Below are 72,089 nucleotides of genomic sequence, written 5' to 3' on the forward strand. Positions count from 1 at the left end.
TACCCTTGTCCCAATTACACCCCAAGTCTAGCATTTAAAGATAAGTCCTAACATAATTAAACAATTAAACATAAATAAAATTCTAACATAACTAAAAGACCTTTTAACTGAAACTTTTCTGTGAGACCTCTTTCCATAATAATTTGGTTGTTTAAGAATTCTTATTGTGAAAGTCATGTAAAACTCTTCCATATCTGCACTTCAACAGAGTAGATTTAACTATTTGGACATACAATTTTAACTTATCTCAAAATTTTAAAATTAACCATTATTGAAACTTGTGCAACATAAGTTCCGCCAATATGGAATACTATTAAAGAGTAGATATAGAAGAGTCTTACATGACTCTCATAGTAAGAAGCCTCACAAAGCCAGAATTAATATGGTGGAGTCTTACACGAGTCTCACAGGAGGAGGTCTCACTATTGAGTCTCAGTTAAAAGTGTTTTAGTTATGTTAGGCTTCTATTTATGTTAATCGTTCAATTTTTCTAGGATTTATCTTTTAGTGTTTAACTTTGGGTGTAACTACATGGGTAGTTTAATTCTAATTGGATTCTACTTGTTTCCACTATTATAAATAGAGGTTCATTGTACTCAAATTACAACAAGTTAGTGAATTTTTTCTCTTTTCCAGATATTCAACCAATACATAAGTATCAAAATAAACACATTTACATAAGAATCATCAAGCTTGTTTTTTTTTTAGTATAAGCCTTTATAAAGAGTTTGTGACAATCATCTCCAAGATGACCAATGCCCTGTTGGTTAGATTCTCAAGCTTGAAGGATTTCAAATTTTGGTTACTAAGCTTTGAGCTTGGAGATACTAACATGGAGTAGTTAAGGCCCTTAAGGATCTCAATCTAGGTTAAGTGACAAAACACATAATCATGATTGTTTTCAAAATTACATGACTCAGTGATTTGGACTTACAAATTATATAATCATGATTGTTTTCAAAATTACATGACTCATTGATAAATATTTATTGAGGAGGGTTTGTTGATTTCAAAGACTAGACCCTTACTCCTCCAATGACCACTTTAGTCTATATGGAAACGGACTAAGCCACATAAAACATTTCAATGTCTCCCAAATGGACTTGTTGATCCCTTAGATTTTTTCAAATAAAACATTTCAAGCTCATAAGGAGTTTTAATTTACTTTCTCATAGATTGAATTGAAGAAATGTTCTTCCTTCATGGAGATCAAGTTATCTTAGCTACCCAAATTTGTTAGGGTCCTACAACTCTCATGGTTGTAATCAAGTTTAGTATACCCTTGGGTATCCAAACTTGCTTCACCCCATTTTACACAATTCTTCTCGTTAAGTATTCAAATGCATAATGGCCATGGTCTCCACTATAATGAAATGCATCACTATGCAAGGAATTCTTTATGGGCCTTGTTGTACCAACTTTATAAACACTCCCTACTTCTCTTTTCATTTTATTGCTCTCCAAATTAGATTTCTCTAGTGAATGAGCTTCCTTAGAGTAACCTTCTCTAAGGCACGAGACAACTCTAGACTTTTCTTTGACCCAACCATTTCTAGGACTTTAATAACTCATTTTCTTCTTGGAATTCCATTGTCCTTTTGCAAACATTGTCATACTCATTTTGCAAGTCACCATAGACATTTAGCTCTTCACATTTGGAAGTGGGCTTGTCATTTTCTTTTTTGGGCTTTACGAATCTTAGGAACTTTGATTCTTTAAGGATTCAGTTTCCTTTTCTGACCTAGTTGCATCATATCTTCCAACACTCCCCCTCAAGCTGGGAGGTAATGGTAGTGATCCCAACTTGAAACAAATAACATTGATGTAGTAATAATCTCCTCCATCATGGTGGCCCAAGGATAAGTAAGAAACTGGGCACAAACTCTCAAAGGGTAGAAATGAGTGATAAGTCCAAACCAACCTAAAATAATTTTGAACAAATATAGTGATAGTAATTACTAAAGTGGGTAATGTCAGTCATTCACAAGAAGACGACAAGAAACCCAATGGTACTAATAAAAAGTCTAAAATGACTTAAAAACACTCATATATATATAAAAGGAACCAACCAAAGCAATGCTCCAAAAAGAGTTGTCCATAGGGGTAAGTGAAAGTCAAATAAAAAGACGGTGGGAGAAAAACGTCCAAATAATATGGGTAATGGGTAATGAGGAAGATAAGGTGTAGAAGTCGGGGTCATCATGTGCTTTATTTTCCTAAGGAATACAAATTTTTCATTAGATGAACCAATGTTGACAACAATTAGCAAATAATGAACCCAAGGCAAGCAAACAAGGAGTCATTGTTCAATAATAATGTTTCAATAAAAAAGACACAATAGCAGCAATGGTAATGAGCCAATGCCTAATTAACACGTACCAAATAATGAAAATCCTTAAGAGTAACAAGGACACAAGAAATAATCTGCAATGAGTCCATCCTTGAATAAGTAAGTTGTGTACCAAGTAATAAGTTGACGATAATCCAAGGTAATACTCCGAGTCCAAAAATGAATCATGCCATGTCAAGAGCTGAGTTGGTGTCAGACCAATGTAACCTAGTCAATACCAAAAATGCAATTAATTACCAATATGTATGACACGCCAACTCGAGATAAACCAGCTCAGCAACTTGGGATCAAGACAAATATACTAGAGACAGAGAGCTAAGTGGACCAAGTCAGGCTGACTCAAGTCCGAGTTGACTTGTTTCGAGTTGACCCGAGTTAACCTGGGTGGAACAGTATCCCACATAAGTTTATGACTCCCTAGTTCGCACCCGGTAGAGTGACTCGAAAATAAGAGCATTACCAGCTGGGGAGGCAATCTTCCTGACGAAAAAAACAACAACGTCTGCCCTCCCACTTCAATTAGATTATTTGCAACTTTGAAAAAACCAGAGTAGTTGAGTCTTCGTCCTCTAGAAACAGCAACGAAGTTGGCACAATGGTTGGAATGGTAGAAACAATTAAAAAACAACAACTTAACAACAGATGATCACCAGCGAAGGAGACAAGCGAAGGAAAGGCTAGCGAAGAGCAACTCAATAACTCCATAAATAAACCAGCCGACTGATACCAGATGACCAGCAAGATTGATGTTGTTTTCAATCAACAAAAAATAGCCAAAAATACTTTTGAAGATAGATGGCATCTGTCAAAATTAGATTTCTGGAATGAGATTATGAGATTGATGAGTAGTGAAGGAGACGAAAACACCAACTTCCCAAATGAAGCTACCCACCTTAAGTTGCTAGGCTGGTAGTGAGATACTGTCTGACTAGCAATGAGGAATTAATTCAAAAACAATCACATAACAGCAACTTGATAGTTCTGAATTAGAGTAGGATATTAAGAACACGATATCCCAATGACTTGAGGATACCAGGCTGGATTAGAGCAGAGAGTGGTACCGGGGATAAATCTTCTAGAAAGAAAAGATCGATAAACGATTCTTGATTGGGTTGAATCAGTACAATAGAGCAAATAGAGCAACTCGGAATGATGACACTCTGAGTTGTCTAATTACACCTTCGAGTTTGCAAAAGCAAAGAATAATGCCGAGATTTAGTTCAAGCAATGGCAACAATGGCAACAATGGCAATGAGCAGAAAGCGACAAGCTCTGATTAGAGGCAAACGGTAGACAACAAACAAGTGTAGAAACAGAAAGCTTTGATTGGAGGGAATGGAAATTATAGGATGATCCAAGAAGTAGTTGATAACGCGCCAAACAATAGTGCAAGATGGTTCGATGGCCATGTTCTTAAGGAAGAAAATGTCAAAGTAAAATCAAGGGACTGACGGAACAGTCCAAGAATCCACAAGAGAGACCGTAGCTCTCTGGTTTCACGGCGAAACGAAGCACACAAGAATCAATCCAAAATTGTTTCCATTGGGGATTTTCCCCTTTCATTAAGTATTTAACCTTTAGGTTTTCCTGTTACAAAATGGCCCATGGGCCTAAGACAATACCCCCCCCCCCCCCCCCCCCCCCCCCCCATCCCATTAAGCCTAATCAAATAACCCTATGTACATATCCCAAATTATACAACAATGATGAATATAAATTACATTTAATATACATTTTAACATATAGTAACATCCCCCCTCAAATTGATGATGGTGAGTCAACTAGCAACAATTTGCCAACCAAAAAATTATGTCGGGATTGAGACAATGCTTTGGTGAAGAAATCGGCCACTTGAAAATCCGAAGAAATGTACGGAAGAGATATTACCCGGTGCTCCAAAGTGTCGCAGATGGAGTGAAAGTCAACCTCAATATGCTTGGTATGCTCATGAAAAACCGGATTGGCTGCAATATATATAGCACTTGTATTATCTGCATGAAGCGGTGTAGATGAGGGCTGAGGAAACTGGAGCTCAGTAAGAAGACTACGGAGCCAAATAACTTTCGAACACGCAGTAGACATAGCACGATACTCGGCCTCGGTAGATGACTTGGACACTCGATCTTGTTTCTTATATTTCCAAGAAATCAGTGCATCGCCTAAAAACATACACCAGCCTGTAGTAGAGCGACGGGTATCAGGGCACCTTGCCCAATCAGCATCACTGTAGGCAACCAGATGTAGCGCAGAGCCAGTAGGAAAGAATAAACCACGAGTAGGGGAGCCACGCAGATAGCGGATGATGAGTTGAACTGCCGCAAGATGAAGGTGTTGAGGAGATGCCATAAACTGACTGACCTTCTGAACAACATAGGAAATATCCGGGTGAGTAGCAGTCAAGTAGATGAGACTCCCGACTAGTCGTTGATAGATAGTCGGATCATCAAGGAGAGTCCCTTCATCTTTCCGATATTTGACATTGACCCCCCATAGGGGTAGCCACCAAAGATGTGTCCTCCAACCTAGCGAGTGTGAGAAGATCTTGAATATACTTATGTTGGTTTAAGAAAATACCTTTGAGTGTGTGATAGATCTCAAGCCCTAAGAAGTAGGTGAGACGTCGAAGATCCTTCATATGAAAAGTGGTATGCAACACCTTCTGAAGCGTGGTAATCAGTCCAGAGTCAGTGCCAGTAATGATGATGTCATCCACATAAACCAAGAGAATGACCATGCCGGCAACAGACTTATGATAAAAGAGAGAGGAATCATACTGACTCTGGGTAAACCGGTGGAGGATAAATGTGCTGCGAAATTTCTCAAACCAAGCCCGGGGGGCTTGTTTAAGCCCATACAAAGGACGTCGTAGCTTGCAGACATGATCAGGAGAGGATGTAAACATACTCGAGGGAAGCTTCATATAGACGTCTTCCTGCAGATCACCGTGAAGAAAGACATTCTTCACATCCATCTAATGCAATAGCCAAAATTGAGAGGCGGCAATGGCTAAGATAGTACGAACTGTGGTCATCTTGGCAACTGGGGCAAAAGTTTCCTCATAATCAATCCCATATTCCTGCCTGTTCCACAGGGCCACAAGGCGGGCTTTGTACTGATCCAACAATCCATCGGAACGTAGCTTGACAGAGAAGACCCACTTACTTCCCAGAGGCCGAATAGTAGGAGGGCAAGCCACAATGTCCCAGGTGTGATTCTCCTCTAGCGCTTGGAGTTCAGTTTGGATGGCCTTTTGCCAACACTCATGTACTATAGCCTGTTTATATCCAGAAGGAATGGAAATAGAAGACAAAGTAGCGACCAAAGATACAGGGGAGGGAAAACCATACCGGTCAGGAGGGTGAGAACTATGTGTGGATCTGCGAAGATGGAGGAGAGCAGGAGCAAGTGCTAGGTCAAAAGGAGGAGAGGGCAGCGAGGTAGTGTGTTGAGGCTCATCAAAACTCGACAAACTAGACAAAGAGGTAGACGGAAGAGTAACTTGAGAGGGAAAGAAATATTGGTTTTCAAAGAAGACCACATTCCAAGAAACACAAACTCGACACACCTGAGGATCATAGCAAACATAGCCATTTTGAGAACCGGCATACCCAAGAAATGCACACATAACGGATTGAGCTGTAAGTTTATGTCGTTCATGGTTAGGTAAATGCACAAAACAAACACAACCGAACGTACGAAGATCTGTGTAGGACAGAGAATAACCGAATAATTTAACAAAGGGAGAGACATGATGCAATACAGGCGAGGGCAGGCAGTTAATTAAATGGACGGAGGTAGAGAGAGCTTCACACAAAAACCTAGGAGGAACGAATGATTCAATGAGAAGGGTACGGACCATATCAAGAAGGTGACAATTTTTGCGCTCAACAACACCATTTTGTTGGGGTGTCGAGGGACAAGAACGTTGAGAGATAATGCCTTTGATTTGAAGAAATTCTTGGAATTCTGCCTACATGTACTCGCCTCCAGAGTTAGAGCGGCGTACTTTAAGGTGAGTGGAGAACTGGGTTTCAATGAGTGCAAGAAACCCCTTAAAAACGACAAAAATGTCAAACTTAGCTCATAGGAAGTAGACCCAGGTAAATCGACTAAAATCATCAATAAAGGTAACAAAGTACTTAATTTGTGTATGCGAGATGACGGGAGCAATTCCCCAAACATCACTATGAATAAGGTCAAAACAATGGGAGGCATGCGAGGCATGATGCGGAAATGATATAGTTTTACTTTTGCCAAGTTTACATGATGAACAGTCAAAAGACGTGTCACAAGAAGTACAATCTTGATTGCCTAATAAACCTGATTTAAATCATGTACGAAGTACAACTGAGTTTGGGTGGCCTTGACGTCTATGCCACAACTTAGGGCCAGATCCAACAACATTACAACCAAAAGAAATTACAGGAGAACGTGGAATAACAGTGGATAGAAAGACTTTAAGTAGAAATAGCCTGCCCACTTTAGGCCCCTTCGGGATCACTTTCCCCGACGCTTGATCTTGCACAACACAGCCAAAGCGAGAAAACTGAACATTACAGTTTTTATCAACCAATTGAGCAACAAACAAAAGGTTTGTCGACAAGTCAGGAGACACAAAGATATCAACTAAAGATGGAGAGAGATCACCAATAGCACTGATAGGCAGAGTGTTGCCATCAGCAGTGTTGATGTGCAGATTGTCATCATACTTTCTGACATTCGAAAGAGATACCACATTGTTGGTTATGTGGTTAGAGGCACCAGAATCAAAATACCATGGTTGAGCAGAAAGGTTCTGTTTACTTGAGACACCAAAAGTAGAAAGGGCAGAAATAATCATCTGTTGTACCATTTTAGGAGAGAGAGTGGTGGAACTGGCAGGTGCTGGTGGAACAGGAATGAGAGGGACCGAAACGGCAAGCAGCAATGTGGCAAAACTAGATGTACCGGTGGATGTATGATAAGTTGTAGGTTTCCTTCGTGGAGGTCGTGTAGGGAAAACAGTGATGTGATGACCCGACTTCTTACAGTAGCTACAAAACAGAACCGAATTCTTGAGGCAGTCCTGAACAAAGTGACCATAAGCCTTGCAGTGGAAGCACTGAACAGAACTGCTGTCCCGACCCTGAGGCCTTCCTTGTGCTACATAAGCTACAAGAGCCAAGAGATCAGCCTGAACGCAAGGTTCTATGCCAGTCTGAGTAGTGAGGCGCTGCTCCTCCCGGAGAAGTTCACTCAAACAGGCATCTAGGAATGGCACTGGATGACGATTCATCAGATGTGATCGAGCAATCTCAAACTCTGGACGAAGCTTCATCAAGAATTGATCCCGTTTACTGGTGTATGAACAACTTGCACAAAAGAGAGAGCAACAATAGGGACATCCTCGTAAACAATGTCAGTGTAGTCAGCCCATAGATTTTGGAAGCCTGAGAAATATTCTTCAATCGAACGACTGCCTTGGGTGAAATTTGCAAGTTCATATTCAACTTGAAATCGACGGGCCGTGCAGGTTTGACGATAAATCTTGTGGAGGTAATTCCACATATCGGCGGCAGTTTTGTAGGGCCTCAGATTTGGGACTAGGTGAGGCTCAAGAGATCCAAGTATCCAAGTCATGACTCTAGCATCCATGATGATCCATTTTGACAATGCGTCAGCATCGCCAGGTGCCGGATCACTCCCATCAATATGACCCCATAAACCTCTTCCCTGAACAAATAACCGAAATTGAAATTCCCAAGTATCGTAGTTCTTGCCCGTGAACCGAATAGGAGCAAAAACGGACTTGTCTGCTGACATGATAAAGTCGAATCTAACAAAATTCCTGATGCACCCCTGCAAGATAAGAAATTCCAAAATACACCCCACTTTTCAGAAATTACAAATAGACCCCTATACTTGCAAAAATCCAAGATTTACCCCCAGGGTAACATAAATTCGAATTAGACCCCCAAACTATGAGAAATTCTAAAAACACCTTCGCACCTTCAGAAATTCCAGAATAGCCCCCAAATTTTCAAAAATTTCAAATCGACCCCCAAATGTTCTCAAATTGCAAAACAACCATATGCCAAATAATCAGTCGAATCGAACGCGGGAGAAAAAAAAATTGCGTACCTTCGTTCCCCCTTCTGGCGAGTTTCCTGGCGAGAATCCCCTTCCCGTAGCTTCTCCGGCAATGAAACCACCAATGGAGCTTTTCTGACGACTGAACCACAACTTTTTCGAGCTCGGAGAAGACTTTCTGACAAGCCCTTTCGTTTCCCCTTCCGGCGAGAACCCTCTGCCATTCGTTTTTTTTTCCGGCGAGAACCTCCTTCCTGGCAACGGAATCCCCCCGACAAGTGTTTCCAACAATGCCCGAAATCAATGCCGAAAGCGAAGAAAAAAAAAAACTCGTCGGACAACACAGGCCGTCGGACAAATATGCGTCAAAAAGGTTACTCTTCAGAGCTCTAATACCATGTCAAAGTAAAATCTAGGGACTGACGGAACAGTCCAAGAATCCGCAAGAGAGAGGGTAGCTCTTTGGTTTCACGACGAAACGAAGCACATAAGAATCAATCCAAAATTGTTTCCGTTGGGGATTTTCCCCTTTCATTAAGTATTTAACCTTTAGGTTTTCCTGTTACAAAATGGCCTACGGGCCCAAGACAATACCCCCCCCCCCCCCCCCCCCCCCAATCCCATTAAGCCTAATCAAATAACCCTATGTACATATCCCAAATTATACAACAATGATGAACATAAATTATATTTAATATACATTTTAACATATGGTAACAGAAAAGCCTAAACAAGAGCTCTCGTTGGCCGTGTTTTGGGTAAAGGAATTCAATGTGACGGTTGAATTCTATTGGGCCTCGTTTCTGGTGCAATCCAACTCGAATGATCCCACAATGCAAAACATTCTGGACAGGATAATTATGCCAAAGCTGATCTCAAAGCATGGGCAACACTGGAAGGGAGTCGACTACCTGATCTTCAACACCATAGGACTCCAGAAAAATATCCTCAAAGTCTAATTGGTAGTGGCAACACCAACAATAATCTTTACTGCAACAAGATTTCAAAACTCATAGATTCGGAAGGACAACAATAATAATCCAAGCAGATAGCAAGATTGGAATTCTAAAAATTCATAGTTATCGAGTCGAATATCAATGCTTTCATACCATGTTGATTTTTAGGACTCCATGGATTATATCTTGGGTAAGGAAGAGAAAGAAGAAAGGAGAGAGCACATGAGGAAGAAAGGGGGGAAGAATGGGGTTATAGACTTAGTACAAACCCTCCCCCTTAAGCTATATTTATAGATAATAAAAGTATAATATTATAATTATACTATTTACCCTAGTAAGAGTGAAGAAGAGACAAAAAACATAAACTAATTACATCAATGACACTTCCAACAATAGTGTGACATGAATAAACACAAAGGCTCACTATAATGTTATAAACTAAACTATAATGTTATTTTTTTTCTTTTTTTTCTAGGGGTTCCAAATAGACCCTTAAGTGTCATCAGTAGAGATTGATTGCTACAACACAGTGTTGTGTTGAAGTCTAGTAGGATTGATCGTTACGTAGTCATGGTTATACCCCATGCAAAAAATATGCCACGGTGAAGCTGGGTTGCTTGTTATGATCAACGATGCATCAACAAGAATTATTCAAGCGTTTTCATCGACATGGATGTGTGCCCATTCTAAGCACTAGGGTTAAGTAGAGAAGACTCGCACATGCTAGCATTGGATGCGTTGTGTATTGTGTTTCGCCTGATTCGTTTGAAAACGATCAACATCTTTCCGTCTTATTAACCATTCTACTTATTTCCACCATTCCTGCCTACCTTCCAAGCCTCAAATGGTTGTACATTAAATGACATCCACCCAGACGATATTTACATTCTTACCATTCGTTTTGTCCACCGTTATCTGTGGATCATGGTCGCCTTCAAGATGCCCAAACCAGCGGTGCTGGTAACCAGGTCCACTGTGGCTACGTTTCTACCCTAATCTTTTTAAGGGAAAAAACAATTTTAATTGAAATTGTTGAAATGAAAAATAATTAATTGGAGATTTTATTGCCACGTGTCAAAAAGACTAGTGGGGTCCGCTGACACGTATATATATAAAATTTCGAAGAAACATTTATTTCTTGATATTTTGTAAGGCAATGACTCGTGAGAAAATGGTCGGTATCGCGAGACATAGCGCGACAATGGAAAAAGCAACCGGTTTATCCGTGCGTGCCCAGATGGACAACCTCATTTCGGAAGTTAAACTTCTAATGACGGCGAAATGACGCAAATAGCCTCGAAAGTTCTTTGATTTTGCCGGCGCCCAGGTTTAAAAATATGACTGCATGTCTGCGCTTCAGCCTTCAGAGGTCAGCTGTAGCAGCCACAAACAGAAACGCTTCTCATCTTTTCATGTTTGGCCGATCAAATTATACAGTTAGGGTTTTTCGGTGGAGAGCTTTGTACGTACGTAGTTATTTTATGATATTCCTTAGTTCTGATTTGGACTCTGGACTCTTTGTTTTTTTTTTTTTTTTTTGTTCGACTGTACGATTGAAAGCAGATAATGAAATGAGGGTCTCGTGAGGGAACCCGGAGAGATGAAACTTGAAAGCAACGATCTGGTATTTTCGAATTTAATTGGAATCTGAAGTTGAAGAATGAGTTTTTGTTTTTTTTGTTGGGTAATATGTTTCAGTCGCTAACTTGATTTTTGCTTTTTTGTCCTCTGCGTTTCTGTGAACTGTGCATGTAGATAAGGGCGTTATTGGTAATTATGTTTAAGAACAGGTATTAAAAGGAGCCGACGGGGGATCCTTATGTGAGCGTCAAAATCCTTGCTGCCTGCGTACAATTTCTCCCCACACTGATTTATTTCTCTCTGTTGCTCTCAACAAACTCGTATTCTACATTTTTTATTTTTCGGCCTTGAAAGAACGATTGCTCTTTCATTTTCCTCCTCCTGCTCTCTCTCTCTCTCTCTCTCTCTCTCTCGTTTCTTCCCTCTCTTTCCCTCTCCTCTTCCATGAGAAAACACCTCTCTTAAACGCAAGGTAACCTTCGTCACCCTCTGTCTTTCCCTCTTCTATCTCTTCGCGGTTGTTTAGTTTTTGTGTTAATCTACCTTTTTGTGTTATTTCCACCGTAGAAGCTGACAATCGAGGTCAATATGTTTACAGGGATCGATACCCATTTTCAAAAGTTTGTCTTTTCACGTGGGTTTCGACGTTGAAGCTCTCTAATGGAGGTCAGACATCCTCGTATTCTTACTACTTTTCTTTGCTTCTGCATGCTGTTCTTTCTCTGGCCTTTTCTTTATACAGGTCTGCTCCCGAGGACGTTTTAATGTAGCTTCATTAGAGTGATTATTGTTTTAGAGTAGGAAGACCGTAAAGATTTGGTGGGTCGCGTGGGAATTCTCGCCCGGCTGGTCATTTCGGTCATGTTGTAGTTTAAAACTCGTACTTATTTGTTTAATTCTCTGTAAATCTTCAGTCAAATGCTTCATACGCTTAATATGCTTCATGGATACCTATATTTTCTTCATGCTCATTTACTACACATATTCGCGATAAATTCTCATTTTGATTTGGTTTTGTTGCATTTTTATAGTGTGTATTTAAGTGATAGATTGTCATGGTTACTTTTTTTGACGCTTCATTCGATTGATCAATGGTAAACTTATCTCTTTCTCTGTCCTATCTTATCAGAGACTGTTCCTCTGTTCAGAATCTTGTGGTATGTCTTTCCTTTAATGTCCGTTTATTTGTCAATGCTCATTATTCACATCGGTGTCGTCCCTCTAAATGTTTGCTCCAAGAAGTGAGTTGTGGTGAAGATTTGGGAATTTATCTTGCTGAAAATCCTTATTAGAACTGCAGTTCTCTGTTCAGCAATTGATTGGAGTTTTTGTCCTTCTCAATGTATGAGTGGACTTCATTTTTCCCTTATTAGTTTGAGTTTGTTTCTCTGAGTGTTTTTAAACTAGTTCTCATTTGCGGTTTACTGATTTTCTACATACTGTAGTTTTTCTGTGTGCAGCAGTTGAAAACTCACTAAATTTCCGAAAATTGATAGTTTGAAAATTTAATTCCGGGGTCTTAAGTCAATTCCTACAAATCTGATGCAAGAATTAGTTATATGAGCCTTTAATGGAAAATGGATCAATTATATTTTTATGGTTTAAGCTGATATGGAATGTTTCATGGCTGATTTTATGTTTAGAATGGGGGCCTGTCAAATGGCAAGTTTTTATGCTTCATTTGATTTTCCAATGTGGGGATTTTGATCCTCTGGCAGCAACCTGTGAACCAGTACATGAGCATTTCATTTCTCGCATCTGTTTTTTCCGGAAGTAGAGTAAGAAGTTCTTCTAGAGGCATGCAATGACTTATCAATAATTTATACTTTAAACTTCTCAAGATATCCATCTAAGACCAACTTGGCATCTTGAGGTAAAGTAGGGAATATAAATCTTTAGCAGATCACATCTTACTATGTTGGTACACTTGCACAGGTGAAGCACCAGATTTGTTCACCTGTGAGTTTTGATTGTATCAGCCAGTGCAAGACTTTATCTGATCTTTAAAACTGCCCGATGCTGAAAACGTGTAAACGGCCAGCTTTAGAAACAAAAGATGTGAAGTTTGATAAAACTTTCGTGTTATTTTATTTATTTATTCCATAACACTTCCTTTTGATTGAAAAGCTTGATGGGCCAGGGTTCGTCTTTGTCTTCTCCTTAAAAGAGATGGTGCAAGCTCTATTGCTGTGTCCGAAGAAGCAGAAAATTTATGTAAAAATGAAAATATCCTTGTTTGGCTGATTGACAGAGCTTTTACTCTTGGGTAATAATTTGGATGGTTTACAGCTGATAGTATTTAAGAACCATCTGGTTGTGGTAGATTCATTGAAGTTAGAATACCTACAACTCTTTTTTGTTCGTTGGTAAATGACAGGATCCACTCATCATATCCTGATTGCAAGAATCAAAAAGCTATTAATTGGGATAACTTCCTTTATTTTTTATCCTTGGATTGGATCTGGAGGACAAGAAATGTCTTGCTGGTGTCTGCACTCTATAAAATACTATCAAATGTTCTTTGTTTGCTCAGGCCCTTTGTGTTTGATTTCAAGCTACTAGGAGCTTTCTTTCTTTTTTGGCAAGTTAATGTCTTCACCACACTGATTTTTCTGTCAGTGGTGGCTGGATGATAACTTTTGGTTCTTGTTCTTGGCCCTTCTACAGGTAGATCCAGCCAAACAAGTTGAATTAGCCCATGGAGAGGGATGCATACAAGATTCTTCTGTGGACCCATTGCTTTCTCCTGCTCATGATATACTAGATGACATCTATGGAGACCCACAGGTTCTTCCTCGAATAGGAGCTCAATACCAGGTGGAAATCCCTCCACTAACTACAGAGTTATACAGCATTGAGCTGATGGAAAACCAATCTGAGCTGGTAGGCACTGAAGATGTTGATTGCTTTGTCCAATTTGGTTTGTCTATCCCTATTATGTGGATCTGCAATGTGATTGATCATGTTAAATTTGACCCAGTCATGTTTACCTGTGACACCACCCGTTTAGATATATTGCATGGTGACCAGAAGAAAAATAAACTTGATGAGAAGTCGGAAGGGCATAATTTCCATCCTGTGCCTGGTATGCTGGGAGGACCTTGGAGTGATTTTGATCAAGAGTGTTTTCTCCTAGGTCTTTATATTTTTGGGAAAAATCTCATTCAAGTGAAAAGATTTGTTGAAAATAAAGATATGGGGGATGTACTTTCGTTCTATTATGGAAAATTTTACCGGTCTGATGGGCATCGGAGATGGTTGGAGTCTAGGAAGATAAGAAGCAGGAGGTGTATACATGGGTCACGTCTTTTTACTGGGTCGAGGCAGCAGGAACTGGTATCACGTCTACTCCCCCATGTGTCAGAAAAACATGGCAAAATGTTAGTTGAGGTATTTTTTTTTTTTTTCTTTCTATGTTTATTTATCAGTGAACATAGTCATTTTATTCCTTACTTCACAAGATGATCAATGTGATGACAAGAGGAAAAATCATCTTGGAGAAGTTTGGCTACTCTTTACCTAAGTATAGCTTGTATACCAGTGTGCTTTTTTCATAAGAGAAACCTATCATTAAGGATGTATAACCAACTTACTTTCAGAGTTTCTGTAAGCATCATTCTTTGTTCTGAGTGGTGTTCCTGCAAGCATCTTGTACTGCATTATTATTGGCTTCCCCCAATCGTTTTTGGAAAATTGGTAATCAAGCAATCATGAAATTCATCCAAGCTTCATTGTATCCTGCAGTAAAACATTTATCTGGTAGTTGAGAAATATTCGTTCTGGCATCATTTTGCATGTGTTCAAATGAGGCCATGAAAGTTGATATCACGTACTAACATTCGGCAACATGGTTGAGAGAAAGGAATGCTTCTTTTCTAAGTCATGCTAAACAACTGTACACTGGTATAGCATTTGGTTGAGAGACAGATTTCTTTCCTCTGGAAGTAATGCTTATAGTGAGCATTGATGTGTTAAGTGAGATCTGCAAGCTGTCAGCATGCACTGTGAAAAAGGTTCAAACAATAATCTATGGCAAGGTCTCTGCCTATAAGTGGAATGTTTTGCATCTGGCTTTAACTCTCAGTTGTTAAAGAGTGTCTGGATTCTCCTACTCAATCGTGGTGCTTTGTCACCTCCTGGTCCATTTATGGTCACACATTAGAGTATAAGTCTAGCTGTACTTGTACCTTGGAATTTCAATGTAATTGATCCTGTGGGTTAGATCTTCTTGTGCCGGGAGGATTAGACATGAATGGTACCTAAATGTTTTTTCACACAAAAACCCTTTTTTTTTCTTTGAAATATTTAGTTTGTTTGGAATCTTCTTATTGTGGATTGCTTTTGCCATTGATTTATTCTTCTTTGTGATATATCTAAATTTGAGTTTCCCTCCACTGTGCCAATTCAAGCTTGAAAGAGCATATTTATGTGTTATATTTTGAGTCAATTTATTTGATGCATGATTAATTTATTATGTTATGTTCACTGTGTAAGAAGACATCATCTGAATATTGCCTCAGTTAATGAATAACTGAGTTCGGTACTATGGAAGATGGTGTATGTATTCATTATACTATGAATCTCTGTGGGCAGTGGTATGGTTCTTTTCTAAGCTGGTGAGTATTTGACTAGAAGAAGGAGCTATATACAACTATTCAATGTAGGAAACATGATTGGAATAGTCAAATACAATAGAAATTTAGCCTGTACAGCAAGAAGATGATTATTGAAACTATCTTGGGCCAAAAGGTCCAGAGAGAGGTCACTGATATGAGAGGTTTGTATCCAAGAGATGGAAAGGAAGGTAGTGGATATGATGAAATCTTTTTTTGAAAGTGGTGCGTGTTTATTAAGGAACAGAAGAACAAACAAAAATTAAAGGAGCAATCCGGTTACAACAAGAGAATGCAAGGAGGCTCAATTTTTTGCAAGACTATCAGCCACAGAATTGGGTGACCTAGGAACATGGGACCAAAAACAAGAAACCGTGGATGAAATATCTTTGATGTCACGAAAAGTAGCCCGATGGTGCCAAGGAGGTTCATCGAAAGGAGAAGAGCACCAGCGAACAACTACGTTAGAGTTGCCTTCAATGATGAGGGGGCCAGCAAGATGATCATGGAATATATGATGAACTCTTCAAACTCTCATGAAGCCTTCAAGGGTGTATGACCCTACTCAATGACATTAAGTGAATCACCTTCCACTATAACAAGAGAAAAACTGGTCTTGCAAAGCCTCTGTGTGTGATCACAACAAGTTTTGATCATAAGAAGGGCAACCTGATTTTCAGTAGGTGAATTTTTTTGTATGGTCCATATAATGTCCATGTTGAGACGGTCTGTGTCTTATACCACGAGTAGCATCACATTGATGTACTGCATTGGGTTAGTAAATTGCCGTGTTTTGAAACCTGATCCAGTCCAGCCAGTTGAACCATTTCAACTGGGACATGGAAGGCAGACCACGTTATTAAGTGCTGGATGATCTGTTTCTAAATTTTTTAGTGAACTTGACTGGATGGTCCGGTCCAGTTCTGGCCCTCTTAAAGGGAGGGCACAATCTCATACCTGCTTGTGCGCATGCCTGTAGCTTCTTATAGTTCCATTCTAAGTCTTTACTCTTCAATCTCTGACTCAGTTCTCTATTTCTCTATGAAGAGCTAGTTCCCCCTTGTCTACTCTTGAAATCACCTATTGTTGGGATTTTGGGTTGAATTTTTACTTTGATTGAGAATTTAATTAGTAAGAACAGTATCTAGATAGCCGTTCACACCCTCTTGTCAATGAGAAATCAATTATTTATTAAATAAATCTATTTGTGCAATTTATAACACATTATACCTATTTATTGATGATGTTGCATGATTATGTATACTTTTTATCCTGCAACATGTGTGAAGGAAATATGAAATGAAGAAATACCCAATCTTGCATTTTATTCAAGTTAGATTGATTACTTACATTGTTATGTGAGTTATGTAATTAATATATTCAAAATTTTAAGTTTATACTTGTTGTTTTTTTGAGAAACTAAAGTCATACTTTATTAAAAAAGAAACTAAAGTTATACTTTATCAAAAAAGAAACTAAAGTTAAATACTTGTTATAGAGTTCTTTTTGCTAAATTTATTCTTGATGATTAATTTTTGAGACTGGTTATATTTGACATATTTTTCCATTTATATTTCTTCTATATTTATACATATTATGTCAATTTACTGTATCACACTGGTTGAACCGGTGGTGGGTCAACAAGTTGAAACAGTTCAGCTACCTTGTCCAGGTTAGTGACTACATTGGGTTTTAAAACCTAGGTAAATTGTGAATATGAAGGTTAGTGACGACATTGAGTTTTAAAACCTAGGTAAATTTTAAATATCAAGGTTAGTGACTACATTGGGTTTTAAAACCTAGGTATATTGTGAATATGTGGAGTCCTACAAAGCAAAATCCAAAATGAAGGTTTGGACTGGATTGAATTCCATCAATTTATTCAGGTTTTGTCTGCCTGGCCTTCAATTTCAGTCTGTCAACCTGCAGCCATATTTGGCAATACCCCAAGATTCAAGCCTGGATATAATGCCATGTTCATGTCATGTTTGATTTGAGCTATGTCAAAGAGTAATCAAATGAGTGTCTCAAGATGCATGGCAAACTGCAAAGCACATTTTCAACCTGACCTGTGAATAAAAAACATACTAAAGGGGGAGAGTGAGAGAGTTAAAGGGAGGGGTGGAGCAGTGGTCAATTCTTTTTCTACCAAATGGTTTTATGTTTTTGGTGGCAACCGTCCTATAAGAATGAAGTTCATATTGTTGAACTTTTGGAAAAGAAGAATACTTCACTGACTTGTTGTAGTTTGAGTACAATGAGTTTTTATTTATAATAGAGGAAACAAGTAGAATCATATTATAATTAAACTAACCATTGTCCAAGTTACACCCAAAGTCTAACACTTAAAATGAACAAAAACAAAAGACTAATATAACTAAAACACCTTTAACTGAAACTTTTCTGTGAGACCTCCATCCATGAGTCTCTTCTTAGACTCCACCATATTAATTTTGGCTCTATGAGATTTATTGTTGTGAGAGTCATGTAAGACTCTCCTGTACTTGCTCTTCAATACTTCCCCTCAAGTTGGAATTTTTAACTTCAGCTTGCAAAGAAAAATATTCTTGGTATTCAATTTTCTTTTGTTGAAAGGAGTCTTCATAGATGTAAAATTTTCATCTTTTGGTTTCTCCCCTTCTTGAATATTTTAGTCATATAAAAATTACCACAACATGTAGAATAAAATACCTCTTTCTTGTATTTTTTTTGCTACTTCTCCCCCTCAAGCTAGGCATAAAAAAACCATAAAAATCCAACTTGGACAAAACATAATATGGGAGAAAAAAATCACTCTAAGCCGTAGGACAACTCTCCATACACTATTCAAAATGGCTATAGTCTAAAATACACTCTGCTCAATTTCAATGGTGAAAAAACGACCCAATTTTAGGGCACAACAAAGAGACTACTCACTTTTTAAGGGCAGCTCAAATACAAATCACCTCTTGAGTGAAGAATAAAAGACTCGACTCAAGTTGGATGTTGGGTACACTCCTATGCTTTTTAGGTAGTGGATCTAGGCAATACTCTAAAGTGATGGAAACAAAAGATGATAAATTGAAGTACCAGAGAAAAACAACTTTAACCAGAATGAGACGATTTGCAACACTCATACTTCGAAACGAATCTAAAATGAAATATTTTTTTTTTTTTTGAGAAAAAATGGGGGAGACTATGATGGTAGAACTATAAAAATAACTTAACAAACCAATTTGACCAAGTATGACCTCAAAGAAATTTTCTGGGGATGAGTATAATTTTTGGATAAGTCGATGCAAAAGATGCATGACCAAATAACAAAAAGACAAAAATTGAAAACAATATCTAAACAGGGTATCACATTCCTTGAACGAGTACACCATGGCGTGATTAAGTTTGACCAAAACTCTCTGATTAGAAGAGAAATTTGCCTAAAAATCTAGGACTCTAGGAGAAAAGGAAACTAAATTCACGTCAATGCATAGAGAAGTACAAGTATGATCTCAAAGAAAATTTTTGGGGGGTGAGCATAATTTTTGGAGATGATGATGCGAAAGATGCACAACCAAATAACAAAAAGACAAAAATTGAACAGAATATCACATTCCTTGAACGAGCACATCATGGAGTGATTGAGTTTGACCAAAGCTTTCTGATTAGAAGAGAAATTTGCCTAAAAATTTAGGACTCTAGGAGAAAAAGAAACTAAATTCACATCAATGCATAGAGAAGTAATAGGAGACAAAATAGGAAAAGGAAAGATTTTTGGGCACAACTGACCTTTTGGTACTTCTGATATTGATAGTTCCCAAAATGTAACTCAGAATCACTAACAATTTGTTGCTCAATACATACTCAAAATGCTTTATGTGGTACCCAATTTGACATAAAAAGCTTCGGCTTAAAGCTATTATGATTGTTTGTTTTGCTTCGTTCTAAAATATGACCCTTGCTAACTCCAATGAGGATATCTCCTTGCATATAGATTAGATTGACATAAAAGTTACTCCTTCTGAAATTAGACTTTGATATCTTTCATTCAAGTATAATTTTCGTCATGAAGTATACTTCTTTTGAGAGAGAGTCTGATAGATTTTAGATTCTAGAATCTGGCTGAACTGAGTACTTTTTTTCTTTAGCTATTGACTTTTCCTAGATTGATATCTCCCTCTAGAAAACTTAAATTGAGAATTGGTTTGATCGGTTAGAAAATAGACTTATATATATTTCTTTTGACATATAATTCTCCATATAAAATTTCATTCTTGAAGGTATCAAAGGCCTAAAAAATTGAAATTTTTTACTACTGTTCGAACCTTTCTTTCTATTTGACCTTTACTGTTTTAAATATCAATTTTTCTATGTAGAAAACTACAATTGCCAAAATCCTGTATTTTCCATCAATATATAATTTGTAATAAGAAAAGTTCAGAATGGAGGTGTCAACGCCAAAGAAACAATGGGTACTGGGACAAGAAAGGAAGAAAAATGTAGAATACAAACCTAAACTACTAGAGATGATAAATCATAAAAGAATCACATTATTTCTATGGGTTGAATTGAGTCAACTCACATAACCCGCTTTGGTACCATGTTAAATTTCTTGAAAAAGGAAATATTTTATTGATTTGTTGTAATTGAGTACAATGTGCCTCTATTTAAATAGAGGAAACAGGTAGAATCTGATTACAATTAAAGTACTCTTGTACCAGTTACACCCAATGTCTAATATTGAAGCGGGACGAATATGTGACGAGGCGTGAATTTTAATTGTTGTATCAGATATTGGTTAATTGCTAGAATTAGAAAGAGAAAGGAAGAAAATAGAGAGAAAGAAGAGGAATTGGGAACGAGAAATAGGAGAATTGAGAAGAATAATTTAAAAGAAGGAGAATAGAGAAGAAAGAAGAAGGGGAAAAGAAGGAGAAAGGGGAGGGGGAGGGGGAGGGGGAGAGTGAGAGACCCCAAACAAAGAGATTTCCAAAATTCATTATCAAAGCTGAATTCAACATCCTGTTAACTGAAATAAAAAATTAAAAATAGATAAGATCACTATCTAATCAAATCCAAAAAAATCAGGAAAGATAAACTAAAATTAAAATTAAAATTTAAAATTCAAAATAGATAAGATCACTATCTAATTAAATCTAGTAAAATCAGGAAAGATAAAATAAAAATAATTTTAACTATAATTGGTTGGTCTAGTGGAGCCCAATGGGTATATTGGTGTCCCCACCAATTCTCTCGCTATTGGAGGACTTGACCCCGTTGAGTTTAACTCTTGGGATTTGGATAGTACCTCAATAAATGGGGTCCCAGATTTATTCGAATTCAAACCAAAATTCGTAAGTGGGGAAGGATTAAATTTTTTTTTTTCACACGTATGAGTAACTTAGGTCACACTTGCAATAGTCGCATGTGTGCCCAATTCCCCTTTAGGCCTTCGATTAATCAACTTGATTAATGAGAGCTTGACATGGGGGGAGCACGATTGGCTGGCTCTAGTCTTCGACGATGGCAACGACGATGGAGGTGATGGTCTTCGGCGACGGTGGCAAAGGTGAAGGTCGACGGTGAAAGTTGCTACGAAGATCCCATTAAGTTTTGTTGCAACAACGATTGGAAGGAGTGAGGTGATCAGGCACCTAGAAGAAGATGAAGATGGTCATGGCAGCCACCCGGAATTGAAGAAGAGGAAAAAGATATACATCAAGTGGTAGAGCATGGTGAGGAAGATCTGGGCGACGATGAAGGTGAAGAGCATGTTGACAGAGATGTTCATGGATTGGCCAACAGAATTGATCTTGAGTGGGAAGATCTCACTGGGAACAAGCCATCCGAGGGGACCCCATGACCAGGCGAATCTGGAGACGTAGATGCAAATCACAGTTACCACGATGTTGGTGTAGCTCTTGCTCAGGTTGGTTGACACTCCGCTCCAGCCTAATTTGTGATTGATCAGATATGTGATGATACTCTAGCAGACAAGCATTTGGATGCCACCCTCAAGGAAGAGCACCCTTCTTCCAAACTTGTCGGCATTGATAATGGAAATGAAGGTAGCGTCGACGTTGACGCATCTAGTAATGATGGCAGACATCAAGGAAACGTCGACCACGAAACCAATAGTCTTGAAAAGCACTGGGGCATAGAACATGTTGACATTGATTCCTGTTGTCTGCTGGAACATGGAGATCATGAAGGACATGATCAATTGGGGTTTGTATTTCCTCTGTCTGAAGTTCTTCCATGGGTGTTTCACAAGCTTCGAGGCCTCACTGGCTGCAACCAAGTTGTTGTATTCCTCTTGGGTGCCATGGATCTTTACGAGCATCGCCCTGGCTTTAATGGCATCGCCACGATCGATGAGGGAGTTGGGAGTGTCGGGGAGGAAGAGGGATCCGATAGTGATGATCAGGGCTACTATGACACTGTTGAGATCGAGACGCCATCCCCAATTGTCGGAGATCTTGTCCGTGAAGTAGTTGACGATGATGATGGTTGTTGGGGTTGGAGGTGATTGCGGGGAACATTGGACGGTGTGCAAAATTGGCGCGGGAAGACAAACAGGCGTTGATTTCTTGCGGGAAGTCCTTTTTTTGTCTCTTTGTGCGGTCGGTTGTGAGCTGGTGATGATGGCTTGAAGGTGGTTTGGAGGCTGCTCTGGTTCAATCTGAGTTGGAGTGCGTCAACGGCGAATGGGTGTTTGTCTCGGATGAGGAGGAGAAAATTCCAGGTAGAGGGGGAAAGAGAAGCAAGAGAAGAATAGAAGAGGAAGATTGAAATTGGGTTAGATTTGATGAGACGAGCTAGAAGATTGTGATTTTCAGTGGCCAATGCAAAAGAACGCTGGTTGATGGATCTTCGCTTTGATACCAAACTGAAGCGGGAAAAATATGTAACAAGGTGAGAATTTTAATTGTCGTATCGAATATTGGTTAATTGCTGGAGTTAGAAAGGGAAAGGAAGATAATAGAGAGAAAGAAGAAGAATTGGGAATGAGAAATAGGAGAATTGAGAAGAATAATTTAGAAGAAGGAGAAAGGGGAGGGAGAGATCCTAAACAGGGAGATTTCAAAAATTCATTATCAAAGTTGAATTCAACACCCTTTTGCGTTTCGAAGCTGAATTTTAACCTCAGATGCGTTACAAAGACGAAACACTAATGTTCCAAATCCTCTCTGCCCGTTCTGTAATACGTCTCCTGAAACCGCTGATCACACCCTTTTGCACTATGAATATGCTCATTGGATTTGGACCGAATTGATGGAAAAAATCGGAATTTTATATTGCCCATCACAAGAATTACATAACACAATCCTCACTTTGGTCAGCACTCGTCTCCCTAAGATGGGGGAAATTTTAATTTCTTGTTGTGTTGGGCACATAGCATGGAATTTATGGAAAGAAAGGAATAACAGAAAATTCAATATTAAATCTCTCCCTCGGAAAATTTTATGTGACCAAATCATTGGTCAAGTGTCCTCTTGGGTTCTCCTTCGCAAGGAATTTTGCAATTTAAAAGGGACAAACATGCGTGGAAACTGGCGAATTATTGCAGGAATGTTGTCTCCGGCAAAAGCTCCAGAAATGGTTGAATGGTCTAAACCCCCTTCTGGGCACTTTAAATTAAATTTTGATGGAAGTGCTCTTGGTTGTCCGGGTCCGACTGGATATGGAGGAGTAATTCACGATGAAAATGCAAATCTTCTCTTCACATATGCGGGCCCAATTGGTACTTCTGACTCTACTAGTGCAGAGTTACATGGGCTGTACAACAGACTGAAACTTTTCAAGCAAAAAAGGGAGGGTGTTCTCTTAGTGGAGGGAGATTCTCAAGTCATAATCAACTGGTGCACGAAGCCATCCAAACCTCCTTGGCGTCACTGGGAGTTATTTGATAAAGTCTGTAAGTTAATTTCTGCTCTACAATGTCATTTAGCCGATGCTCAAGCAAAAAAGGGCATTTCCCTCCAACATCTTGTTGTGGAGGAAATGTCTTTCTAGCTAGCAAGGTTTGTAACTTGTCTACTTTCGTAATACATTCACACATTTCTCTCAAAAAAAGAAGAAGCTGAATTCAACTTCCTTTTAAATAAAATTTAAATTTAAATTTTAAAATAGATAAGATCACTATCTGACCAAATCCAATAAAATCAGGAAAGATAAATTAAAATAAAAATAAAAATAAAAATTTCAATAGGATCACTATCTGATCAAATCCAGCAAAATCAGGAAAGATAAAATAAAAATAATTTTAAACCATAATTAGTGGCTCCACTGGGGCCCAATGGGTATACTAACGTCCCCACCAAACACTTAAAAAGTAACTCATAATATAATTAAATAGCTGAACATAAATAGAAGACTAATATAACTAAAAAACTTTTAACTGAGACTCTTTTGTGATATCTCCATCTATGAGACTCCTCTTTGACTCCACCTTATTAATTATGGCTCTGTAAGACTTATTGTTGTAAGAGTCATGTAAGTTTCTTTCTTACTTGCTCTTCAACACATTTATATGGCTGGCAACCACCTTTGGGTTAAAGATATTGAGTTGTCTGTTCATGTCCCTAAGAAAGAATAGCACATTGGAGGGCGCTTGGTGTTAAGTTAGAAGTTCATTGGTAATTGCTCTATATATGAAAACTTGTGTGTGTTCAGTTTGTTGTTTGATAAGGAGTTCGATTATCTTGGTAGTAGTGCTGGCCGAGTCCTTCTCACCTTGTTGTCCAATTTCTACCAACTGGCTGAAGAAACTTTTGGACTGTCCTTGGGTTGTAAAAGTGCTATATGTTTGAAAGCAGTAGAGTAGACACACCATATAGTATTTTTAAGAGGTCAAGGATTCAAAAATATAATTTTGTGATTTTCCTATGATGTGGTTTTTTGTGTGGATGCTATCAAATGTTCTCTTGAAGCTTAAATTTAGTTTGCGTGCAACCATGCAATTCATGGATTTTGGGAGGCTCTAGAAGGTTGGTTTCTCATACCCTTTTCTCTCTCTAAAACGTTATCATATCTACTGCTTTCTCTATTACAGTGTTAATTATAACACTCTCTAATTTCAAAAAAAAAAAAATTATAACACTATCTTGATCATTCAAATAAAAAATATAAGAAAGTCTAACATGAACATTAACAATTAACACAGGGAAAGCAAAAATATATAATAGGGAAAGCAAAATTTCAGTCATGTTGACATAACTTCAATTGTCCATTGATGGGGAATCCTGCTTCTTTGGATGAACAATGCAGTTTAAAATTAGGGCAAGATGATTTGGATGCTCAAAAGTGATGGTAAGTTCTCGGCCTCCTCGGCGTATAATCTTATTAATGAATAGATTGCTAATAGTGTGGAACATGCGGTTGCTATTGCTTTGCAACTTGGTGCTCCTTATAAAAATCAAGTTCTTCCTTTGGTGTACCTACCTCAATAAGATCCTTACAACTTGGAGGTGTGGTATCCAAAGCGCAAGCATCCGTTTTACCCCCTTTGTAGTACCCAGGAGGAAACGGTTAATCACCTCCTCCATTGCGCTTTTGCTTGGCGGGTATGGGCCTCCCTATTTAGTCATATCGGTTTTCAGCCATGCTTGCCTATGAATCTCATTGTTACTAACTGGATGGTGTTAGAGACTAATATCCTAAGCTGGGAAGGATGCTCCTTTCAGCTAATATTGTTCATATCCTTGGTGCTTTTGGAAAGAAAGGAATAGTAGGCGATTTAATTGCACATTTGGGAGTGTGGAGGAGGTTACTAGTTGCTTTATCAGGCAAGTATCTTCTTGGTTTCATTCAAGAAAGGAATTTGATTGCTTAAGAGATGTTTCTCTCTACACCAACTCGCTCGTTGTTGCACACATGACCATCCCCTCTAAGCTCCTTACATTGCATGAAAGGCGACCGCCTCAGCCGAGAATACTTAAACTCAATTTTGATGGTAGTTCCCTTGGAAATCCGAGTAAAGCTGTGTTTGGTGGAGTATTTCATGATTCAAATGACACCCCTTTTATCACCTACTCAGCTTATTGGAAATTTCTGATTCCACATCAGCTGAGCTCTATGCATTTCTTCAAGGCCTCATCCTCTACAGGGACCATCTCAGTGGTCCCCTTCTTGTTGAAGGAGACTTAAAAGTGATGATCGGTTGGTGCTCCTCCTATTTTGCACCCTCTTGGTGCCATTGGGATGTATTTATGAGATTATGAACATAGTCTCTTATTACTTGTAGCTGGTCTTATGTTCCTAGACCAGCATACTCTCTTGCTGACATGCTTTCTAACTGGGGGGCCTCTCTCCAATCCCTTGTTGTAAAGGGAGTGATCCCTTGATTTGTATTGTTGCGTTGCAATAAATTTCATCCTTTTCAAAAGAAAAAAAACAACAACGTAGTTTAAATTTGAGCAATTTGGATCATTTCATTAATGATGTTTCTCTGTGTAAATAAAACCATGGCCTTCTAGAAGTGCCTAAGATACAGCTGGATCTGTATGTAGTATACATATGCCTGTTTTCCCTCTCTTCTCTCTTATAAACCCTACCCCTACTGATGAAACAACTTGTAGAGGATTTCTTTGCGGGAGTTTAGTTGGTGAGAAACCGTGGTCTTCATGATTCATCACTAACATGCCAGCTGGGCAACTTTATGTATGAGCTGGCCGCCAAAATCACTTGCATTGTCACTCTTGAATTAGGATGCCATTATGAGTGGTTAAGTAATTTTTAGGTTGATTTGGTCATTAATTTCCATGCTTTAAGAAGGCTTTATCGAGCACGTTTTTAGCAGGTTATAAACCCTCTTTGTAACATGAGGGGCCAAAAGTCTCTAAATATACCACATAACACTTGTGACCGTGGTAAAATTAAGTAAACCGTTGCATTTGTAGATGAAATTTTGTTTTCCAATCCATACTATCTTAGAGAGGAGCGAGCTCCTGGATATGAGGGTTTGAGGGATCTATTGTTGTTGGATTGGTTTGTTCATTAGGTTTATTGTACACTATATCTTGAAGTAGGGGTGGTGAGTAGCTGAGGCAAGGGGGTGGACTCACCTAATCAAGCAATCATTTTAATATTTTTTAATTTTTTTTTAAAATGTTTATTTTTTATTTTGTAGTGATTGTAATTTGAATATCTGATAAAGCTTAAACCAAATGAGTAAAAAAATAATATTGCTTGGTTTACATTTTACCTAATAAACATGAGGAAGGCTGTTGAATGAACTCCTCCCTAACCAGAATTCTACCCTGACAGAATTCAATATGGTGTTTCTTGATCTAATGAACAATTAGGTTAAGTACTGTTCCAATCAATTCTAAAGCTATTTCTTGGTATATATGATACCTTATATTTTGCATGAAACATCAAATGGAATATCCGTCTATAGACTGCCTGTTGCTACTTCATGTCCAATTCAGATCATCCTCTATAGACCTAGCGAAGGGTTTATCTGCTTCTATTGGTCCATTAGGCTGCTAGTGTGTTTGCATTTTTTTTTGGATCAGTGGGATGTTCTGTAACTCATGAAGGAAATTTTCGACTTCTCTTTTCTGTTGATGGAATCTGGGATCTCAGTTGAGACCAAGGCCCTAAGCCCATACCCGGATTAGAAATAGAAAGCAAATGAAGTTTAAGACCTGATTTGAACCATACTATGCCTCAAGTATCAAAGCACTTTCGTAGTGAACATTTATGAAGTCTGATTTATATTTTCTGAACCAAACATTTTATGATTTTACATGTTTAATCAATTTGTGTTAAATCATATCCATGATGAGTCACTCTGGTGATTGTTAATGCCATGCATGCTTCCATTATGAGCATCCTTCTTAGTCCTTAGCTCAATAATCCAGTGGGTCTCTACGTCAATTGTCTGGAATTTTCTTTGCTACTATCCCTTCCTTTTTTTCAGTCAGTTTCTTTTTTTTTCTTTTCCTATTGGTGTTCTAGTTCTTGTCCCAAGTGGGTTTTCTTTATTGATGATGTGTTGAAGTATTTCCAAACCATGAATTTCTGAAATGTTTTTGTGAAATTTCATGAGCATTGGAGAGAGAACATTCGAGGAGAAGAGTTGGAGACGAGTCTCACGTTGAATTGTGGGAAGAGGATTTAGGATTCCCTCTTCTCTACTATTTATAACATAAAACAATGATAAAAGACACTAATGGCCCTGCTCCTCTTACACCATTGGAAATTAGATTATAAGAAAATATCTTCCTAGAAATCTAAGTAAACACAAATTACATCATCTAACACTCCTCAAGCTGGAGTTTAAAACTTTAGGTTGTTACATAGCATATCAATATAAAAATAAAAGGGAAATTACAAAATTTTCTATATTGGGGTCTTCAATGTCTTCAATGAAGCAATGAGCTCTCAAATTTTCAGCTTGCACTTGGCTAGTTCTCAAAATCCGTATTTTCTATTCTACTCAGATACCTTGAGAAAACTAGATGGTAATCACCAACTTTCATAAAAAATTACCATTTCTTGGAACATTTCATAGCAAGCTCTTCCAAATAGCTCATTTCTCTATACTCCTACTTTTCCCCCTCAAGCTGGGGATCCATGAGACCCAACTTGTCAATAACATATATGATAGAAAAAACATCATTCCAAGTCAGACAACAAATCCCACTCCAAGAAACAAGGGGATCACATCTACCAAGCACTGACACAAGAACAAAATTCCTTGCTGATTTCTTAACTCAGCCACAACCTCTGGTAGTGACAAAAACAAAAGCTAAGGAAGAAGGTCATGCTCATCGACTCTGGTTAGATGTACTCCTAAGCAGCAAAAACACGTGTACATCCTTCAATTCTTTAGAAAAGGCATGTCACAAAAGGTTGCCATGAGTAATGAGTGCGTGGCCATTGCTCCAAAGTGATAAAAAAAAAAAAACTAATCGAGGAAGTATTACTAAAGGTTTCACAACCTACTATTGAATAGAAACTCGGATACTGCTCTTCTATGTGACAAATCCTAACAAGGTGACTAATTTTGATATCAAGGAGAGAAGGAAGTGCACACATCATAACAGGACAGCAATAGGTTAACTGATTGAACACTAGTCTCTCAATTTTGTGAGTTTTTCAAGAACTCCAAAACTAGGAGAACAAAACACAACAACACACTAGCACTAGACAACAAGACGCATTGGTAAGTCAAGAGGAAGAAAATCTGAAATTCTCATTACAATAAGAAACTCGAAACTTTCTAAAATAAGAAGTTCACATGGACACGAAGACTTAAAGAAATTAATGTGTATGGGGAGAAAATAGAGGATAAAAGATGTCAACATGGTGTGATTAAGTCTGACCAAAACTCTTTGATTAGAAGTGAATATTTCCTAAAAAACTAAAATTCTAGGAGAAAAGGAAACTCAATTCACGTCAATGTATGGAGAAATAATAAGAGAGAAAATAGGAAAATGAGAGATTTTTAACATAACTGATTTTTGCTACTTTAGATATAGATATATCTCCCAAAATATAGCTTAGAATCACAAATGGTTTGTTAATCAAGAAACTAGATTCAAAGAGCTTTAATTTGATACCCAATTTGATATAAAAAACTATGTCCTTGAATCTTTCATGACCGCTTGATTTGGTTCATTTTGTAGCATGACCCTTGCCGACTCCAATGAGAATATCTCCTTAGTCAGAATGACGTATGTAGAATTTAGGATCTCATGAAAGGAACTTTAGATCAATGAGGAAGAAGAAGAAGAGAGAAGAAGAGGAGAAGAAGAAGGATGTGGAAGGAGAAAGTTTGGATTAAGGGAGAAGAGGTTTGCGTCAAAGTGAAAGTGAGGGCTGGACGAATTTGTGGAAAGAGTGGAGAGTGCTTCAATGCTCTACCTCTTAGCCAATGCCTTTATTTATAGTCTTTACAATGCCCTTAGGGCTACAACTTGATGAAATAAAAGACATAAAAAAAACACATATTTACACCTCTATGCCATCTTTAGGTGAAGTATCATATTTCACACATGTGCAACTCCTTTGATGTGTGAGTTTCTTGCCTTGAGCTTGTGGGGCTTGAGCCCATATTCCAACACTCCCCCTCAAGTTGGAGGAGAAAAGACATCATAAATACCTAGCTTGACACATATAAACGATAGGATTTTAGATGTAACGGGTTTAGTGAGAATATCAGCTATTTGCTCTTGAGATGACACATGTTTGAGAGAGATTATTCCTGCTTGAAACTTCTCCCGTATAAAATGACAATCCACCTCAATATGTTTAGTTCTTTCATGCAAAATTGGATTTGAAGTAATATGAATGGCTGCTTGATTATCACAATGCAGACACATGGACCCTTTTTTATAAAAACCTAATTCGGTAAGAAGGGTCCTAACCCATAAAAGTTCACTAACGGTATGGGCCATAGCTCTGTATTCTGCTTCGGCGATAGATCTTTCAACCACATTTTGTTTCTTACTTTTCCATGTAACCAAGTTTCCTCCAACCAGAGTACAATATCCTGATGTAGATTTTCTATCATCAGGTGATCCAACCCAATGTGCATCTGAGAAGCCTTTTATGTTGAAGTGCCCATGTTTTTTATACATCAATCCTCCTCCTCGAGCTCCTTTTAGGTAACATAATATTCTCTCTAAAGCCTGCCAGTGGGTAATTTGTGGTTTGTGCATGAATTGACTCACTATACTTACAACATATGATATGTCTGGCCTAATTAACATGAGATAAATCGGTTTTCCCACGAGTCTTGGATATTTGCCAATATCAATATCTTCTTCATTTGTGGCACATAATTTTACATTTGTATCTATAGGTGTGTCGATTGGTCTACATCCCTTCATTCCTGTTTCTTCAAGGAGATCCAAGACATATTTCCTTTGAGACAATATTATCCCATGTTTGGATTGAAGAACTTCTATACCCAAAAAATATTTATGCATACCAAGATCTTTAGTCTTGAATTCCTGACATATCATCTTTTTCACCTCTTGTATGCTAAGAGCATCATCATCGGTTAAGATAATATCATCCACATATACGGCCAATAATATTTTCCCTTTGACAGTATCTTTATAATATACGAAATGATCAACCGAGCACCAATGAAAACCAAACCGTAGAAGTGTTTGACTAAATTTATCAAACCAAGCCCGAGGGGACTGCTTAAGCCAAGCCTATATAAAGATTTTTTTAACCGTCATACTGACTCCCCCTCAACCACATAACCAGGTGGTTGAACCATATAAATTTCCTCATTTATATCACCATTTAAAAAAACATTTTTAACATCCAATTGCTAGACGGGCCATGATGAGTTAGCATCAATAGATAAGATGATGCGTACCGAATTCAATTTTGCAACAGGAGAGAAGGCCTCCTTATAATCTATCCCATAGCACTGCGTATAGCCCTTAGCAACGAGTCGAGCTTTAAGACGAGCAACCGATCCATCCGGATTATGTTTTACCAAAAAAACCCGTCTACAACTAACCGGTCTTTTACCTTTTGGGACTGATGTTAAGGACCAGGTTTGATTTTTGTATAAGGCGTGCATTTCTTTATCCATAGCCGCCTTCCATCCTGGATGCCTCGGAGCCTCTTGATACGACTGTGGAATGAAAGTAGAAGAAAGAGACGTAAGGAACTGAAAACACTCGGAAGACAAGTGATGGTGAGACATAAAATTTGAGATAGGATATGAAGTAGTACAAGAACGACGTTCCTTTCTTAAAGCAATAGGCCAAGTATCAAATTCAGGCCCATACATAGGAGGAGAAGGACTTACCTCTGGTGGATCCGACAACTCCACTGGTGAAGGTATTGCCGATGCATCATGGGTTGGGTTAACTTCAAGATTGAAAGGCACAAGTGGACAAGGAGTGGTAGAAGGACAAGTCCATCCTGGAGGAGCATCATGGGAGGAGTAGAAGGAGTTGTCCTCAAAGAAAGTCACATCCCTAGAGATAAGCATCCTCTGAAGGGTAGAATTGTAATAGACATAACCTTTCTGGGTGCGAGAGTACTCCAAAAAAAATGTACCTCATAGACCGAGGATCAAGTTTATATTTTTATGTGGGGATGTAACATGAACAAAACACATACATCCAAACACTTTGAAATGAAGAGAAAAAGGATCTTCACCATTAAATTACACAGAGTAAGGAGTTTTATGATGACGACCTGATGAAGGTAACCTATTAATAAGAAAACATGTTGTAAGTATAGCATGAGGCCAATAGAAATAGGGTACCTTCATGGATTAGAGGAGGCCCCGAACAACTTCAAGAAGATGACTTTTCTTCCTTTCAGCAACACCATTTTTTTGAGGAGTATAGGCACATAATATTTGATGAATAAGCCCATTACTCTTACAAAATGATTTGAATTCATTAGACATGTATTCCTTAGCATTATCAGATCTAAGGATTTGAATTTTTTTCCCAAATTGTGTCAAGACCATAGCATAAAAATTTTTAAACGAAGAAAGAATTTCTGAATGCTCTTTAAATAAATATAACCAAGTCACTCGGGTAAAATCATCAACAAATATGACAAAATATTTAACTTGGGAAATATTTGAGACACATAAAGGTACCCATACATCAGAATGTATTAGCTCAAAACGAGAAGTACTTGTAGTTGTAAGACGAGGAGAATATGTACTCCTAATATGTTTACTTAATTGACAAACCTCACAACTGAAATTAGAAAGTTCTTTTAAGGACGGAAGCAAAGAACGAAGTGAAGGGGTAGACGGATGACCAAGTCGGTTGTGCCAAAGTTGGGCCTCAGATGTAGTGGATTATAATGCAACTCATGGTGGAAGAGTGAAGTAGTACAAACCCCCCTTTTCATGGCCGCCACCAATCACCTGCTTTGTAGTGAGATCCTGAAATACACAAGAAGACGGTGAGAAGGTGATAGAGCAATTTAATTGTTTGGTTAATTGACTAACCGAGAGAAAATTTAAAGGAAATTGAGGGACAAGCAAAACATCTTGAAGGGGAATAGATGAGGTAAGAGAGGAGGAACCTTTGCCAAGGACCTTGGTTTGGGTACCATTAGCAATAGTAACGAATTTATGAGGATAATAAGAAGATAAGGACTACAACAAGTGTTTGTTACCTAATAGATGTTCGGAGGCCCTGGAGTCGATGATCCAAGAGTAAGAGGAAGAAGATGAAGAAAGCATACCTAAGGCACTAGTAGTAGCAGCAGTAGATGATGAAGGCATAGAGGATTCCATAAAGGACTTCATTTTCTGAAATGCAACATAGTCTTCAGCAAAAAGAGTCACATTTTCGGAGGATGATTTAGCCTTATCTTCATGTTTCTCAATGCTAACAGAGATTGGGTTAGCTGTGGCCCAATCTGGCTTGCCATGAAGTTTCCAGCATGTAGCCACAAGGTGGTTCTGACCACCATAGTAATTGCAAAGTCGAGGCTCAGTACGGGAATTATTCGGACCCGTTCGACCACCTCTATTTTCAGCCCCTCTCATAGTTCGACCCCTCTCATATTTTTGCTCCGTCCTCGGTATGATGAAGATGTACCCCGATTGCCAGAGAACATCGCCGATGGGCTATCAATAGGAGGGGATGGATCAGGTATCTGAAGTAATGTAGCACTAATGTCATCGAAGGATGGAAGAGCGGAAGAACTTAGAAACTGAGTGTTTGCAACCTCAAGGTAAGGTTTAATATTCGATAAGCAAATGGCTGCTGCCAAAGCTTCTCGTTGTCGTTCTTGAATGGCAATATCAGTGGAGTATGACTGAGCTATTTTCCATTCTTGGAGAAGGCCTCGAAATCGGGCCATTATATCCATGTTTCGTATGCAACATATTTTGTAAGACATCATATAATTTTTGTAATGAGGCAGTACTGGAGTAAAACTTAGCACAAGTGTCCCATATGTCCTTGGCGGTTTCCAAGTGGACCACATTATTGGCTACATGCTCTTCCATGCTATTGATGAGCCAACTTATCACCATGTTATCATTTTTAACCCACTTATGGTAGGTCTCATCTTCTTCATCAATCGGAGGAGGAAATTTAATAACGTGGCTTAAGAGGTCACGAGTAATAAAAACCCTCTGGACCGATTGTGACCAGTTCATGTAATTGGAGAGACCTCTTAGTGGAATCGTAATAATACGGAGTATATCACTCTTATTATTGTTGTGCCCATTCTCCATGATGAGGCAAGTCAAATGTGGAGGTCAAGGGAAGGGGCCTTCTTCAAATAACAATTACTCAATGTAATTTGAAGAACCCGTGGACCAAATCAGTCACCAAAAAGGAGAACAAGAACCAATTTCTTTCACAAGACAAACACCAAATTATCAACAAATTTGTGCCTTTAGCAAGTGAGAATAAAATCCAGCCATCACTCAACTCCTCTTGTATTCTTAAAAACAAAGAGAAGAAGGTAGATGCAACCGATTAGGCCTTAATCCAAACTCCAACACAAACCGAGAGATAGAAAAAAATATTTAGAGAAGATTTAAAGGCAAATCAAGATACTTGGAAAATTTTTATCTTCAGCTCATGGGAAACTTCAACGTAAAAAAAATTCAATTGTTGAAGTTCAAAAGAAACTACAAAGGGCAAATGACTGCTGAAATTTTACCAAACATATAATGGGCATCCAACAACATAATACAAACCCATGAGTAATATTAAGTTGGAGAAGTTACAGCAACATGTACTGGAATTCTACCTCAAATGAGATTGATCTAAGTTACATAAAGGTAATTGAATCTCACTTATCAATCTTAATAAGACGTAAACAGCAAATGATCTTGATCACGCTTGTAATTGATTTACAAGAAGATTAAGATTATAACATCAATTTAGTCATAAAAATAAATCTTCACAATATATAAAGATTTATCTTGGTTTGATGTGATTCAAAGTTCAAGAAGTAGAAAAACAGTAAAGAGGAGTATGTAAATAAGGAAAGGAAACAAAATGTAAATAAGAAGAGAATGAACTTATCTCTTCATGACTGAAGTCCTTTTACAACTTCTTGAACAGATTCCTTAATAACTTCATCAAGGGGGATCCTAAACTCCTTGATCTGATACCATGTAGAATTTAGGATCTCATGAAAGAAACTTTAGATCAACGAGGAAGAAGAAGAAGTAGAGAGAAGGAGAGGAGAAGAAGTAGGACGTGGAAGGAGAGAGTTTGGATTAAGGGAGAAGAGGTTTGCGTCAAAATGAAAGTGAGGGCTGGACAAATTTTTGGAAAGAGAGGAGAGTGCTTCAATGCTCTACCTCTTAGCCAATGCCTTTATTTATAGTCTTTACAATGCCCTTAGGGCTACAACTTGATGAAATAAAAGACATAAAAAGAACACATATTTATACCTCTATGCCATCTTTAAGTGAAGTATCATATTTCACACATGTTCAATTCCTTTGATGTGTGAGTTTCTTGCCTTGAGCTTGTAGGCTTGAGCCCATCTTCCAACAACATAAAAGTTACTCCTTCTGAAAACAGACTTGAATATCTGTCATTTAAGTATAATCTTTTTGCATGAATACACTTCTTTTGAGAGCAATAATTGGATAAATTACGGATTCTGTAATCCGACCAAACTGAATACTCTTTCTTCTTAGGCGAGGAAAAGGACAATTCCAACATGATTATTGACTCTTCTGATATTAATATCTCCCTCTAGAAAATTCAAATTAAGAAACAATTTGATAGGTTTGAAATAGACTTGCAGATCTTTCTTTTGACATATAATTATCTATATAAAATCTCTTTCTTGATGTCATTCATCCCGCAAATTGAGGTTTTCTATTGCCGCTCAAAACCTTCTTGCCATCTAACCTTTGCTCCTTCAGATGTTGATTTCTCTTTGTAGAAAACTATGATTGACAAAATTCTTTTTTCAAGACCTTTCCACCAACATATATTTTGTAATATGAAAATTCCGGTATGATGGTGCTAACTCTAAGGAAAAACGGATGTAGGAGCTCTTCTTCTTCCATCTTAGGACCATAGCTGCTTTGATACGACTATCGAGCGTTGGGTTGAGCCTGGTTCCATTCTAAAATAACTAGACACTTAGGAAGCTCATTACTTAATCTTATAACCTATTAACTTTTCTTCTTTTTTACAATGTGGCACTTTTACCCACTCAACTGTCCACCTCATGTCTAGGCTGACACATAATGGGCATTAGACATAGGCACAAACTCTCTAATGGGGTACACAATATACAAACTTTTACCTCATGGAGTCCACAACAGACAAACTCCTCCATAGAGCCCATAACAAAAATAACTTGGGGAGCATAAACTTGCCTCGGTCTACAGTTATAACCTACCCTGTCTCACGTTGAATTGTGAGAAGAGGATTTTAAGGTTCTCTTTTTTACTATTTATAGCATAAAATCATGATAAAAGACACTAATGCCTTGGCTTCCCTTACACTTTTTTGTTTTTGTTTTTTGAAATGTTGATAATTTTATTTCAAAGAAAGAGAAGATACATCAAGGGAGACCTCCCCTAACAACAAGAGATTGAAGGAGGGGGTGTGGGGTGGGGGGTAATTTAGCGCACAAATCAGCAGTCGAATTGGCTAATCTAAGTACATGAGACCAAGTAAAAGAAATGGTGGATACAATGTCCAAAATATCAAGAAAAATATGCCAATGACGCCATGGGGGGAAAGATGAGGTAGAACACCATCCGATGAGAATATTGGAGTCTCCCTTCATGATAAGGGGACCACTGAAGCGGTTTTGAAAAATTCGCAAGTCGTGAAGGAGACCGGAGAGTTCAGTAGTGGTCGAGTTAGCAATTCAGAGAGGGCCAAAGTAAGAGGTTAAGTTGTGGAGCCTATTTAAAGCCCTACGCTGAGTTGGTTGCGGATCAACCTGTGCAGTCAGGTCACTGTGGGGGGTTGGAAGGAAGGCGGGAAGCCCCCCTCCTGGGGGTGTAGGGGCAGAGCCCCCGCCCGGTCCACGATATATTAAATGTTATTTCATTAAGGGCAGTTTGGGAATTTTACTTTTGTATCGCGGTTGCCCTAATTTTCTCTTTATAATTGAGGGGTGCCGCTATTAGGGTTTTATCATCTTAATTCGAGGAGCATTTCGAGTTGTAGCTCGAGAGGTTAGAGAGAAACGCTTGTAAGTGTACGCTTTCTCTTGTAAAGTATTTCATCTTCATAGTGGATTATTGTAGTGGCAAAAGACAGGACATAGTCTCACCTTGAGGCGAACTTGTATAAATCTTGTTGTGTTTTTTCGTGTTTGTTTTTCCCTTCTTCTGCGTTTATTATTATTGCTCTAGTTAGTTTGGAATTAGGGCGTCTAATTCCTAACATAAGAGAGGATGGTAGTGCCCCCTGGATAAAAAATCACCCCACCAAACCCAGCCAAACCTGGGTTCCCAAAGGAGCTACCATCAAAGTTTAGCTTATAATATCTAGAGGGAGGAGACTTCTAAACAACAACTCGGCGAGGGGCAGTGTGGACAAACATCTGAGCGATAATCTTCCAATTGGTGTGGACTGGGGCATAAGAGATGCAGGCAAACTCTTTCCGAGAGTGGATCCAAGTAGATATGAGCCTAGTGGCAGTGAAGGAAACCTCAACAGTAGAGCGAAAGTACAGTCAAACCGTCTGGAGTTCCTTTCCTTCCAGAGGCACCAAGGAACGAAAGCAATGCAAGCAACCAACAGAAGCTTGCCCAGGCTGGGCAGCGGGTTCCAGAAGAAAAACGACACATGGTGCTTAGGTCAAGCGGGATGCAGAAGTCAAGTCCCATGTTGTCAATCATGTAGGTTCAGACCTTCTAGACGAAGTCATAGTGGAGGAGGAGGTGATATACAGTTTCAGCCACCGTTCCGTTTCGTAGAAGGGGCAGAGAGGATCGAGAGTGGTGTTGCCACGCCTAATAAGGTTGTCTGCAGTAAGGATCTTGTTGTGGTAGGCACTCCAAAGGAAAAACTTCACCTTGGGCAGGGCTGAGAGGCACTAGGCAAGAGCAGCCGGATGTGGGGCAGGAGGCCGGGTCCATCCTATAAGATGACAGTAGGCCGAGGAGATCGAGAATTGCCCGTTGTCATCAGGGAGTCAAATCATCTGATCAACCATCTGAGGGCGAACCATAATACTACCAAGATTATCAATCAAGCCACAAATAGAAATGACTTTCTCATCAGTAAGGCCGCGTCTAAGGCAGAGATTCCATGAGCCATTCTGCCAAGCGTCAGAGATAGATAAGTCACGGCTGGTGGTAAACTGAAGCAGTGGTGGGTAAGACGAGGCAAGAGAGCCATCACCTGACCACCAATCCATCCAGAAACACAAATTGGAGCCATCTCTCACTAAGAACCAAATGGCAGTGCAAAAAGAGGAGAAAAAATGACAGAAACGCAAACTGGAGCCATCTCTAACAAAGAACCGAATGACAATGAGGAAAGAGGAGAACGAATGAAACATGGTCTTCCAGATGGGGGAGAGATGATGACAGTTGCTGCCAGTGATCCATCTATCACCAAGCCACCAAGCTTGAAGGCAACCATTGGCTTCCATGAAGCCCCCAAGGAAGAGTTGAGCTTCCAAAACCACTTGAGCAAAAGAGCATGTCCCATTTCCTTGGTGTGCTTGATCCCAAGCCCTCCCAAAGATTTTGGCTTACGCACTTCATCCCAACTGACAAGGTGATAGTGAAACTCATTTCCAATGCCATGCCATAGAAAAAGTTTCTTGATCATGTCAATGCGTCGGCTAATAGAGGCAGGGCAAGCCAGGAAAGAGAGGAAGTAGTTGGGAATACCCGCGAGGCATGATTTTAAGAGGATCAATCCACCAGCCTTGGAGAGCATCCTACCCTTCCAAGAGGAGAGGAGTCGCTCAAGCTGCTCAATCACAGGAGCTCAGAGACCCATCCGGGGTCTACTGTCAATAAGAGGAAGACCCAGGTAGCATGTGGGAGCAATCGCAACAGGACATCCTAGAGTCTCTGCCAATAATCTGAAGCAAGGAGTGTTGGTGTGATATCCCATGATGGTTGACTTTTCCCAATTAATTTTCTGACCAAAAGTGATCTCAAAAAGGCCGAGAAGGGCCTTAATGTTGCGGACCTGGTCAAGTGTGCCGATGCCGAAACAATTGGTGTCATCCGCGAACTGGAGTAGGGGGGTGTCAAAGCAAGTCTGTTAAGAGACGGCCTCTAACCAACCACTGCTGCGGGCAGCTTCCCTTCCACCCTTAGAAATAAGATTCTATAAGAAAATATTTTCTCTTGAAGAAGCTTTCTTAAAAAAATAAAAATTCACTGGAAGAAGACGATAATTTGGTTTCCTATCAGTGGCCATCGAGGAAGTAAATTGACTCTTTTCAATTGATCAGAAAAATCATCATCTATTGACACTTGCAGTCATATATTCTACTTACACTCATGAATCTGGGTCATTTTATTCGGTACATGCTTAGAATTTCTTTTCTTTGTTCAAATTCTTTTCCGAAGCAGGTTTTCTTGATTTATAATGTGTTGAAGTACTTGAGACCTTGAATTCTGAAATGTTTTCAATATTCACTTGAAGAAGAGGATAATGTGCTTTGCTTTCAGTGGTTATGGAGGAAGTAAATTGATTCTTTTGATTTGATAAGAAAAATGATCACTATTGACAGTTGCAGTGATATATGCTACTTATATTGTTCATGAATCTGGGCATTGTGTTGAGTTGCATGCTTAGAATTTATTTTTGTTCATCTTTCAAGATAACTTATCATTCTATTTCTGAAGCTGCTTCGATTTTTTGGCAGGTCTCTAAGACATTCAGTGAAGGGAAAGTTTCTTTTGAAGAATATATCACTACTTTGAAGGCTACTGTTGGTCTTAAGGCTCTGGTTGAAGCTGTAGGAATTGGTAAGGGGAAGCATGATCTCACAGGAATTCTGATGGAACCAACAAAAATTAATCAAGTGATTGCTTCTCGTTCTGAAATACCTGTTGGAAAAGCTTGCTCCACTCTTTCATCTGCTGACATAATCAAGTTTTTAACTGGAGACTTCAGATTGAGCAAAGCTCGGTCCAATGACCTCTTCTGGGAGGCTGTCTGGCCTCGCTTGCTAGCAAGGGGTTGGCACTCTGAGCAGCCCAAAAACCAGGGTTATGTTAATTCAAAACATTCATTGGTTTTCCTCATCCCAGGGGTGAAGAAGTTCTCAAGGAGGAAGCTTGTGAAAGGAAATCATTATTTTGACTCTGTGACTGATGTATTAAGCAAAGTTTCATCTGACCCTAGGCTTCTTGAGTTAGACATTGAAGTGGTTAATGGAGGCATAGGAGCAAAAGAGGAATATGTTTGGGACCCAGACGCCAAATTGGACCAAGTGGGTTCATCTCAGCGCCATTGTTATCTTCGCCCAAGAGCCCCAAATGGCAATCAAGAACTTATGAAATTTACTGTGGTAGATACTAGTATGGTTCAAGGAGAAGATGCATTTAAGGTGAGAGAATTGAGAAGCTTACCTGTGGATAACACTACAACTGAGAGCCCAACAAGTGTTTCAAGAGAGACTAACAACACCAGCTCTGAAGAGCAGGTAGATGATCAGGATTATTCTAATGATCAACCTGAGTCTTCTGGAGCTGTAGTTACTGCCAGGTGTACCCTCGATAAGTCAGTGGCTTGTGATGCGGTAGATTTTGTATATTCTCTTTCTAATCAGATGCCAGGGGGTGGATCATGTTCAACTGATACATCAGAGAAAAATAACTCTGAGAAGGATGTTGGTCAGGGTCTCAAATCTGGTCGGCCAAACTATTTAGCTCCTGTTACTAAACGGCGAAGGTTAAATGCTTGTAGCAAATCTGACAGAATGCCCTCCAGTACTAACGCTTTCCCTACAGGACTTGTGTCAATAGAAGAAGAAAATTGCTCCCAAAGAGACTTGAGCGAATCAAGTGATGCCAAGGTTGGTGACGAGAACATGTCTCAACAAAAGTTATCCACCAGCTCTTCGGGTAAAGTTAGTCTGGATGAGTGTAGTGCAAGTGGTCTGAGTGAGACGGACTTGTCTCGTCAGAAGCCTCAGCGAGTAACTCTGATTGACTTGAACCTACCTCATGTCCCACCAGATTTTGACACTGGCATCTCTTTATCTGAAGGGATTGACAGCCAGGATGGTTCCAATACAAAAGAAGCTTCTGTGCCATCTGAAATAAGCCAGCAACCGATGGAATCAGATACAATTGGAACATCTAATGGGATGGTATCTGAGGACCAACCTGCTGCTAATGCTCGGAGACACAGCACTAGAAACAGACCGTTGACCACACGAGCACTGGAAGCTCTGGAGAGTGGGTTCTTCAACACAAAAAGGAGGGTGAAGGGGACAAAGGTCCTTCCAGATGACAATTCAATACCAAGGTCTTCTAGACGACGAGTGCGTGGGAATGGTGATACTTCAAAGGCCACTTCAAAGAGCTCTGGTAATACTGATAATGGCATTATGGACTCAAAGTTAGAAGGGTTGGATGAAGAATGCAGTAGTAACACAAACATAGATTTGAACAGGTCTCAGTTTGGGGTAGAAAAAAAGGAAGAACATGAGCTCCTAGGTGTCCTTAGACCAGCATATCAACTAGAAATTTTGACAGGTAAAGAGAATACATCTGGCTAGAGGTTGAAGATGTGCAAAAGCTGTCTGTAAGTCTGGTTAGGTCTGGACTCACTGGCCTTTCAACTGCTTCTGCGTGCATCTCGGGAATATCTTTTCTCCATTCTGGCGCTCCATCACCCTATTCTTCAGATTTGGAAGAAATAATTCAAATCCAATATTTTGAAGTCCCTGCTGCTGGTGAAATAATAGGGGAAGTGGGGGATCACAGGAATTTAATCTGTTATCAAGGTCTGAATCAAAGTTGACGTTCCCTGAGTACAAAATCTGGAGCGGCTGAGAGACTTGCCCTGCCATTCATGTTTGTTGTGTTGAGGGACATGAGTTAAACTGAATAAACTGGTAAGCACCAACAGGTACAGGTAATCACAAATGTGATGAATTGCTGTTCAACTGACTGTCTATCAAGTGGAGTATGTGTCGCTCCTCGGAACTTTCGTACATAAAAAAAGTAGAGAACGACAAAGTATCTGATTCTGCATTGTTGTAATTGGTATAGTTGTCCCAGTGATTTTATAAATGCTTTATATACAATGATTCAAAATTTCTATCGGGTCTTACCTATTGATTTGAAAATAGCCTCTCAGATTTAAAACGATACCAGGTTTGCTCCAACCAAAAAATGAGTCCTTTAAATTCTGATGGGTTATTGTGAACGGGATCCAGTCACATAGGTGAATGGGTCCTATCTACAACACCAATATAGTGCATTTTATTTCAGAGATCCTCATTTTTTTGTATCAGCAAATTTTAACCCATTTGGAACAACCGCATTGGCCTAGCTAACATAGTACTTCATGACTATGTCTGCACTTGTATATATCAGACTCATCACTAAGAGAGTCTCTTCATTTGGTCACTCTGCCTAGAAAGAGAAAATGTATAATTTATGCAAACACTGAAATACATTATCTGAAACAGAGCATCTACTTGTTCGTGGCTTGCAAGAATCAACTAATCATGGCGTGAGTTTGCAAGGGCTTCTGCCTTGGAGAGTTGGTTGAAAGCTGCGAATGGTGGGAAAGGGTCTTTGCTATCCCGTGGTGGGGGATATATTAAAGGATCATAGGGGCTACACCTCACTTACAACATGGGCTATAACTCGAGCTACCACTAACCTGTTTTTTGCTTCACACGTTACCAAGTTGCTACTAACCATTGTGCGATACCAGGAAGTGGATTTTTTGTCATGTGGAAATCAATCCCAATCTGCATTGGTAAACCCTTCTATGTTGATGTGTGCATGGTTCTTGTATAATAACCATTGTCCTAGATTTTTCTTAAGATATCTTAGAATTCTTTCCAAGGCCGACCAATGTGATATATGAAGATGATGCATGAATTGGCTAACAATAGTTATTGTAAAGGAGGTACCTGATTGGGTTACATTAAGATAGATTAATTTTTCAATAAGTATTTGATTTTTAAGACTCCATGAATTAGCTCATAGAGAAAAAGAGAAACGGTATGTTGGGGAGAAAACAGAAGGAAGAAAGAGGTTATGGAATTGTGTCCCAACCCTCCCCCAAAAGCATAGACGAGTAAAACTAAATATTATAATTATGCCCTTGAAACTTAAACTAATTACATCAATGCCATCTTTATAGGATAACTCTTTACTTACCATCATGCCACCACTTGTGAGCCTTCTCCTTGGTTTACAAGAGAGGTCTCCTCATAACCCACTCCATAATATTGAGTGTACCCTTTAGCAACGAGTTTGCTAAAGAGAAGATATGAAAGCCTCTTACATGACTCTCATAGTAAGTAGTCTCACAAAGCTAGAATTAATATGGTGGAGTCTTACGAGAGTCTCACAAAAGGTGGTCTCACAGGAGAGTCTCAGTTTAAAGGTTTTTTAGTTATGTTAGTCTTCTATTTATGTTGATTTATTTAATTATGCTAGGACTTATCTTTAAGTGTTAGAGTTTGGGTATAATTGGAACAAAAGTAGTTTAATTGTAATAGGGCTTTATGTACTCTGATGACATAAAATCAATGAAGTTTTTTCTCTTTTCCATAAATTCAACATGGTATTAGAGTAGGTTCTGTGAGTTGACTTGGTCAACTCACAGAGTTAATGTGATCCTTTTCTGATCTACTATCTCTAGTAGTTTAGATTTGTATCTATCATTTTTTTCTTTTTAGTCCCTATACCCGTTGTTTCCTTTACGTTTTCACCTATATACTGAACTTATAATATTGTATATTATATATTGACGAAGTTTTATTCTGAGAATCATCTTCTTTTCTATTTTGTTTACTCCTGCACGGTGGATGACTATTTGGTGGATGATCAACATGATGATCAATCTATCATATTTTTCACTCTATCTTTTTTGCCCCGGCTTTTTGGTTTATAGATTTGGTTTCTAGTAACCTTATGTATCTTGAATTTAATTTTCCAACAAGAGAGTCTCTGTTTTTTTGCTTCGGTTATTGTTTTTAATCCGAGTTCTCTGCTATCTTTCGAAGATAGAATCGTATCTTCTCACTGCCAAAATATTTCGGCTGGTTTATGTTGTGAACTTAATAGTTTCTTTCCATATTGTTTTAAATTCGATTTTCATTCATTTTTTAAGTTAAATTGCCATAGGGGTAGAATTGTAATATTTAACCCTAAAACTAAGGGGGATGTCAAGCCTGCTTAGGGGGCAATGGAATGAGAAAAGGGCAAGTCTTGAATTAGGTAAACAGGATTTGGAGTTCTCCCTGACGAGCTCTAGGGTTTGGAGGTCTCCTTTACGAGCTCTCGGTCCAGGTTCCCTTAGAATCTGAATATCTCTTCATCATCCCTTGATTGCTATTCCATTGATCCATATAGAAGAAGAAGAAGAAGGGAGTTTGATGTCCCTTTTCCGAGTTCAAATAGAGGCTTCAACCTCATTTTCATCAACAACATCAAGAGAGGGTCCCTACCCTCCTTTCCGAGCAAGAAAAAAGGATTCTCCATTCTCTTATTACGTGCAACACTGGTGCCATTAATTGAAGCATCAATACCAGCAAGAAGAAGGTAAGGAAGCCCTAAGACGTGATCCAAAAGTTATACAAAATTGAGGCTTTCTAACCCTATCACGAGCAACAACCAAGAGGGACCCAAACCCTCTTTTCCGTGATCAAAAGAGGAGTCTTTCTCCTCTTGTCTGAACAGCAACAATAAGGGATCTCTACCCTTACCTTCCAACATTAGATTAGCTTCATCAGAGAGCTTTTCCCCTTCCAATCCGAGATTAGTACCAAGAAATGACTTTTATTCTTCCTTACCGAGTTTAGCAACTCACTTACAGTGCTGGATTCACAACTCTCACACTGTGTTACTTTTGATCAATGTCTAAGGACCATAACAACTTGGTATCAGAGCAGGGTAACATGGTGGATACATCCAGCAATGAAGAACTTCAAATCAGGATGAAAAGGATAGAAGATAACCTGGTTGCATTACAACCTGAATTGGAATAAAATTATGGTTTTGAAGCGGAACTCAATCGAATGAATAACATGTTTTCTGTTCTAATGGCAGAGAGACAATCTAGTCCAGACCCAAGAGGGGTGACTCAATTGCACAACCGAGGAGGGGAGTAGTTGGCTGGGCGTACCACTGTTCAGGTACCGCAGAATGGAGGCACAATACCCAGGTACACCAAATTAGACTTTCCTACTTTTAATGGGTCAGTAGACCCTTAATTTGGTTGCATAGATGCGAGATTTTTTTTTTTTAAATCAAGGGATTGCTGAGTTTGATAAGGTGGCACTTGCCTTCTTCCATATGTTAGAGGAGGCACAACTATGGTTTCACCAGGTGGAACTAGAAAGATTGTTGCTGGATTGGGATGAATTTAAAGAATTATGTACAATTAGATTTGGCCCTCCTGCCCACAGCAACACCTTGGGAGATTTGGTTATGTTGAGACAGATCGGGTCTGTTGAACTGTATCAGAAACAATTCCAAGAAAAATTGGCTCGCACTGGCCGGTTGGTACGAGTTGACCAATAGGGTTATTTACAATAGGCCTCAATGAATCTTTGAGGTTAGAGGTGGAACTTCATTCCCCTTCAGATTTGGCTCGGCCAATGAATTTAGCTCGGGCAATGAAACAACGGCAACGGCTACAGCATCGTAGGCCTGTTTGTGAAGGGGAACGAAACACTTCCTCCACTTGGCAAGGGCGACAAAATACTTCTCCTCAGGTGCCACATCCAGCATTACCTCCTTCAAGAAACAATCCGAGTAGTACTCTGGCAGCCGACACACGCTCTAGTAATCCTCCACCTCAGTATATAAAAAAATTGACAAGTGATGAGATGGCAGAACGGAGGTCCAAGAATCTGTGCTACAACTGTGATGAACCATATACCAGGCAGGTCACCAATGTAAAAGGTTGTTTTGGCTTGAAGTGGATGAAATAGAGGATACAAATGATACTGATGATATTATTGAGGAGGAACCACCAGTAATTTCTTTGCATGCTATTACTGGGCAGAAATCTGCCAAAACTATGCAAGTCAGGGCTCAAGTTTTCACCAGGAACTTGTGGTACACACAACTTTTTTACCTTAACTACTGCTCGGCATCTTCAGTTACAAATCCTTCCACATCCTACAACCACGGTTTTAGTGGCCAATGGGGAGAAAGTCCCTAGCTACGGAATCAACAAAGCGGTACATTTTTCCATTGGTACTACTTTATCTCATACATAATTTTTTGTCATACCTTTGGCCAGCTTTGATATGGTGTTAGGCATTAAATGGTTGCAAACATTGGGACCCATCATGTGGGACTTCTTTGCTTTGACGATGAGCTTTGTCTTGCGCGGTAGAGTGCTCTTATAGGGCAGTTAGGTGGACAAACCCCATCACCTTCATACCATGCACACACAGGACCATTCAGACAACATTATTGAAAATCTTATTGACAAGTTCTCTGACCTCTTCCATGAGCCTTCCGGATTGCCTCCCTTGAGGCACTGCCATCATAGGATCTATTTAAAACCAGGTTCTGATGTCGTGGTAGTTTGACCATAACGGTATCCACGCCTGCAGAACAGTGAAATCGAGTGACAGTGCCAGGCTATGTTACAATAGGGCCTTATTTGCAGCAGTCGGTCCCTGTTCTCTTCACCCGTATTGCTCGTGAAGAAACATGATGGTACATGGAGATTTTGTATTGATTATCACGAGTTGAATGTTCAGACAGTGAAGGATAAGTTTCCTATCCCGGTCGTGGAGGAGCTCCTGGATGAATTACATGGGTCGTGGGTCTTTACTAAACTAGACTTACGCTCTGGATATCATCAACTTCGTATGCACCCCTCCGACATTGAGAAGCCAACCTTCCGCACACATCACGACCATTTTGAATTTGTGGTCATGCCGTTTGGCTTATCAAATGCCCCCTCCACCTTTCATGCACTGATGAATGAGGTATTTAGCAACTATCTCTGGAAATTCTTACTTGTTTTTATTTTATTTTATGATATACTCATATATAGCAAGTCCGGAGAGGAGCATTTAGCGCATTTACGAATTGTTTTTGAATTATTATGAGCACATAAGCTCTATTTGAAGAAATCCAAATGCTCTTTTGTGGCTTCACATGTCTCTTATCTCGGCCATATTATATCACATGCGGGGGTCACTGTTGATCCCGAGAAGATTCAGGTAATTCATGATTGGCCGCAACCCCAGTCTTGCTCATCTTTGCGAGGATTTTTGGGCCTAGCAGGATACTACGTCAAATTCATCTAGAATTACGATCAGTTCGCAACACCCTTGACCAGTCTCCTTAAGAAGAATTCCTTTCATTGGAATGAGGAGGCCACGCAGTCCTTTGAGGCCCTCAAAAAAGAGATAGTTATGGTTTTGAAGCGGAACTCAATCGAATGAATAGCATGTTTTCTGTTCTAATGGCAGAGAGACAATCTAGTCCAGACCCAAGGGGGGTGACTCAATTGCACAACCGAGGAGGGGAGTAGTTGGCTGGGCGTACCACTGTCCAGGTACCGCAGAATGGAGGCACAATACCCAGGTACACCAAATTAGACTTTCCTACTTTTAATGGGTCAGTAGACCCCTTAATTTGGTTGCATAGATGCGAGATTTTTTTTTTTAAATCAAGGGATTGCTGAGTTTGATAAGGTGGCACTTGCCTTCTTCCATATGTTAGAGGAGGCACAACTATGGTTTCACCAGGTGGAACTAGAAAGATTGTTGCTGGATTGGGATGAATTTAAAGAATTATGTACAATTAGATTTGGCCCTCCTGCCCACAACAACACCTTGGGAGATTTGGTTATGTTGAGACAGATCGGGTCTGTTGAACTGTATCAGAAACAATTCGAAGAAATATTGGCTCGCACTGGCCGGTTGGTACGAGTTGACCAGCAGGGTTATTTACAATAGGCCTCAATGAATCTTTGAGGTTAGAGGTGGAACTTCATTCCCCTTCAGATTTGGCTCAGCCAATGAATTTAGCTCGGGCAATGAAACAACGGCAACGGCTGCAGCATCGTAGGCCTGTTTGCGAAGGGGAACGAAACACTTCCTCCACTTGGCAAGGGCGACAAAATACTTCTCCTCAGGTGCCACATCCAGCATTACCTCCTTCAAGAAACAATCCGAGTAGTACTCTGGCAGCCGACACACGCTCTAGTAATCCTCCACCTCAGTATATAAAAAAATTGACAAGTGATGAGATGGCAGAACGGAGGTCCAAGAATCTGTGCTACAACTGTGATGAACCATATACCAGGCAGGTCACCAATGTAAAAGGTTGTTTTGGCTTGAAGTGGATGAAATAGAGGATACAAATGATACTGATGATATTATTGAGGAGGAACCACCAGTAATTTCTTTGCATGCTATTACTGGGCAGAAATCTGCCAAAACTATGCAAGTCAGGGCTCAAGTTTTCACCAGGAACTTGTGGTACACAACTTTTTTACCTTAACTACTGCTCGGCATCTTCAGTTACAAATCCTTCCACATCCTACAACCACGGTTTTAGTGGCCAATGGGGAGAAAGTCCCTAGCTACGGAATCAACAAAGCGGTACATTTTTCCATTGGTACTACTTTATCTCATACATAATTTTTTGTCATACCTTTGGCCAGCTTTGATATGGTGTTAGGCATTAAATGGTTGCAAACATTGGGACCCATCATGTGGGACTTCTTTGCTTTGACGATGAGCTTTGTCTTGCACGGTAGAGTGCTCTTATAGGGCAGTTAGGTGGACAAACCCCATCACCTTCATACCATGCACACACAGGACCATTCAGACAACATTATTGAAAATCTTATTGACAAGTTCTCTGACCTCTTCCATGAGCCTTCCGGATTGCCTCCCTTGAGGCACTGCCATCATAGGATCTATTTAAAACCAGGTTCTGATGTCGTGGTAGTTTGACCATAACGGTATCCACGCCTGCAGACCGGTGAAATCGAGTGACAGTGCCAGGCTATGTTACAATAGGGCCTTATTTGCAGCAGTCGGTCCCTGTTCTCTTCACCCGTATTGCTCGTGAAGAAACATGATGGTACATGGAGATTTTGTATTGATTATCACGAGTTGAATGTTCAGACAGTGAAGGATAAGTTTCCTATCCCGGTCGTGGAGGAGCTCCTGGATGAATTACATGGGTCGTGGGTCTTTACTAAACTAGACTTACGCTCTGGATATCATCAACTTCGTATGCACCCCTCCGACATTGAGAAGACAACCTTCCGCACACATCACGACCATTTTGAATTTGTGGTCATGCCGTTTGGCTTATCAAATGCCCCCTCCACCTTTCATGCACTGATGAATGAGGTATTTAGCAACTATCTCTGGAAATTCTTACTTGTTTTTATTTTATTTTATGATATACTCATATATAGCAAGTCCGGAGAGGAGCATTTAGCGCATTTACGAATTGTTTTTGAATTATTATGAGCACATAAGCTCTATTTGAAGAAATCCAAATGCTCTTTTGCGGCTTCACATGTCTCTTATCTCGACAATATTATATCACATGCGGGGGTCACTGTTGATCCCGAGAAGATTCAGGTAATTCATGATTGGCCGCAACCCCAGTCTTGCTCATCTTTGCGAGGATTTTTGGGCCTAGCAGGATACTACGTCAAATTCATCTAGAATTACGATCAGTTCGCAGCACCCTTGACTAGTCTCCTTAAGAAGAATTCCTTTCATTGGAATGAGGAGGCCACGCAGTCCTTTGAGGCCCTCAAAAAAGCTCTAGCCTCCACCCCCTGTCTTACTGCTTCCAAATTTTGATGATTTATTTGTGGGCAAGTGCGATGCTTCTGAAGGGGGCATTAGGCCCGTCTTATTGCAACAGTCACATCCCATTGCATATTTCAGCCGACAGTTGGTAGTTCGTCATCACAAATTGGCAGCGTATGAACGGGAATTAATAGGGTTGGTCAAAGCGGTCCAACACTTGCAGCCTTACTTATGGGGTCGTGCATTTCTCATCCGTACTGATCACTATAGCCTTAAATTTTTACTTGAACAGCGTCTCACGACTTTGCCACAACAGCATTGGATTAGTAAGTTGATGGGATTTGATTTTTTGGTAGAGTACCGTTTCGGGAAATTAAACAAGGCAATAGACGCCTTGTCCCAGTGTTTTGAACATCAACAACTTATATATGCGATCAGCCAACCTTGCTTCCTCATCCTAGACTTGGTGAGAGAAGCCCATGCCACTATTCCGGTACTATAGGAGCTACACAGAAAAATTACAGAGGGGACAATGGAGTCTAAGTGGTCCATCCAGGATTCACTTATTTGCTACAAACAACGGATTTATCTTCCCCACACTTCCGAGTTGATTCCAGACATCCTCTTTGCATACCATGGCAGCACACGTGAAGGTTTTCAGAAAACTTTGCAACGTATTTGAGCATATTTTTATTAGCAAGCCATGAAGACCTCCATTGCGACATATGTCTCAGCATGTCAGGTATGTCAACGCAACAAAACCGACCACTTAAGCCCAACAGGTCTTCTACAACCTCTCGCCGTCCCTACACTGGTATAGGCCAAAATTTTGATGGACTTTGTTGAGGGTCTTCCACAGTCCACCGAAAAATCAGTACTATTTGTGGTGGTCGATCGGTTCTCCAAGTATGCACATTTTATTCCTCTGGTTCATCCATATACAACATCATGGGTAGCACAAACTTTCCTTGAATATATTGTCTGATTACATGGTATTCTAGAATCTATTGTCAGTGATAGGGCTGAATATTGTTACAATACTTCGTTCCACTCTGCCTTATAATCCACTCCTTTCCAGGTTCTTTATGGCCAAGACCCCTATAGAATTTAGGATCTCATGAAAGGAACTTTAGATTAACAAGAAAGAAAAAGAAGAAGAAGAGAGAAGGAGAAGGGAAGAAGAAGAACGTGGAAGAAGAGAATTTGGATTAAGGGAGAAGAGGGTTGCGTCAAAAATAAAAATGAGGGCTGGACGAATTTTTGGAAAGAGAGGAGAGTGCTTCAATGCCCTACCTCTCAGCCAATGCCTTTATTTATAGTTGTACAATGCCCTTAGGGCTACAACTTGATAAAACAAAATACATAAAAGGAACACATATTTACACTTCTATGCCATCTTTATGGAAAGTACCATATTTTACACATATGCCACTCTGACGTGTGGGCTTCTTGTCTTGAGCTCGTGGGCTTGAGCCCATCTTCCAACACTCCCCCTCAAGTTGGAGGAGAAAAGATATCATAAATACCTAGCTTGCCACATATAAATGATATGATTTTAGATGTAACGGGTTTAGTGAGAATATTAGCTACTCACTCTTGAGATGACACATGTTTGAGAGAGATTATTCATGCTTGAAACTTCTCCCGTATAAAATGACAATCCACCTCAATATGTTTAGTTTTTTAATAAAAAACTGGATTTGAAGTGATATGAATGGCTGCTTGATTATCACAATCCATAAAAGTTCACTAACGGTATGGGCCAAAGCTCTGTATTCTGCTTGGAGCTAGATCTTGCAACCACATTTTGCTTCTTATTTTTCCATGTAACCAAATTTTCCCCAACCAGAGTACAATATCCTGATGTAGATTTTCTATCATCAGGAGATCCTGCCCAATCTGCATCTGAGAAACCTTCTATGTTGAAGTGCCCATGTTTTTTATACAACAATCCTCTTTCTGGAGCTCCTTTTAGATAACCTAATATTCTCTCTAAAGCCTGCCAGTGGGTAACTTGTGGTTTGTGCATGAATTGACTAACCACACTTACAATATATGATATGTCTGGCCTAGTTATCGTGAGATAAATCAGTTTTCCCACGAGTATTTGATGTTTGCCAACATCAATATCTTCTTCATTTGTGGCACATAATTTTACATTTGTATCCCTAGGTGTGTCAACTGGTCTACAACCCTTGATTCCTATTTCTTCAAGGAGATCCAAGACATTTTTCCTTTGAGACAATATTATCCCATGTTTGGATTGAAGAACTTCTATACCCAAAAAATATTTAAGCATACCATGGTCTTTAGTCTTGAATTCCTGACATATCATATGCTTCACCTCTTGTAAGCTCAAAGTATCATCACCGGTTAAGATAATATCATCCACGTATACGACAAATAATATTTTCCCTTTGACCGTATCTTTATAATATACGGAATGATCAACTGAGCACCAATGAAAACCAAACCGTAGGAGTGTTTGACTAAATTTATCAAACCAAGCTCGAGGGGACTGCTTTAGCCCATATAAAGACTTTTTTAACCTGCATACTGACTCCCCCTCACCACATAACCAGGTGGTTGAACCATATAAATTTTCTCATTGATATCACCATTTAAAAAGGCATTTTTAACATCCAACTGATAGACGGGCCATGAGGAGTTAGTAGAAATAGATAAGATGATGCGTACTGAATTCAATTTTGCAACATGAGAGAAGGTCTCCTCTTAATATATCCCTTAGCATTGTATAGCCCTTAACAACCAGTCGAGCTTTAAGACGAGCAACCGATCCATCTGGATTATGTTTCACCGAAAAAACCCATCGACAACCAACTGGTCTTTTACCTTTCGAAAGTGATATTAAGTACCAGGTTTGGTTTTCGTATAAGGCATGCATTTCTTCATCCATAGCCACCTTCCATCCTGGATTTCTCAGGGCCTCCTGATATGACTGCGGAACGGAAGTAGAAGAAAGGGATACTAGAAACTGAAAACACTCGGAAGACAAGCGATGGTGAGACATAAAATTGGAGATAGGATGCAAAGTAGTACAGGAGGGACGTTCTTTTCTTAAAGCAACAGGCCAATTATCAAATTTAGGCCCATACATAGGAGGAGAAGGACTTACCTCGGGTGGATCCGACAACTCCACAGGTGAAGGTATGGCCGGTGCATCAGGGGATGGATGCACTTCAAGATTGAACGACACAAGTGGACAAGGAGTAGTAGAAAGACAAGTCCATCCTGGAGGAGCATCATGAGAGGAGTAGAAGGGAGTGTCCTCAAAGAAAGTCACATCCCTAGAGATAAACATCCTCCGAAGGGTAGGATTGTAACAAACATAACCTTTCTGGGTGCAAGAGTATCCCAAAAAAATGCACTTCATAGACCGAGGATCAAGTTTATTTTTATGTGGAGATATAACATAAACAAAACACGTACATTCAAACACTTTCAAAGGAAAAGAAAAAGGATCTTCACCATTAAATAACACAGAGTAAGGAGTTTTATGATGAAGGACTGATGAAGGTAACCTATTAATGAGAAAGCATGCTGTAAGTATAGCATGAGGCCAATAGAAATAGGGTACCTTCATGGAGTAGAGGAGGCCCGGAACAACTTCAAGAAGATGACGATTCTTCCTTTCATCAACACCATTTTGTTGAGGAGTATAGGCACATGATGTTTGATGAATAAACCCATTACTCTCACAAAATGATTTGAAGTCATGAGACATGTATTCCTTAGCATTATCAGATCTAAGGGTTTGAATTTTCTTCCCAAATTGTGTCAAGATCATAGCATGAAAATTTTTAAACAAAGGAAGATTTTCAGAATGCTCGTTAAATAGATATAACCAAGTCACTCGAGTAAAATCATCAACAAAAATGACAAAATATTTAACTTGGGAAATATTTGAGACACATAAAGGGCCCCATACATCAGAATGTATTAGCTCAAATGGAGCAGTACTTGTAGTTGTAAGACGAGGAGAATATGTACTCCTGACATGTTTACTTAATTGACAAACTTCTCAACTGATATTAGAAAGTCCTTTTAAAGATGGAACCAAAGAACGAAGTGAAGGGGTAGACGGATGACCAAGTCGGTTGTGCCAAAGTTGGGCCTCAGATGTAGTGGACGATAATGCAGCTAATGGTGGAAGAGTAAAGTAGTACAAAACCCCCTTTTCATGGCCGCCACCAATCACCCGCTTCGTAGTGAGATCCTGAAAGACACAAGAAGACGGTGAGAAGGTGATAGAGCAATTTAATTGTTTAGTCAATTGGCTAACCGAGAGCAAATTTAAAGGAAATTGAGAAACAAAAAAAACATTTTGAAGGGGAATAGATGAAGTAAGAGAGGAGGAACCTTTGCCAAGGACCTTGGTTTGGGTACCATCAACAATAGTAACGAATTTATGAGGATAACAAGGAGATAAGGACCGCAACAAGTGTTTGTTACCTGATAGATGTTCGGAGGCCCCAGAGTCGATGATCCAAGAGGAAGAGGAAGAAGAGGAAGAAAGTATACCTGAGGCAATAGTAGTGTTAGCAGTAGATGATGAGGGAATAGATGATTCCATGAAGGACTTCATTTTCTCAAATGCAGCATAGTCCTCAGCCGTAAGAGTCACATTTTCGGATGATGATTCAGCCTTATCTTCATATTTCTCAACGTTAACTGAGACTGGGTTAGCTGTGGCCCAATCAGGCTTGCCATGAAGTTTCCAGCATGATGCCACAAGGAGGTTCTAACGGCCATAATAAGTGCAAAGTTGAGGCTCAGTACGGAAAGAATTCTGACCCGTTCTACCACCTCTATTTTCAGCCCTCTCATAGTTCGACCCCCTCTCATATTTCTGCCCTGTCCTCGGGATGAGGAAGATGTTCCCCAATTGCCAGAGAACATCACCGATGGAGCATCAATAGGAGGAGGGGATGGATCCGGTATCGGAAGTAATGTAGCACTAATATCATCGAAGGATGGAAGAGCAGAAGAACTTAGAAGTTGAGTTTTGGCCACCTCAAGGTATGGTTTAATATTCGATAAGCAAATGGCTGCTACAAAGCTTCTCTCTGTCGTTCTTGAATGGCAATATCAGTGGAATATGGCTGAGCTAGTTTCCATTCTTGAAGAAGACCGCAAAACCGTGCCAAAAATTCGTGAATATTATCTCCATGTTTCGTATGCAGCATGTTTTGTAAGACATCATATATTTTTTGTAATGAAGTAGTGCTTGAGTAAAGCTTGGCACAAGTGTCCCATATGTTCTTGGCGGTTTCCAAGTGGATCACATTGTTGGCCACCTGATCTTCCATGCTATTAATGAGCCAAATTATCACCATGTTATCATCCTTAACCCACTTGTGGTAGGACGCATCTTCTTCATCAATCAGAGGAGGAAAGTTAACAACGTGGCTCAAGAGATCACGAGTAATAAGAACCCTCCGAACCGATTGTGACCAACTCTTGTAATTGGAGAGACCTCTAAGTGGAATTTTAGTAATACGGAGTATATCACTCTTATTACTATTGTATCCAATCTCCATGATGAGGCAAGTAAAATATGGAGGTCAAGGGAAAAGGCCTTCTTCAAAGAACAATTACTCTATGTAATTTGAAGAACCCGTAGACCAAATCAATCACCAACAAAAGAGAACAAGAACCAATTTCTTTCACAAGGGCAAGCACCAAATTATCAACAAATTTGTGCCTTTAGAAAGTGATAATAACATCTAGCCATCACTCGACTTCTCTTGTATTCATAAGAATAAAGAGAAGAAAGTAGATGCAACCGATTAGGCCTTAATCCAAACTCTAACACAAACGAGCAATAGACAAAAATTTAGAGAAGATTTAACGACAAACCAAGACACTTGGAAGAGATTCAATTATTGAAGTTAAAAAAAAAATGGAACTACAAAGGGTAAATGACTGCTGGAATTTCATCAAACATATAATGGGCATCCGACAACATAGCACAAACCCATGAGCAACCTTAAGTAGGAGAAGATACAACAACATGTGCTGGAATTCTACCTCAAATGAGATGGATCCAAATTACATAAAGGTAATTTAATTTCACCCATCAATCTTAATAAGATGCAAACAACAAATGATCTTGATCACTCTTGTAATTGATTTACAAGGAGTTAAGATTATAACATCAATTTAGTCATAGAAATAAATCTTTACAACATATAAAGATTTATCTTGACTTGATGTGACTCAAAATTCAAGAAGTAAAGAAAAACAGTAAAAAGGAGAATGTAAATAAGAAAAAGAAACAAAAAAAACGTAAATAAGAAGAGCATGAACTTATCTCTTTATGACTAAACTCTTTTTACAACTTCTTGAACAAATTTCATAATAACTCCATGAAGAGATCCTAAACTCCTTGCTCTGATACCATGTAGAATTTAGGTCTCATGAAAGGAGCTTTAGATCAACAAGAAAGAAGAAGGAGAAGAAGAGAGAAGGAGAAGAGAAGAAGAAGAACGTGAAAAAAGAGAGTTTGGATTAAGGGAGAAGAGGGTTGCGTCAAAAAGAAAAATGAGGGCTGGACGAATTTGTGGAAAGAGAGGAGAGTGCTTCAATGCCCTACCTCTTAGCCAATACCTTTATTTATAGTTTTACAATGCCCTTAGGGCTACAACTTAATAAAACAAAAGACATAAAAGGAACACTTATTTACACTTCTATGTCATCTTTATGGAAAGTACCATATTTTACACATATGCCACTCCTTTGACGTGTGGGCTTCTTGACTTGAGCTCATGGGCTTGAGCCCATCTTCCAACAACCCCCCTCGCCTTCTCTCTTATACTCCAGGGTCCACCCACGTGGACGCCATTGATCAGGCGCTCATGGATCGCGACCAGGTGTTACAGACTATTGCAGAACGCCTATGGTGAGCTCAGGTTCGCTTGAAAGATGTCTACGACAAGGGACACCGAGATGTCTTGTATGAGGTAGGGGACTATGTTTGGTTACGCCTACAACTGTACCGCTAGCAGTCCCTGGCAGGATCATCGTACCATAAGCTCTCCCACTAGTACTTTGGGCCTTTCTCCATTATTCGACGTGTGGGGCCGGTGGCCTATCAACTACAACTATCAGCCACGACCAAGCTGCATGATGTGTTTCATGTCTCCCTCCTGAAACCATATATGGGGTCAACGCGTACATCCACTCCATTCCTTCCTCCAATCGACAATGGACACGTCATTCTTACACCATCTGTGGTGTTACACGCCCATTTGGTCAATGACCAGTGGGAGATTCTTGTCCAGAGAACAGCTACAAAACCTGAAGCAGCTACATGGGAGCAGTTGGACATCTTCAAACAGGTATACCCAACTTACGAGCTTGAGGACAAGCTCTTTCTCTAAGGGGAGGCAGATGTTGTGGACTCAATAGCTAACCGAGTCATAATACAGAGGCGCATTGAGTTACGGAGTTAATAGCTTCTTTCCATATTGTTTTAAATTTGATTTTCATTCATTTTTTAAGTTAAATTGCCATAGGGGCAGGATTGTAATATTTAACCCTAAAACTAGGGGGGACATCAAGCCTACTTAAGGGGCAATGGAATGAGAAAAGGGCAAGTCTTGAATCCCTTAGAATTTGAATATCTCTTCATCATCCCTTGATTGCTATTCCATTGATCCATACAAAAGAAGAAGAAGGGAGTTTGCTGTCCCTTTTTCGAGTTCAAACAGAGGCTTCAACTCATTTTCATCAACTACATCAAGACAGGGTCCCTACCCTCCTTTCCGAGCAAGAAAAGAGGATTCTCCATCCTCTTATCACGAGCAACAACCAAGAGGGACCTAAACCCTCTTTTCCTTGATCAAAAGAGGGGTCTTTCTCCTCCTGTCCGAACAAAAACAGTAAGGGATCTCTACCCTTACCATCCAACAACATATTAGCTTCATTAGAAAACTTTTCCCCTTCCAATCCGAGATCAGTACCAAGAAAGAATTTTTATTCTTCCTTACCATGTTCAGCAACTCACTTCCAGTGCTGGATTAACAACTTCCACGCCGTGTTACTCGATCCATGTCTTGGGACCATAAAAGTTTACTGAGCTAGTTTTGATCCCATGCTATTCGGGAGCCAGTGCCATGGGGAAGGCGATAGCATATTTCTCGATTATCGTGGTTTTCTTGGTTCGACTCTTCACCACTGTTAGTTTATTTTCAAAAGATCATTCGAGATCAACTCTGTCTGGCTGTCATCGTACCGTATTAAAACCCTGAAAGCCACAAGCATCAAGGCTTCCACAAGGAATCTGAATATGGGAGGAAGATGATGGATTGGCATCGACAGCAGATACAATAGTTAGATTTATTTTTCGGTGCTGGTTTCAAAAACTCTTGCTGGTTCGAATCGGTCCGACCCAACTATCTTCGGTACAAAAAATCTTTGTCGATCTGTTGCTGCATTTCTGATCATCTGAAACTATCTCTGCTGGCTCATGTATCTCTGGGAAGAAGGAGATGTTGATTAATCCTAGTTCGTCGAATTTCCAACGTCGTGATATTTTTTCTCCTTTGCTATTGCCGATTGATTTCCAAAACTCCTATGGTCTCCTCTGGTAATTTTCTTGTTGATTACTCCACTGGACCCGCTGCATAAGATCTTATTTCTATCATTGCTGCTAATTTTTTGGAAATCACAGAGCTCTCTCTGCCATTCATCCCACTCTACTAAGCAATCACTAGGAACCACTTCGGGAGGACAAAGACACTGGTTCATCCTACCGGGTTCTATTTCTGACTCATCTGCCATCAGTGGTTGATCACCGGCAATCCTCTCTATTTGCTAATTGATTCCCGTTGCCGTTGCCGGAGAAGACGACTCGACTGAGTCCATTTTCTGTTTCGGCCCACTGGATTATTTTCTCCACCGAGAACTTTGTTTTCGTCGAGTTATTTGCTCTCACCAACTGTCAACATCTTCCAAAAATACTTGCCTGATGTGTCTCTGCAATCATCGGCACCATGTGGAAGAAGACGCATTGTTGCCGATTTAATTTTTCTTAAGTTAGGAAAAATAAAACCAGCGCTAGTTTTGCCCGAGTCTTGGACTGGACCCACCCGAGTTCACCCAACGATGATTTTGCTGACCTGAGGATCACTTGCTTCTGTTCTACCGAATTAATCCGGGTCAACCCAGTTCTGGGAAAACCTGACTTGACCCACTTATTTTTTGTCTCGGTTATACGGGTCCGGGTCATAAGGTTTATACCTATTTTCTTGCAACTCGACTATATTGGTTTAATATCTTACTCGATTCTCTATCTCCGACTGGATTATTATCTTTGATTATTACTCAATTCCAACATACTATTTGGTGCAACTTCCTTACTTCCAGATGGACTCGTTGGAAATTATTTTATGTGTCGTTATTACTCTTAAGGACTTCTATTATTTACCAGTTATTCGCTACTATACAACTACACATGTGGTACATGTTATTTGAGCATTGGCCCATTTCGGCTACTGCTATTGTGTCTCTTTGATTGAGACTTTATTTTTGAAGAAGCACTCCTTGGTCACTTGCTTGGGTTCATTATATGCTAAATGTTGTCGGCATTGGTTTGTCTAATGCTGAATTTGAATTTCTTAGAAAAATAAATCATATGGTGAGCTCAACGTCTTATCTTCCTCTTTACCCATTACCCTTTGACAGTCTTTCTCCTACCATCCTTTATTAGATTCTCACTTACCTTTATTGACCAACCATTTTAAAGCATTGCTTTGGTTGGTCCCTTTTATCTATATGGGTGTTTTAAGTCCATTGAGACTTTTTATATATATTTGTGGGTCTTTTTATCTCCGTCTTGTGAATGACAGGCACTACCCACTTTAGTGATTAATGTCTCTATATTTGTTCAAAATCCTTTGAGTTTGGTTTCGACTTATGTTTTATCACCCATTTCTACCATCTGAAAGTTTGTACCTGGTGTCGTACTTATACTTGGGACATCGTGATGGAGGAGCTTATTACTACATCTCTATTATTTGGTTCAAGTTGGGATCACTGCCATTACCTCCCTGCTTGAGGGAGAGAAGTTGAAGAAGAAGTACAAGAAAGAAGTATTTTATTCCATATGTTGTCATGATTTTAATGTGACAAAAATATTGAAGAAAGGGGGAGCACAAAAGATGAAGTTTTTTCATCTAAGAAGAAATTTTTGCAACAAATAAAATTGAAGACCAAAAATCCTTTTCATTGCAAGCTGAAGTTATAAACTCCGGCTTGAGGGGGAGTGTTGAAGAAAAAATAAGAAAGCCTCTTACATGACTCTCACAGTAAGCAGTCTCACAGAGCTAGAATTAATAAGGTGGAGTCTTACAAGAGTCTCAGTTTAAAGGTGTTTTAGTTATGTTAGTCTTCTTTTTATGTTGAGTTATTTAATTATGCTAGGAGTATTTTTAAGTGTTAGAGTTTGACTGTAATTGGGACAGGGGTAGTTTAATTTTAATTGGACTCTACTACTTTCCTCTATTATAAATAGGGGTTCATGTACTCTGATTACATATAGTCAATGAAGTTTTTCTCTTTTTCATAAATTCAACATAGTAGGGCCTTATGGCGAGAAACAGACCCATCTAGATTGTGTTTGATGGTAAAAACCCATTTACAACCCACCAGTTTCTTACCTATCGGAAGTGGTGTTAAGTTCTATGTCTGATTTTCAAATAAGGCTTGCATTTCCACATCCATAGCCACAACTATCTTGGATGTTTTAGGCCCTCCTGATAGGACTGTGGAATAGAGATGAAAGAAAGAGATGAAAGGAACTGATAATATGCGAAAGACAACTGATGGTGAGAAATAAAGTTTGAGATAGGATGAAAAGTAGTGCAAGTACAAGGTTCTTTTCTTAGAGCAATGGGCCGAGTATCAAATTGTGGATCAAATGGAATAGGGTAAGAAAGACTTACCTCGGTAGAATATGAAAACTCCACAGTGTAGCGTTGGTCGATGCTTCGAGGGGCAAAGTGACATCGACATTAAAGGGCACAAATGGATGAAGGGTGGTTGGAGGGAATGAAAGACTTGGAGGAGCATCAATAGAGGAATATAATAAGGTGTCGTAAAAAAAGTCACATCCTTAGACACAAGTAACCACCAAAGGGTAGGATTATAACAAACGTGACATTTTTGGGTGCGAGAGTAACCCAAGAAAATACACACTATAGAACGAGAAGCAAGATTACTTTTTTGAGGAGATGTGAGATGGACAAAACAAGCACACCCAAAGACCTTACTAGAAGAGAAAATGGGTCTTCACTAGGAAATAATATAGAATATGGAGTCTTATGACTAATTATAGATGAAGGTAACCTACTGATAAGTGTTGGAAGACAGGGCCCAAGCCCACATGACCAAGGAAGACCCACATATCAAAGTGTATAAGAAGATGGGCCCAAGCCCATAAGACCAAGGAAGACCCATGGAACCTAGAGATATAGCAGATGGGCTCAAGGCCCATAGATCAAGGAGAAAGCCCAGACCCACATACATTGATGGCAGGATGGTAAATAAAGGGTCATCTCATAGAAATGGCATTGATGTAATTATGTTAAAGTTCTAGGGTTAAAATCCTAAACCCTAAGTTCAGGGGTATTATTATAATACAGTAGTTTTATAAATCCATAAATTGAGATTCAGGGGGAGGGTAAGGAAGAATCAATTCCATAACCCTTCTTCCTCCAATTTTCTCCCAGTGGGTTACTTTCCCTTTTTCTCCATGAGCTAAATTCATAGTCTTGAAAATCAACATGGTATCAAAGCTTTGATTTTCAGGATTCCGACTATGGTTTCTTAGGTTCATTCTTCGTTGTGTTTCTTTTTTTAGTTGATATTTGTTTTTTATGTTTGATTTTTTTTTCTTTTTTTGCTGCTATTCTCTCTGTGAACAAGTGCTAGTTCCTTAATATTTTTTTTCCTTCCGGCTCATTATTATTTATGTCTTCCGTCCTTGAAAACTTGTTTGAATTGCTCTACGGCCATGACTTCCGCCTTGGTGTAGATGCTCGTGGCTTTCCAGTACGCAACACAATTCTCTGTGACTTTTTAGGAGTACTATTGATCGGTGAGAGGCAGGATCATTGTCACTCTCATAAATTTCTCGAATGGCCTAGTAACGATATCTCGGAAGAAGTCGTCACTGAAGTTGAGGTCGTCCAGCGTCTTCTTTTTCTTCTCCTTCGGCCATTTTCATCTGCGTGTTTGCTTTGCTTCTGCTTTCGGCCAAAGACTTTGGCGTCGACGTACTATTAGAAGAAATGTTGGGGGAAAGTCGTCACTGAAGTTGAGGTCGTCCGGCGTCTTCTTTTTCTTCTCCTTCGGCCATTTTCATCTGCGTGTTTGCTTTGCTTCTGCTTTCGGCCAAAGACTTTGGCGTCGAAGTACTATTAGAAGAAATGTTGGGGGATATATGAGACTCACTCCTGCACCGTCTCCTTGGCGTCCTTGGATATCTTTGTGTTCACCGGCAGCTCCTTCTTCATGATCTGACTCACGTTAGCAATCAGAAGGAACTTGTCCTGCTCCCTCGGCGAGAACTCGCTGTTAGCGTTGCTGTTATTCTGTCCCCCCGATTCGTTGTCTGAGTCTGCCATTCGAAAACGTTACGGCAGAATAGTCTCTATTGGATTTTCCAAGCCGTCTCTGTTGTCACTGTGATCCCGTGCTGTTCGAGAGCGCACAACGGGGAAGATGATATTTCTAGAAGGTCTATTCTGGAGTGAAGTTTCTTTTCGAAAAGTCCTCTCTGTCCGGAATTACTGTCTGAAATTTTCCTCCTGAGCCGAGCTCTGTTGCTGCCGAGCTTTCCGAGCGCCAGCTATGCGTTGCTGTTTTTGGAAGTTGCCGTTGTCGATGTTTGGCTTAAGTACCCGTGATGTCTCTCATTTGGAAAGGTTCCGTTTCGATTTCGTTGTCGAGATTTCTCTGCAGGATCCTCCATCCTAATGCTACTGCTATTCGGAAAGGAAAGTTTCCTTGTTTCGAGCCGTTCGTAGGAGGAAGAAGATGATTAGATATTTTCTAAGTTGAGAAATATTATTTCAATGCTTAAGTTTGGAAAGGTTAATTGAGCGCAAATCTTGACTCGCCCGAGTCAACTCAGCACACCCGAGTCAAGCTAGCGCCGAGTTAACCCAGACAACCACTCTTCTATTCCAGACCGAGTCAACTCGAACCAACTCTATCTGTGTCAACTCAGGTCCGGGTCAACCTAACTCGTGCCCCTTAATTTTTGCCTCAGGATACGTGCCCAAAATTTTGGTGTCGATAAATTTTTTTTCTAGCTGGATTATTATCTTTGAAGAATTGACAGATTATTCCTTGGTCATCATATTATTTGGTCTAGATATGTGCATTGGATTATTTCATGGGTCATTTTACAAGGATTATTTTGGGTCATGTTAAATGGGCCCAAGCCAAGCCCATTTCAGATGCTGCTATTGTGTCTCTGTTGATGAGACATTGTTATTGAAGAAGAGGTAGCCTCATACCATTATTTATTGTCAACCCCGTCAAAAATATCAAAAAAAATTTTGGTTGGGAATCCGTGACGGAGGAACTTCATCCCCGTCAAAAATATCAAATTTATTTGTGGTTGGGAGCCCATGACAGTGGAATTTCATCCCTGTAAAAAAATATCAAATTTATTTTTGGTTGGGAGTCCATGACGGCGGAACTTTATCCCCATAAAAAATATCAAATTTAGTTGTGGTTGGGAGTCCATGACGGAGGACCTTCATCCCCGTAAAAAAGTATCAAATTTATCTGTGGTTGGGAGTCCATGACGGATGAACTTCATCCCTGTAAAAAATATCACATTTTTGTGTTGGAAGTCCATGATGGAGGAACTTATTGTTATATTTATGTTACTTTCCCCTATTAATATCATATATTACTCTACCACTTGAGAGTCGTTGTCCTGTGGAGGGACACGGTGGTCGAGGTGGACACTTTAGAGCAATGTCTTAGCGGCTAGGAGTGATTTTCTCTCTCATTGATATTATACCAACTGGGCCTCATGAATGAGAGCACCAGCGTAAGGGGGAGTGTTGGAAGATGAAGGCATATTATACAAAAAAATATTTTATACATTATTTGCAGCAAGCTGGGAGTTCATGTTGTTCTCTCACCCCCAGCTTGAGGGGGAGTGTTGGAAGACAAGGGCCAAGCCCACATGACCAAAGAAGGCCCACATATCAAAGTGTATAAGAAGATGGGCCCAAGCCCATAAGACCAAGGAAGACCCATGGAACCAAGAGCCAAGAGATATAGAAGATAGGCTCAAGGCCCACAGATCAAGGAGAAAGCCCATAGGCCCGCATACATTGATGGCGGGATGGTAAATAATGGGTCATCTCTAGATGGCATTGATGTAATTATGTTAAAGTTCCAAGGGCATTATTGTAATACAGTAGTTTCATAAATCTATCAATAAAACTTTCGGGGGAGGGTAAGGAAGAATCAATTCCAGAACCCTTCTTCCTCTACTTTTCTCCAAATGGGTTTCTTTCTCTTTTTCTCCATGAGATAAATTCATGGAGTCTTGAAAATCAACATGGTATCAGAGCTTTGATTTTCAAGATTCTGACTATGGTTTTTCTGGTTTCATTCTCCTTCATGTAGGGTTAGAAATTTTTTTCTCTTCTTTTATTTCTTAGTCTCGTGCATTGTTTTGCTTTCTTATTTTGATTAAATCATCCTGCCTTGAGTCTCATTGTCTATGAAGCTGTCGATTGCCCTATTGGTTCTGTTACTGCCCAACATTACTCTACCATTACTCTGCTCAAATTAAGGTTATCTATCTTAGTTTAACTGTCAGAGACATTCTACGCACAGGAAATGTCTCCCCGACTAAAAATGGGTCTTCAATAGGAAAATAATATAGAATATGGAGTCTTATGACCAATTACAGATGAAGGTAACCTACTGATTAGAAAATAGGTCGTAAGTATGGCATGATGTCAATAAAAGTAGGGTACCTTCATGGAGAAGAGGATGCCCTAGGTAACCTCAAGAAGATGGTGGTTCTTTTTTTTGGCTACACCATTTTGTTGAGGTGTGTAGGCACATGATTTCTTATGGATAAGGCCATTATCTTGGCAGAAGGACTGAAACTCTCTAGACAAGTATATAACATTATCAAATCTAAGTACTTGAGTTTTCTTGCCAAACTGGGTTAATACCTTAGCATGAAAGGCCTTAAAAATAGTAAATATTTGAGATCTTTTTTTAAATAGAGATAATCAAGTAACCTAGGTAAAATCATCAACAAAACTAACAAAAAATTTAACTTGAGAAATATTTGAGACACTCAAAGGTCCCCATACATTAGAGTATACTAGAGAAAATGGAGCAACACTTTTATTGGTAGCGCGAGGAGAATATGTATCCCTTTGGTGTTTGCTTAATTGACAAACCTCAAAATTTAAAGTAGACAAAGACTTTAAAGAAGGAAATAAATGTCGAAGAGAAGATGTAGAAGGATGGCCAAGCCAGTTGTGCCAAAGTTTCACCTAGGATGGAGAGGATGAAAGTACAACTAACTGAGGTAGGTTCAAGTAATACAAACCCCCTTTTTCATGACCTCTACCAATCACCCGCTTTGTTGTTAGATCCTGAAATACATAAGAAAGAGTGAGAAGGCGACGAAGCAATTTAGATGTTTTGTGAGCTTACTTAGAGGAAGTTTAAAGGGAATTGAAGAAAAAATAGGACATCTCGAAGTGGGATAGAGGATGTAATAGAAGATGATCCCTTGCCAAGTACTTTGGTTTGGGTGTCATTAGCTAGAGTAACAAACTTATCGGGAATACATGGAGATAAAAAAATTAGCTTATGTTTGTTACCCAAGAGATGTTCAAAGGCCCAAGTCTATTATCCAAGATGAAGAGGAAAAAGTGGAAGAAAGTATAAATTTTTTGTCAAACAAATTGTTGTTGCTAAAGTTTTAATTTGCCTTTTTTGAACCAAAATATCGGTGGTGTATTGTTGAGTGATCTTCCACTTTTGAAGTAAACCTCAAAACCGAGCCAAATATTCATGAATATTGTCTTCTTGCTTAGTATTGTGCATGTTTTGTAATACATCAAATAACTTTTGTAAAGTCACCATACTAGAGTATAACTTAGTACAAGTGTCCCAAATTTGTTTGGTTGATTCTAAGTGAACAACATTGTTGGCTACATGCTCTTCCATACCATTAATAAGCCAACTAATTACCAAATTGTCATCCTGAACCCAATTTAGATAGGATTGACTTTCTTCATCAATCAATGGTGAAGGCTTGGTTAAGTGACCGAGAAGGTATCGAGTTATAAGAAACATTTGAACTGATTGAGACCAACTAAGATAATTGGATAATCCTCTTAAAGAAATGATAGTAATTTTTAGAATGCCACTCTTACTATTTGTATTTCCTTCAACATCTTAATTTAATAAATGTTTAGCAAAGCACAAAAAATAAGATCTATAATTCCAATTGAGATCCAATCAAACTAAAATTCCAATTAAGATTGCGTAGTTGCTATAATCTAGTATTTAAAAGCTGATTGAAACTGAGGTAAGGTCACTTTGTAAAGCTTGAGAAACACTTAAAGCAATGATATGTTGTCCAAAAAGATAGGTAACCTGACTTAGGGAATTTTCCTCCCAATCTAAATTTTAACCCAAGAAGGACCTTAAAGGGTTAAAAAAAATTCTAATTTGTATTTCAAACTAAGACCTCAATCTTGGGAGGCTCATGTTTGCCAAAATATTCCATATTTCAAATTTTAAAATAGTCCTCTTAATCAAATTTGAATAACCTTCTTTCATATACTGCTACTTTCAGATAAAGATAAATTCTTATCCACTATATTAGCCACTAAATTAGGCTTCAAATAAACAAAACATTATGCCTTAAGTGGAGTAGATCAATTATTCATTAAATATCAATTCAAATATTTATTTTCCTTCAAAAACTCAAGAAATCGTGGCTGGTTCTTCAGTGAAGCTTGGCTTAACTTTTTTTTATGATAGGTGTCATATTTATCATTTAAAAAGACACCTTTTATTTACTCATTTAGAAAAATCCTTTCGGAATGAAATTGCTCATAAGTCTTAAAGGGTTGGAGAAGAAATTAGTAATTTCCAAAATTCATAAATCACCAAAACCAATTGCTCTTTGAGCTTGTCAAAGTCCCGCAAACAATTTCTTTAAGCTTGGAGAATCCGAGTACCATAAATCATAAAACAACTTGATTTAATCCAAAAAAATAAAGTAAACTACTGGTCTGATTAATGAGAGATCAAGCTAAGTCTCATGCAAATCTCATATCATTCTTCCATCATATAACCATCAACTTCATAATTAATATGTCTTCATAACCTTGTAGGCAACCAATCTTGATCAAACTTGTAATATTTTAGTGCAAGAAGATCAAGGTCATAATATCATTTAAACACCAAGTATTAGATTTCAAAACTTCTCATATGAAAGCCATTTGTTTCTTGATGTAATATAGAGATTAATGGCTCGGTACACAGTATGAATGTACGAAAAAAAAAACTAGAAATCACTTATCTTTCTATGGTTGAATCTCTTCCTTCAAAAGCACATTGCATGAACTTTCAAAGGTACTTAAGCATCACTTCAATGTGGGAGTCCTAAATCCTTAGCTTTGATACCAAGTAGAATTTAGGTCTCCTTCATATTGATCTTGAGCCAAAGAGGGAGAGGAGAAGGAGAAGAAGGAGAGGAAGAAGAGAAGAAGAGAGAAAGGAGAGAGAGTTTAGAGATCGGCTTCCACAAGAAGGGAGAGGAGAATTTGGATGAGTTTGAGAAGAGAGGAGAGAACTTAATGTTTTACCTCTTAGCCAATGACCTTTATTTATAGTTTTTTAAGTGTATGTTATGATGACTACAATGCCTTTAGGGCTACAACCTTACAAGAGAAGAGACATAAATAGATAATTAATTACATCTTTATGTCATCTTTATGAGAAGTCTTTTTATTTACCAAGATGCCACCTCTTGGACGTGTGGGCTTGAGCCCATCTTCTAACATTTTGAAAAGTTAGAATCCAGTTCTTCTCCTCTTGATCCTGGTGACTGGGATTCCAACTATAGTGAAGAGCTGCCTTTGGATGCATATGATGTGGGCTGCATTGCCTCTGGAATTGCTACTAGGATGCACCTTACCCACCCTTTGGGTTTTGCGATTCTAACTGATACAGTTGGAAAATTTGACCAGGGGAGCAATCAATCACCGATAAGCTCTTCTTGCTACACAACCAACATGAGAACAAATACAAAGGTTTAGGTATATTCTCATGGACATGGCAATCCTACTTCAGTGAGTGAGATAAAGTCAACAAGGGAGATATTCTCATGTGGTTGCAATTACTAGCAGTAGGGAGATATAATCAACCAAAAAACTGAAGTAGTAATATGAGCAAAGGAAAAAAATTGGGTTTCTAGAATCCTAAAAACCATACTTGTGAGTCCTAAAAATCAATGCTCTGATACCATGTTGATTTTTAGAACTCCATAGATTAGATCACGGAGAAAAAGAGAGGTGACATGTTGGGGAAAAAATAGGAGGAAGAAAGAGGTTATGGACTTGTGTCCTAACCCTCCCCCTGAAGCTATATTTATAGATGAGTGAAACTATATTATTACAATTCTGCCCCTAAATTTTAAACTAATTACATCAATGCCATCTTTATGAGAAGACTCTTTATTTACCATCATGCCACCACTTGTGGGCATTCTCCTTGGTCTATCGGTTTGAGCCCATCTTTGACCTCTCTTGGATGTGTGGACCTTCCTTGGTCGTGTGGGCTTGAGCCCATCTTCTAACACACTTGGACGTGTGGGCCTTCCTTGGTCATGTGGTATTGAGTCCATCTTTCAACACAGTCTTTGAAATCTTCCTACATCTACCTCGTCCCCTTAGTGTGTAATTTTGCATTGGGATCCATGGGTGAATCAAGAGGTTTACATCCTAGCATACCTGTTTCTTCTAATAGATCTAACACATATTTTCTTCTGTTATAGAATGATGCCATGTCTAGATTGTAAACCCTCTATGCCAAGGAAATATTTTAGTAATCCCAAGTCTTTGATCTGGATTATTTTGTCTATTCTTCTTTCATCCTCTGAATTTATATTGATTTCTATGGACAACAGATAAACACAAGTGATCTCAAGGGAATAAGAGAAGAGAGGAACTCTAGCTCTTGGGAGAGAGGAGAGAAGAAACCAAGGGAGAGAAGGAAGAGGAAAAGAGAGAGAGGTGTATGGACGAATTTGTGCCAAAAGGAAGAGGCTTGAATGTTCTACATTTATAGTTATGTGAATATGTTTACAATGACTAAAATGCCCTTAGTGCTACATGTTTCAAAAGGAACTCTAACACTTTAATCTTGGCCAAGAAACTTATGTGCTTGTAAAGAAATTCTAATCTTGTGTGGGCTGATAAAGAAATTGTGGTTAACTTGCTTTTATTCATCTTCTTCTTGTTCACATCTTACTAGTAGTCTTCATATTGTTCTCACCGTGTCTCCCCCTTACTTGGATATTATAGCCACATAAAACTTGATTACCACAACATGTGAAATTCTTCATTATTCATTACCTCTTTCTTGTACTTCTTCTTCTACTTCTTGCCCTCAAGTAGGGATCTCTTTGTTCTTTACCAAGAAACTCAGCTTGCATAACATAATTGCGAGAGAAGAAGAATCACTCCTAGCCATATGAAAGAGCTCCATACACTAGTCGAAACGGTCATAATCTAAAACATACTCCGCTCAATTTCAATGGCGGACAAATAGCCCAACTTTAGGGCACATCAAAGAGACTACTCCCTTTTTAAGGGTACCTTAAACAAAAAAACCTTTTGGGTGAAGAATAAAAAGACTTGACTCAAGCTGGATATTTGACACACTCCTATACTTTTTAGGTAGTGGATCTATATACATTGCTTTGAAGTGATTTTAGAAAGAAAAAAAATTGAAGAAAGTGCTTTGAGGAAATAAGGGTGTGAATAAAAACGATAGTAACTCTCATACTTCCAAGTGTGAAGGAGGCACTTTTATACTGTTGATTTTCAGGACTTCATGGATTTAGCTCATGGAGAAAAAGAGAGAGACACCCATTGGGAGAAAACAGGAGGAAGAAGAGGTTATGGGCTTATTTCCTAACCCTTCCCCTGAAGCTCAATTTATAGATTAATGAAACTACAATATTACAATTATGCCACTAGGACTTAAACTAATTACATCAATGCCAAGTCTATGAGATGACTCTTTATTTACCATTCTACCATCACTATGTGGGCCTATGGGCCTTGAGCCTTTTTTTCACAACTCTTGGATGTGTGGGCCTTCCTTGGTCTTATGGGCTTCAGCCCATCTTCTAACTCACATGGACTTGTGGGCCTTCCTTGGTTGTATGGGCTCGGCCCTATCTTCCAACATAGACCAATATATAGATAAAAAGTGACCAATTTTTACTCAAGAGGGAAAAATAATAATTTCTCTATGAACAGGATGACTGAGGAAACTTTAAAATAAAATCTCTAATAAGAAGTTTTGAAATGGAATATAATAATGAAAACTTTCTAAACATAGACTTCATGTATAAGGCAGTTACTTTTTAACACACCTTGACCAATTTGGAAAGAAAATATTCAAGAGGTAAATTTAGGAATAAGGGAGATTTAGGCTACTAAAAATTTGGAATTTAGAACAAGAAAACAAGATTTTCTAATTTAAAATTTTCAGACTTGTTAAAAAGCAAACTAAACTCATATAGGGAAAGACTTCTCTTAAGGAAACTAATGTGATGTGAGATCAATGAAATAAAATTTTTAATGTGTTAGGAATTAGATACCCTAATTCCAAACTAACGAGAGCAATAATAACAATCGTATAAGAAGAAAAAAACAAGCACAAAGAAAGAGAACAAGATTTATACAAGTTCGCCTCATGGTGAGACTATGTCCTGTCTTTTACTGTTGTAGTAATCCACTATGAAGTTGAAATAGTTTACAAGAGAAATCATACACAATTACAAGTGTTTTTCTCTAACCTCTCTCGGGTTGCAACTCAAGATCCTTCTCCGATGATAAAACCCTAATAGTGTTACTCCAAATATAAAAGGAAAACTAGGGCAACCGCAATACAACAATGAAGTCCCCAAAAAGCCCTTATTGAAACAACAATCAAAATAATGTGGATTTGCATATATGGTCGACCCGGGTACCGACTCAGCGTAAGGAGTTAATTAGGCTCCAAAAATTAACATAATGAAGGAAAGATACTCAAGTTGGTAAAATATTGAGTAGATTTTTAAAACAAATAGGAAACCTAACCAACATTAGCAACTCAAAAATGAAGCAAAAAACTCGCCTTAAATTTGGACTTTTGCATCCAACAAGATACCTACTTGACATTTGATTCTTTCAATGAAGTTATCTCTCTCTATAAAGATCAGATTGAGAAATGGTTTACTGGAATAGAAATTAGACTCACATAGTAGATATAATTCTAAATATAAATTCCCAGTTATGTTGGTACAAACCATTCAGAAAGTTGAGGTTTTCTACTACTATGTGAAACATTTTTTCTACTTCACATTCTCTGCTTCAGATGTCGATTTATCTCTCTTGAAAAATCTGATTGCAACAATTATTTTTGAGTAAAAACATAGACTGACTCAAATATATTTCCAACAGTATATATTTTTCTATATGAAATATAGGGTAAGAGTGCAAAACATCTAATGAAAAATAGGAATTGGGAAAGAAGACTTAAGGAAAAAAGAGAAACTCTATTTTTTTCTTTTTTTTTCTTCTTCTTCCTCCCTTTCTTTTCCATCTTCTTCTCCTATTCTATCTTAGATCTTTGCCTGCTCTGATACCATGTTGATTTCTAGGGATGACACATAAACTCAAGAGGTCTCAAGGGAAGGAGAGAACCAAGGAACTCTAGCTCTTGGGAGAGAGGTGAGAAGAAACCAAGGGAGAGAAGGAAGAGGAAAAGAGAGAGTGGTGTATGGACGAATTTGAGCCAAGAGGAAGAGGCTTAAATGCTCTATCCCAAGGTTATATTTATAGTTGTGTGAAGGTAAACACAATGACTACAATGTCCTTAGGGTTACATGCTTCAAAAGGAAAAAACATAAGAGGACATACTTCAACTTGCATAATTATAATTCTATGCCATCTCTAATTTCTCCTTATTTACTAGCCATGCCACCCCTACACGTGTGAGTGTCTTTTAACAATTTCATATTTATCACTTCTGGTCAAGATAATATCATTCACATAAATAATCAAGAGAATTATACGTGATGTTGATTAGTTTCACATCTTCTAAATCTCAGACCAAGATCACCTTGCAAAATGTGTCAAACCTGCTCGAGGGGATTGTTTTAAGTCTGTTGAATTTATGATCCCTTTTCCAATATTCCGAGCAAGGGAAGAGAGAAAAAAAAGGAGAAAAGGGTAAGAAGGTTCTCGGGTAGAGAGAAGAAGAGAAGAGGAACAAGGTGTGCTCCAAGCAAAGAGAGAGAGATTTACTCAAGAGAGAATTTTAGAAATTAATTAATTCCGAATTACAACACCTCTA

General features: G+C 39.0%; 1 protein-coding gene and 1 pseudogene across 2 annotated transcripts; one reads left to right on the plus strand and one right to left on the minus strand.

The window, feature by feature from the left end:
* Window positions 1-11,375: 11,375 nt before the first annotated feature.
* LOC137959019 (uncharacterized) lies at window positions 11,376-41,740 on the plus strand. Of its 2 annotated transcripts, none has more exons than XM_068806275.1 (4): window positions 11,376-11,428; window positions 11,555-11,622; window positions 13,624-14,346; window positions 39,339-41,740. In XM_068806275.1, the coding sequence occupies exons 2-4, from the start codon at window positions 11,617-11,619 to the stop codon at window positions 41,199-41,201; spliced, it is 2,592 nt and encodes an 863-aa protein (XP_068662376.1). In that variant the 5' UTR covers window positions 11,376-11,428; window positions 11,555-11,616; the 3' UTR covers window positions 41,202-41,740. The 2 variants fall into 2 exon arrangements, with proteins under 2 accessions (XP_068662376.1, XP_068662378.1); XM_068806277.1 differs by having other exon boundaries at window positions 13,624-13,839.
* Window positions 21,197-33,371, minus strand: LOC137958489 (sugar transport protein MST6-like; annotated as a pseudogene).
* Window positions 41,741-72,089: the final 30,349 nt, after the last annotated feature.

The sequence above is a fragment of the Aristolochia californica genome, unplaced genomic scaffold, assembly GCF_029961685.1.
Source record: "Aristolochia californica isolate CCGP_79_NKW_82.1479 unplaced genomic scaffold, dmAriCali1.0.hap1 SCAF_3, whole genome shotgun sequence".
In the NCBI taxonomy this organism is placed as follows: Eukaryota; Viridiplantae; Streptophyta; class Magnoliopsida; order Piperales; family Aristolochiaceae; genus Aristolochia; species Aristolochia californica.

Coding starts and splice junctions, on each gene's coding strand:
- LOC137959019 (XM_068806275.1), top strand. Junction 14,347..39,338: donor ATGGCAAAATGTTAGTTGAG/GTATTTTTTTTT, acceptor ATTTTTTGGCAG/GTCTCTAAGACATTCAGTGA.